Here is a 67,784-nt window from a genome sequence, read left to right as displayed (position 1 = left end):
CTGGGAGGGGTCCTGGCAGATCACTCAGGTGGCTGCTGAGGACACGCTGTGCGCGGGGAGCTGGGGGTGTGCAGCCGACAGCCCTCGGTCTAGAGTGAGAGCAGCCCAGGGGAGGGCGCACCTGGGGAGTAGAGGGCTGGGCTCTGACCTTTGGGCAGCTTCAGACTCCCGGGTCCCTGCAGGAGTCATGGCTGTGGACACCGGTGATGTGCTGGGACAATTACCCAGATCAGGTGAGTGGTGGGCGGGGCTCCCAGGCCAGTGGGAGGGCGGGGGGTGGTCAGAGCCCCTGTAGCCACAGGCGGGAGAGCCAAACCTGGACATCACGCGACACCCCTGAGGGCCACAGTATTTCCGCCTCCCCTGTGGAGTGGGTAGGGGCCAGAAGCCAGGAACCCTGGAGCAGGAGCCGCCACAGACCCTCTGCCCTTGACTGCCCCCACCTTCCCCAGTCATTTGGATCCAGAGGTCCTGGTTTTGAGTGAACAGGGAGGCCCCTGCCCCATGGAAGCCTCGACTCCCCACGGCTAACCTTGCCCCGCCCCGCCCCGCCCCGCCGCAGCCCCTGAAACCGGGCCTGTACTATTGGTACCTCCTGGAGCTGAGTTTCTACATCTCACTGCTGATCACGCTGCACTTGGATGTCAAGCGCAAGGTGAGGCCCAGAATCTGACTGGGCAGTGATGCCCTGGGGGAGTTGTGACCCAGTCTCCAACCGGAGGGATGGCCTCACCCCACACCCGGAAACCCCCTGGTGGCCTCAGGCCGGAGGCCCAGAGTCCACGAGGTACAGATGCTCCCAGCCCTGTGGAGGGGGGGCCCTGCCACCAACCTCCTCCCTGCTGTGACCCACCATCTCCCGCAGGATTTCAAGGAGCAGGTGGCACACCACTTCGTGACCATCACCCTGATCGTCTTCTCCTACAGCGCAAACCTGCTGCGCATCGGCTCTCTGGTGCTGCTGCTGCACGATGCCTCGGACTACCTCCTGGAGGTGGGCCTGGCCCCGCCCCGCCCTCTTCCCGCCTTCCTGGGAGATGAGGCCACGCCCCATGAGGCCACGCCCCCTCCTGGGTTCCTGGGACCTGAAGTTCCTCCCGCTCCCAGAAACACACACTTTACCTTTCTTTTTACATTTTTTTTATTTAAAAAAAATTTTTTTTTAATGTTTATTTTTGAGACAGAATACGACTGGGTTAGGGGCAGAGAGGGGGGGAGACACAGAATCCAAAGCAGGCTCCAGGCTCTGAGCTGTCAGCACAAAGTCTCGAGCTGTGAGATCGTGACCCGAGCCAAAGTCGGATGCTTAACCGACTGAGCCACCCAGGCGCCCCAATTTTTTTTTTTTTTATTTTTACATTTACATCCAAGTTAGTTAGCATATGGTGCAACAGTAATTTCAGGAGTAGATTCCTTAGTGCCCATTTAGCCCATCCCCCTCCCACAACCCCTCCAGTAACCCTCTGTTTGTTCTCCATATTTAAGAGTCTCTTACCTTTTGTCCCCCTCCCTGTTTTTATATTATTTTTGCTTGTCTTCCCTTGTGTTCATCTGCTCTGTGTCTTAAAGTCCTCATATGAGTGAGGTCCTATATTTGTCTTTCTCTAATTTCGCTTAGCCTAATACCCTCTAGTTCCATCCATGTAGTTGCAAATGGCAAGATCTCATTCCTTTTGATTGCCGAGTAATACTCCATTGTGTATATATACCGCATCTTCTCTATCCATTCATCTGTCAATGGACATATGGGCTCTTTCCATACTTTGGCGATTGTTGATAGCGCTGTTGTAAACATTGGGTTGCATGTGTCCCTTCAAAACAGCACACCTGTGTCCCTTGGACAAATGCCTAGTAGTGCAATTGCTGGGTCGTAGGGTAGTTCTACTTTTAATTTTTTGAGGAACCTCCAGACTGTTTTCCAGAGTGGCTGCACCAGCCTGCATTCCCACCAGCAGTGCAAAAGAGATCCTTTCTCTTTGCATCCTCACCAACATCTGTTGTTGCCTGAGTTATTCACGTTAGCCATTCTGACGGGTGTGAGGTGGTATCTCATTGTGGTTTTGATTTGTATTTCCCTGATGACGAGTGATGTTGAGCATTTTTTCATGTGTCGGTTGGCCATCTGGATGTCTTCTTTGGAGAAGTGTCTCTTCAGGTCTTTTGCCCATTTCTTCACTGGATTACTTGTTTTTTGGGTGTTGAGTTTCATAAGTTCTTTATAGATTTTGGATCCTAACCCTTTATCTGATATGTTGTTTGCAGATATCTTCTCCCATTCTGTCGGTTGCCTTTTAGTTTTGCTGATTGTTTCCTTCACTGTGCAGAAGCTTTTTATTTTGACGAGGTCCCAGTAGTTCATTTTTGCTTTTGTTTCCCTTGCCTCCAGAGACGTGTTGACTAAGAAGTTGCTGTGGCTGAGGTCAAAGATGTTTTTGCCTGCTTTCTCCTCGAGAATTTTGATGGCTTCCTGTCTTAGATTTAGGTCTTTCATCCATCTTGAGTTTATTTTTGGATATGGTGTAAGAAAGTGGTCCAGGCTCATTTTTCTGCATGCTGTTGTCCAGTTTTCCCATCACCACTTGCTGAAGAGACTGTCTTTATTCCATTGGATATTCCTTCCTGCTTTGTTAAAGATTAGTTGCCCATACGTTTGTGGGTCCATTTCTGGGTTCTCTATTCTGTCCCATTGATCTGAGTGTCTGTTTTTGTGCCAGTGCCGTACTGTCTTCATGATTACAGCTTGAAGTCCGGGATTGTGATGCCTCCAGCTTTGGTTTTCTTTTTCTGGATTGCTTTGGCTATTCGGGGTCTTTTCTGGTTCCATACACATTTTAGGATTGTCCTAGCTCTGTGAAGAATGCTGGTGTTATTTTGATAGGTATTGCATTGAGTATGTAGATTGCTTTGGGTAGTATTGACATTTTAACAATATTTGTTCTTCCTATCCAAGAGCATGGAATATTTTTCCATTTTTTTGTGTTGTCTTCAATTTCTTTCATAAACTTTCTATAGTTTTCATTGTATAGCTTTTTCACCTCTTTGGTTAGATTTATTCCTGGGTATTTTACGTTTTTTGTGCAATGGTAAATGGGACCAATTCCTTGATTTCTCTTTCTGTTGCTTCATTATTGGTGTATAGGAATGCAACCGATTTCTGTGCATTGATTTTATATCCTGCGACTTTGCTGAACTCATGGATCAGTTCTAGCAGTTTTTTGGTGGAATCTTTTGGGTTTTCCATATAGAGTACCACGTCATCTGCAAAGAGTGAAAGTTTGACCTCCTCCTGGCCAATTTGGATGCCTTTTATTTCTTTGTGTTGTCTGATTGCTGAGGCTAAGACTTCCAATACTATGTTGAATTAACAGTGGTGAGATTGGACATCCCTGCCTTGTTCCTGACTTTAGCGGGGAAGCTCTCGGTTTTTCCCCATTGAGGAGGATATTAGCGTTGGGTCTTTCATATATGGCTTTTATGATCTCGAGGTATGATCCTTCTATCCCCACCTTCTTGAGGGTTTTTATGAAGAAAGATGCTGTATTTTGTCAAATTCTTTCTCTGCATCTATTGAGAGGATCATGTGGTTCTTGCACTTTCTTTTATTGATGTGATGAATCACACTGATTGTTTTGTGGATATTGAACCAGCCCTGCATCCCAGGTATAATTACTGCTTGGTCGTGGTGAATAATTCTTTGAATGTATTGTTGGATCCGGTTGGCCAGTATCTTGAGGATTTTTGCATCCGTGTCATCAGGGAAACTGGTCTATAGTTCTCCTTTTTAGTGGGGTCTTTGTCTGGTTTTGGAATCAAGGTAATGCTGGCTTCATAGAAAGAGTTTGGAAGTTCTCCTTCCATTTTTATTTTTTGGAACAGCTTCAAGAGAATAGGTGTTAACTCTTCCTTAAATGTTTGGTAGAATTCCTCTGGAAAGCCATCTGGCCCTGGACTCTGTTTTTGGGGGAGATTTTTGATTACTAATTCGATTTCCATACTGGCTATGGGTCTGTTCAAATTTTCTATTTCTTCCTGTTTCAGTTTTGGTAGTGTATATGTTTCTAGGAATTTCTCCATTTCTTCCAGATTGCCCATTTTATTGGCGTATAATTGCTCATAATATTCTCTTATTGTTTTTATTTCTGCTGTGTTGGTTGTGCTCTCTCCTCTTTCATTCTTGATTTTATTTATTTGGGTCCTTTCCTTTTTGATCAAACTGGCTAGGGGTTTATCAGTTTTGTTAATTCTTTCCAAGAACCAGCTCCTAGTTTCATTGATCTGTTCTGTTTGTTTGGGTTTTTTTTGTTTTGATAGCATTGATTTCTGCTCTAACCTTTATTATTTCCTGTCTTCTGCCGGTTTGGGGGTTTATTTGCTGTTCTTTTTCCAGCTCTTTAAGGTGTTAAGGTTAGCTTGTGTATCTGAGACCTTCCTTCCTTCTTTAGGAAGGCCTGGATTTCTATATACTTCCCTCTTATGACCGCCTTTGCTGCGTCCCAGAGGTTTTGGGCTGGTTCTGGGCATTTTCATTGGCTTCCGTGTTTTTAAGTTCCTCTTTAACTTTTTGGTTAGCCCATTCATTCTTTAGTAGGATGGTCTTTAATCTCCAAGTATTTGTTATCTTTCCACATTTTCTCTTGTGGTTGATTTTGAGTTTCATACCATTGTGGTCTGAAAATATGCACGGCATGATCTCGGTCTTTTTGTACTTGTTGAGGGCTGATTTGTGTCCCAGTATGTGATCTATTCTGGAGAACGTTCCATGTGCACTGGAGAGGAATGTATATTCTGCTGCTTTAGGATGAAACGTTCTGAGTATATCTGTTAAGTCCATCTGGTCCAGTGTGTCATTCAAAGCCTTTGTTTCCTTGTTGGTTTTTTGATTAAATGATCTGTCCGTTGCTGTCAGTGGGGTGTTGAAGCCCCCCACTATTATGGTATTATTATCAATGAGTTTTATGTTTGTGATTAATTGATTTATATATCTGGGTGTTCCACATTTGGCACATAAATGTTTACAATTGTTATGTATTCTTGGCGGATACACCCCTTAATTATGATATAATGCCCTTCTTCATCTTTTGTTACAGTCTTTAAAGTCTAGATTGTCTAAGTATGGCTACTCCGGCTTTCTTTTGGCGACCGTTAGCATGATAGATGGTTCTCCGTCCCCTTACTTTCAATCTGAAGGTGTCTTTAGGTCTAAAGTGGGTCTCTTGTAAACAGCATATAGATGGATCTTGTTTTCTTATCCATTCTGTTACCCTCTGTCTTGTGATTGGATCATTGAGTCCATTGTCGTTTAGAGTGAGTACTGAAAGATGTGAATCTGTTGCCATCGTGTTGCCTCCAGAGTTAGTCTTTGTTGCTTTCGGTCCTTTTTTTTTCTCTCGTCTTTTCTCCCCTCAGAGGCCCCCTTAAAATTTCTTGCAGGGCTCGTTTAGTGGTTGCAAACTCCTTTAGTTTTTGTTTGTCTGGGAAGCTCTCTGTCTCCTCCTATTTTTGAATGACAGCCTTGCTGGATAAAGGATTCTTGGCTGCACCCACTTTAGCTTTCTAGACAGTTCCCGGAGAGGAGGCCCCGCCCTTTCCCCTCCCCACCTACTTCCCCTGTGCCCACCATTGTGGTGGCACCATTGTGCCCACCCTGTGCCTGAGTCCGATTCTCTCCGTTGCCCCCCTCCCAGGCCTGTAAGATATTCAATTACACGCGTTGGCGGAAAGCCTGCGATACCCTCTTCATCATCTTCTCCTTGGTCTTCTTCTACACTCGCCTCGTGCTCTTCCCTACGCAGTGAGTCTGCCCTCGTGCCGGTTGAGGAGAGGGGAGTGCCTGAGATCCAGGCCTGCCTCACCCTCGGTTCCCTCACCCAGGGAGCTGGGGGTGTTGGCCTGGAGGCTTTCAGGAGAGGGCCAGGAACGGTGTCCCTGGGACTGGACACAGCATATGCAAAGGCCCAGTGGCAGGAGAGACAGAAAACTGGGCGCGGTCATTCTCCCATGTGCCCAGAACATGGAGTAGGGGGCAGGGTTGGGCACCTGCTCACTAAAGTCTTTCCCCAGTCTATTTGCTGAGCCTCTCCTGGCAGAGGGAACAACATGAAGATCTCTGCTCACGTGGAGCTGACACTGGGGGTGGGCAGGGGAATAGAAGAAATAAAGCAAACAGGTAAAATATAAAGCCTGAGGGAGTGATGTGCTAAAGAGAAAATGAGGTCAGGAAGGCACAGGAAGTGTATAGGTAGCTGGAATTAGGGTGGTCACTGACGAGATTCGGAGAGACTGGAGGGAGAGAAGCACACTGATCGTAGGGGAAGAGTGGTCCAGGCACGGCATGTGCAAAGGCCCTAGGGCAGGACCAGGCCTGGTGTGTTGGAGGTACAGCGAGGAGACCCGTGTGGCTGGAGCTGAGTGAACAAGGCAGGAGGGGACAGGGCAGGTGGCACAGGATCTTGGAGGTCACGGGGAGGACTTGGGCTTTTACCCCAATGAGCAGAGAGCCCTGGAGGGCTGTGGGTGGGAGAGGGACAGACCTGACTCAGGCTCACAGGCGCCCCCTGGCAGCTGCTGGGGACCGGCCGGTGGGAGACCTGAGCAGGAGCTGGGGGGGGGGGGGGGTGCCTGGAGGGTCCGGTGCAGGTGACAGAGGTGGGTGGGCCCACGGTCCCCCGAGGGTCATAAAATGGGAATGAGCTCAGAGCTGTTGCTTGAGGAGCAGGAGCTGAGCTTTGGGTGGGCCGGTTCGAGGGACCTGTGGGGTCCCCGGAAGTGTCCTGGAGGAGGCAGTGGGTGCACCAGCCTGGGGCTCCAGAGAGAGAGCTCCCCGTCCGGAGTTTGCAGCTCGTGGGCCTGAATGGCCGGCGGGAGAGCTGTGCGTTCTCACAGCTTAACACAACCGGGCGAGAAGGGGCACTTAAATGCCCGGAGGGCCTAGGTATCACTCGGGGGGGCAGTGGGGAGCCACGGAAGGTTCTGGAGCCAAGAAGGTCGCCCAAGACCGAGCGGTCCCCAGGGCCGGGGGGAGGGGGGTGGTGCCCGGTGCCTGGTGAAGCCCCACCTCTCCCCCCTCCTCACCTGCCGCAGGATCCTCTACACCACATACTACGAGTCCATTGCCAGCTCGGGCCCCTTCTTCGGCTACTACTTCTTCAACGGCCTTCTCATGATGCTGCAGCTGCTGCACGTGTTCTGGTCCTGCCTCATCCTCCGCATGATCTACAGCTTTACGAAGAAAGGCCAGGTAGGGCCGGGCAGGGGGGGCCGCTCGCGGGCGCCTCCCCGGAGCCCCGTCCTCACGCCCCGCCCCTCTTCCCCCCAGATGGAGAAGGACGTCCGCAGCGACGTGGAGGAGGCCGACTCGAGCGATGGGGACGTGGTCCAGGAGTCCCTGCCCCTGAAGAACGGGGCGGCCCCCACCGACGGTCCTCGGAGCCGGGCGCCCGGGCGGCTGGCCAACGGGCACGCGCCAGCCACATAGCCAGCCGAAGACCGGCCTCGCGGGCCTGCTCCCGGGGCCCTGTGGCTTGGATTTGTGGGGCGGCAGGACCGGAGGCCCCGGGCGGCTCTGGAGACAGGGAGGGACCTCCCGCAGGGGCAGGGGCAGGGGCAGGGGCAGGGCTGATGATCTGTCTCCAGCCCCCTCTCTCTGCCCACCCTTCCCTTCCCTTGGGCAACTGGACAGAGCTGGGGAGGGCGGGCGGAAGCCCGCTGGAGCCACCTCCAGGCTGAAAGGGGTCCAATAAAACTTGAACGGAGCCAAGTTCTCTGAGCGCGCTTGTGTCCGTGTTCTAGCTCCTCATCCATCCCTGGAGGCCCCAAGGGGACTCTAATTACAGACCGTACCGATGAGACCCTCTCGGCCACCCCAAGACACGCGCCCACCCCCAGGGGACTCCGCAAGCGGCACAGGGAGACCCCCCACCCCAGGCGACTCAATCCCTGGTACCCAGCCCTGTAGGTAAGCCATCACCTTCCAGCACCGCGCGGCCTTCGGCCAACTCCACCCCCAGCTTACAGGTGGGAAGGTACGAGGCCCACACAAGTCAGAGGCGGGGCAGAGGGCAGGCTCCTTCAGGTCTCCACAGCCCCTGCTCAACGTTGGCAGACTCCCTGGAGAAGGTGAGATAGGGCCCAGGGGGAGAGCTCCCGTGGGACAAGCCAAGGGAGTATCCATCCACAGCTCCAGAAATCCGGCCACAAGGCCCCAGGCAGGCCCAGAGGAGCTGCCTCCAGGGGCGTGGGGGGGGGGGGGGGGCGGGGATGGGAAGACGTTCCAGAACGAGTCGGGGGATGGGAAGATGGGAAGATCTGGAGAGGAGAGGGAGCCAAGAACAAGAGGGGAAGCAGGGGCTACGGGATGGGACTGTGAAAGAAGAAATGGTAAAGACAAGCAGTGTCAATTTCACCTCCTGCTTTTCAAACATCCGGGAAGAGAGCTGATCCGGAGGAGGAGGAGGGAGGAAGAGGACCAGCAGGTGGCCCACAGGAAGGGTGCAAATGGCCTTGATGCAAGGGAAGACACGTTCAAGTTCAGGCTCAATCTCACTCAGCCTACACCAGGGGCAAAGGAAAAAACTACAATGAATTCCTTTCTCACCAGCTCTCCCGGCACAATGTCAGCATCCTCTGTTGGGATTTGCAGGGAAAATGGACCGGTCCCAGTGCGCCCCCTGTGGAGGGGAATCTGGCAGGAATTAGAAGTACAAATGCCTTTCCTCTTTATCCCTAGAGACACCCCCAGAGGTTCCTAGTACACTTACAAATCGGTAAGAAAGGACAACCAATCTGAAAACAAAAAATAGGACCAGAAGACATGGACGTTTATAGCAAAGAAAACACTCAAGGCCAAGACTCAGTCTCAATAATAATAATCAAGGACTTAACAAAGCAAGACTAGACTAGCAGATACCATCTAAGACCCATTCCATTGGCTAAAAAAAATAAACTGGACAAAGAAAGCATGAGAGAAGATGGGGATCAATAATCTGATCTATTACAGTGGGAGCATAAATTAGCACAATTGTTCTGGAACACGATTCACCATCTTGTAAAATCGTTAATTGTTCTACAAAGTTCAAAAGCAACACAAACACAACAGTGTACTGTTTAGGCATGAACATCAATCTGGTATAACTGTTTCTTTAGTAAACAGCATACAAACAAAGTCAGAATAGTGATGTTACCTTTGATCTTGGGAGGCTGGAAGATGGGATTCAGGTACATAGACATACCATCAACCGTTCTAGCCTTCAGAGTTATGAGGTGTGGTGCAGATACTCATATTAATAAATGTAACTTAAGGGGCGCCTGGGTGGCTCAGTCGGTTAAGCATCCGACTTCGGCTTAGGTCACGATCTCGCGGTTTGTGGGTTCGAGCCCCGCGTCGGGCTCTGTGCTGACCGCTCAGAGCCTGGAGCCTGCTTCGGATTCTGTATCTCCCTCTCTCTCTGCCCTTCCCACTCCCCTGCTCATGCTCTGTCTCTCTCTCTCTCAAAAATAAACATTTAGAAAATTAATTTAAAAAAAAAGGTAGGCAATGGACTCTGACATTTTTCCAAAGAAGATACCAAAGAAAAGAAGGAAAAAAAAAAAGATATACAAACAGCAACAAGCATGTGAAAATGTTTCAGCCTTGTCCTAGGGAAACGTAAATCAAACCCACAAGATATTACTTCACAGCCATAAGGATGGATAGAGCAAAAAACAAAACAAAAAAACAATGTTGGTAAAGATGTTGCAACACTTGAACGACCCCTGTATTTGCTGGTAGGGATGCAAAATGGTTAATCAATGTGGGACCCAGTTCGGCAATTCCTCAAAAATTTAAGCAGAATTACCATACGACCCGGCAATTTCACTCCTGGATATATACCCTCAAAGATCTGGAAACAGATAAACAAATACTCGTGCAGGAAAGTTCACAGGAGCACCATTCACAACAGCCAAAAGACGGAAACAACCTAAATGTCCATCAGTGGGTAGATGGGTAAATAAATTGTTGTATATCCATACCAAGAAATATTATTCCACCTGGAAAAGGAAATACCGATTCAGGCTATGACGTGGATGGACCTCAAAAACATTACACTACGCAAAGGAAGCCAGACAGAAAAGGTCACACATTTCAGGATTCCTTTTAAGTGAAATAGCCACAATAGCTAAACCTATAAAAATAGAATGCAGAGTTATGGTTGCCAGGGGCTGGGGAGGAAGAGGGGGAAATGGGGAATAACTGTTTAGTGGGTAGAGGGTTTTTTTTGTTTTTTTTTTTAACAGTGAACCTTACTAAAGAACTCCCAGGTATCAGTGAGAAGAGCCACCCAAAAGAAAAGAGGCCAATGGAATATGAACAAGCAAGTCATGGAAGTGAAATTTTTTAAACATGGGAAAATCATCTTAAACAGGAACGAAATTCTGATACATGCTATGACACCAATAGACTTTGAGGACATTATGCTAAATGAAATAAGCCAGACACAGAAAGACAAATATTGTAGGCGTCCACTTATGAGGTATCTAAAGTGGTCAATAAATAATTTTTTTTTAATTTTAAAAAGGGGCACCTTGGGTGGCTCAGTCGGTTAAGCATCTGACTTCAGGTGGCTCAGGTCTCGTGGCTCTCGAGTTTGAGCCCCATGTTGGGCTCTGTGCTGACAGCTCAGAGCCTGGAGCCTGCTTCAGATTCCATGTTTTTTCTTTCTCTGCCCCTCCCCTGTTTGTGTTCTATCTCTCTCTCTCAAAAATAAATAAAAATATTTTTAAAAAATTTTTAAGTGGTCAGGGGCGCCTGAGTGGCCCAGTCGGTTGAGCTTCCAACTTTGGCTCAGGTCATGATCTCACGGTCTGGGAGTTCGAGCCCCACGTCGGGCTCTGGGCCGACAGCTCAGAGACTGGAGCCTGCTTCGGATTCTGTGTCTCTCTCTCTCTGACCCTCCCCCCGTTAATGCTCTGTCTCTGTCTCAAACATAAATAAACATTAAAAAAATTTTTTTAAAAATGTTTTCAGTAGTCAAATTTACAAAGACAGCAAGCAGACACAGTAGTTGCCAGGGGCAGGAGGAAGTCAAAATGAAGAGCTATTTAATGGGTATAGAGTTTTGTGAGATGAAAAGAATTCTGGAGATTGGTTACAGTGTGAATATACTTAACCCTACTGAACTGTACCCTTAAAAATAGTCACAATAATGATTTTTACATTATGTGTATTGTTTTAGTTTGTTTTTTGTTTGGCCATTTAGAAAGTGCAAGCAGGGGAGGGGCAGAGAGAGAGACAGAGTCCCAGGCAGGCTCCGTGCTGGCAGCACAGAGCCCGATGCAGGGCTTGAACCCACGAACCATGAGATCGTGACCTGAGTCAAAACCAAGAGTTGGATGCTTAACCCACTGAGCCACTCAGGTGACCCTATGTTACATGTATTTTACCACAATTTTTAAAAATGGAGGGATGCCTGGGTGGCTCAGTCGGTTAAGCGTCTGACTTCGGCTCAGGTCATGATCTCACGGTTCATGAGTTCGAGCCCTGCCTTGGGTTCTGTACTGACAGCTCGGAGCCTGGAGCCTGCTTCCGATTCTGTGTCTCCCTCTCTCTCTCTCTCTGTGTGAGCCCCTCCCCCACTCACACTCTGTCTCTCTCTCTCTCTCAAAAATAAACACTAAAAAAAATTTTTAATGGAAAATTCCGTAAATTAGGACTACAGGGAACCTCCTCAATTTGTAGAATTTTGTAGAATATCTACAAAAACCCCACAGCTAGCATCATACGTTGTGGTGAGAAGCTTGAAGGTTTCTAAGAACAGGAACACAGCAAGGATATACCATTGCCTCTCAATGTCATACTGGAAGTTCTAGCTAATGCAGTAAGACAAGAAAAGGAAATAAAAGGGATACAGGTTCAGAAGGAAGAAATAAAACTGTCCGGGGTACTTGGGTTGCTGAGTCGGTTGAACATCTGACTCTTGATTTCAGCTCAGGTCATGATCTCATGGTTCATGGTTCAGGCTGGCTGCATGGAGCCTGCTTGAGATTCTCTCTCTCCCTCTCTCTCTCTCAAAACTAATAAACTTTAAAAAACTATATCGAGGTGCCTGGGTGGCTCAGTTGGTTAAGCATCTGACTCTTGATTTAGGCTCAGTCATGATCTTGTGATTCATGGTCTTAAGCCCTACGTTTTGGGATTCTCTCTCTCCCTCTCTCTCTGTCCCTTCCCCACTCTCTCTCAAAATAAAGCTTAAAAAAACCTGTCTTTATTCATAGAGATGACCATCTATGTAGAAAATCCAAAATAATCAACAAAAAAATCCTCCTGGAACTAATAAGCCATTATAGTAATGTAGCAAGATACAAGATTAATATACAAAAGCCAATCCGTGTCCTATGTACCAGCAATTAAAAAGTGAGATTTGTGGGGCGCCTGGGTGGCTCAGTCGGTTGAGCATCCGACTTCGGCTCAGGTCATGATCTCACGGTCCGTGAGTTCCAGCCCCACGTCGGGCTCTGTGCTGACGGCTCAGAGCCTGGAGCCTGTTTCAGATTCTGTGTCTCCCTCTCTCTCTGCCCCTCCCCCGTTCATGCTCTGTCTCTCTCTGTCTCAAAAATAAATAAACATTAAAAAAAAAATTAAAAAAAAAAAAGTGAAATTTGAAAATGAAAGCACAATACCATTTATTATCACCCACAAAATTAAATACTCTGGTATAAATCTAACAAAACACGTACAATCCTATATGAGGAAAACTACAAAACACTGACGAAAGGAATAAAAGAAGTAATAAACAAATGGAGAGACGTCCATGTTTCCATATTGTCAACACGTTAGTCCTTCCCAACTTGATCTACAGATGCAATTCCAGCCAAAATGCCAGCAAGTTTCCTCAATACTGACAAACTGATTCTAAGGTTTCTGGGGACAGGTAAATCCCCCGGAATACACAGCACAATATCGATGGAGAAGAACAAAGTTGACAGGGCTGACACTACCCAACGTCAAGACTTACTACAAAGCCACGGTGATAAAGACAGTGTGGTATGGGTGAAAGAACAGACAGATCCACGGAACAGAACAGAGCCCGGAAATACACGCACCAAGTGGAATCAACTGGTCAGTGACAAAGGAGCAAAGACGATGTAGCAGAGAAAAGACAGTGTTTTCCACAATGATGGTGCTGGAACGACTGGGCATCCACAGGGAAAAATATGAATCTAGGGGCACCTGGGGGGCTCAGTCGGTTAAGCATCTGACTTTGGCTCAGCTCATGATCTCATGTTTCGGGAGTTTGAGCCCCACATCAAGCTCTCTGCTGTTCACTTTGCATCCTCTGTCCACCCCCCCACCCCCCGTTCACACACGCACACACACACACACACTTGCTCTAACATAAACATTAAAAGGACCGCCTAGATGGCTCAGTAGGTTAAGCATCCGATTTCAGCTCAGGTCATGATCTCATGGTTCGTGTGTTCGAGCCCCATGTGGGTGGGGCTCTGTGTGGACAGCTCAGAGCCTAGAGCCTGCTTTGGATTCTGTGTTTCCCTCTCTCTCTGCCCCTTCCCCACTCATGCTCTATCTCAAAAATAAACATTAAAAAAAAATTTTTTTAAAGACTCATATAAAAAAAAAAATCAAAAGAAAAAAATGAATCTAGGCACAGACTTGACACCCTTGAGAAATTAACTCAAAATGAATCACAGGCCTAAATGTAAAAACACCAAACCATAAAACTCCTAGAACATAACAGAGGAGAAAACCTAGATGAACTTGGGTTTCGTGGTAACTTCTTAGATACGCCACCAACAGCATGGTCCATGAGAAAAGGAATTGGTAAGTTAGACACCATTAAAATGAAAACAATTCCTGCTCTGAGAGAGAAAGTATCAAGGGAGTGAGAAGACAGGCACGGACTGGGAGAAAAGGAATGCAAAAAAAAAAAAAAGAAAAAGAAAAAGAAAAAAAACCCACCTATCTGATAAAGAACTGTTACTGAAAATATACAAAGAATTCTTAAAACTCAACAATAAGAAATGAACAACCCAATTAGAAAATTAGATCTGAACAGACAGCTCACCGAAGAGATTCAGATGGCAAACAAGTACATGAAAACACATCTGTCATCACATATCATCTGTCACCAGGGAATAAATGCAAAATAAAGCCACAATGGGCCACCACAACACTCCTATTAGAATGCCCACACGCAGGGGCGCCTGAGTGGCTCAGGTGGTTAAGTGCCCGACTTCAGCTCAGGTCGTGATCTCACTGTTCCCGGGTTTGAGCCCCACGTCGACCTCGGTGCTGACAGCTCGGAGCCCGGAGCCTGCTTCGGATTCTGTGTCTCCCTCTCTCTCTGCCCCTCCCCCACTCATGCTCTGTCTCTCTCTCTCTCAAAAAAATAAACATTAAAAAAAATAAAAACAAAAATAACATTAAAACAAAATAAACAAAAACAACACACAACAGTATGTTTTTGGAGCCTACTCAGGCCGATAATACGACTGTAATTCGCAGTGATGTGCAGTACAGAATCACGTGCATTTTGCTAGCACATTTCCCTGTCATTGGCCTTTTGGGTGGTTTTCCTTTTTCCTGCTAGTCGCTGCGCCCCAATGCGGGGCTTGAACTCATGAACAGCGTGATCATGACCTGAGCGGAAGTCGGACGCTTAACTGAGGGAGCCGCCAAGGCGTCCCTAAGATTTTATTTTTAAGTAATCTCTCCACCCAACGTGGGGCTCAAACTTATAACCCAGAAATCAAGAGTTGCATGCTCTCCCGAGGGAGCCAGCCAGGCGCCCCGATTACGTGCAGATTGTTAAAGAAGATACGTAGAACGTAGTGGAAAAAAGCGTATCAGAACATTAACAGTAATTAAGTTGGGGCAGAAGAGAGATCAATGACTTATTATTTTCTTTTTTCTATTAATATTTCTGTTTTTCATATTTGCCCAAATTCCAATGGCAAAAAAAAGAACAGGAGGAACAAATGAGAGAATGAGCGTTTTAACTGAAAAGTGGGTGTAACCAGGTGTTCGCTTTATAAGTATCCATAATGTCTGTTTTATGGACCTTTTTATAGATGCCGTTTCACCATAAAACAATAAAAAGGTATCAAGAACTCACAGGGGCAGCGGGGAAGCGAGGGCCTGGCTGGTTCAGCCCGTGGAGCATGGGACTCTGGATCTCTGGGCTGTGAGTTCAAGCCCCACGTAGGGCACAGAGATTCCTTAAAAACAAAAACAAACAAGAAAAAAAACTGTGCATAGCACGTATGCAGATTGCAGTGGGCAGGCTGGAGTGTTGCTAGATTCTCCTTTCATATTCCACATCTATGGAAATGATGGGAAAGTTTTTCTTAATATACATGCCTTACGGACGGAACATTCACATAGAATTCATCGTTGTGAAGTGACCGATTCGGTGGCACTGAGTGCATTTACAAGGTTGTGCAGCCGCCCCCTCTCTCCAGTTCCGAGACATTTCCATCCCCCCAGAGGAAACCCGACCCCCCCCCACGCCTCCGTCCTCAAGCCCCTGGGAACCACCCAGCTGCGTGCAGAGTCCGTGGGTTTCCCTGTTCCAGACAGGACCACACAACATGCGACCTCGGGCCTCCGGCCTCGTTTCACGCAGCCTCTTATTCTTGAGGTTGGTCATGCCGTCCGTTATCCTTCATTGCTGTTTATGGGTGAGTAATATTCCATCGGACGGCTAGGTCACATTTGGTTGATCCGTTCACCGGTTCTGTCCATTCTTTAGAGGGGCCTGTATGGAGGGCCCACAAACCCTCTCCAAGATGCTAAAGGCTCAGCACTCAAGGCCTGCTTTCACCCACTTCTCAGCCCACACAAGGCTCCTCCTCCAGGAAGCCCTCTGTGATTGCCCCCATCTCTTCAACTGGCTTCACCCCCCCCCCCCCCCCCCCGATGGATGTACCACGCTTTGCCTATACCTTCAAAACTCAGCCCTGGAAAGCCTGGCCTCACCCATGCAGACCCTAGACTCGCAACCCAGGACTGAGAGTCCATTAGCCTGGCCAGACCTCTGAACCGGACAAGAGGCGCCCAACCAGGCACTCCCATGACGGGAGGCTGAGCTCAGCCAGTGAGGTGAGCTGGCAGCGGACCAGCAAGCATGCAATAGAGAAAACCCCACCCAGGAAAACAAGGAAACAACACAGATTAAAGCCGGAATCAACGAAACAGAGGAACAAAAGGAACAAAGGAACAAATGCAAGAATGAAACCAAACCCTGGCTCTTTGGAAAGACTAAAGAGGTAAACAGTTGGAGTGAATGAGCAGGGGGCAAGTGGGGAGAGTTTAAAATATATATATGTGAGGAGGCTGAGAGCAAATATGGGTCAAAACGATGAGAAATAACCTCTCACGGGCTGTGGAGAAAAGGGAACCCTGTGCACCTGCCGCTGGGAATACAGATGGCCGCAGCCAGGAGTGTGTCAGATAACAGGTCCTCACAGAATGAAAAATAGAAATTCTCCACTTCTGGGTATATACATCCAAAGGAAATAAAATTGGTCTTGAAAAGATATCTGCACCCCGCCCCCACGTTCACTGTGGCATTACTCACAATAGACACAGAAAGAACCTAAGTGCCCCTCAATGGATGAGAAAATACATAAGGAAAACGTGTACAGGAGCGCCTGGGTGGCTCAGTCGGTTAAGCGTCCGACTTCATCTCAGGTCACGATCTCGCGGTCCCGTGAGTTCGAGCCCCGCGTCAGGCTCTGGGCTGATGGCTCAGAGCCTGGAGCCTGCTTCCGATTCTGTGTCTCCCTCTCTCTCTGCCCCTCCCCCGTTCATGCTGTGTCTCTCTCTGTCTCAAAAATAAATAAAACATGGGGCGCCTGGGTGGCGCAGTCGGTTAAGCGTCCGACTTCAGCCAGGTCACGATCTCGCGGTCCGTGAGTTCGAGCCCCGCGTCAGGCTCTGGGCTGATGGCTCGGAGCCTGGAGCCTGTTTCCGATTCTGTGTCTCCCTCTCTCTCTGCCCCTCCTCCGTTCATGCTCTGTCTCTCTCTGTCCCAAAAATAAATAAAAAACGTTGAAAAAAAAAAATTAAAAAAAAAAAAAAAGAAAGAAAAAAAAAAAAAATAAATAAAACATTTAAAAAAAATTTTTAAAAATTTAAAGAAAGAAAATGTGTACATACAATGTAACACTATTTGCCTCAAAAAAGAAGGAAATTCTGCCATTTGCAACCACGTGGATGGACCTTGAGGACATTATGCTAAGTGAAGTCAGAGAAAGACAAATACTGCATGACCTCATTCATACATGGAATCTAAAAAGAAAAAACCCAAATTAGGATACGAAGAACAGATTGGTGGTTGTGGGGGTAGGGGGTGAGTGGTTTAAAAAAAAAAAAGCAAAACTAAAGAACTATATGCCAATACATTTGAAAATCAAGATGAAATGAATACATTTAGGGAGAAACCAAAAAAAAAAAAAAATGCAAAAATCATACCAAGAAGAATCAGATAACTTGAGTAGATCCAGAAATGTTACTGAGATGGAAATGATGGGGGGCGGGGTGCCTCTCTTGGAAGGGCAGGACCTAGAAGGTTCTACAGGGCAGTTTTATCAGCATTTCAGGTAGCAGATAATCCCCATCTCAGGCAAATTGATACCAGGAACAGGCAAAGGGCACAGGAGGAAGGGAACAGCTGGTTTCCTTTCCTTTTGGAGGATGGTGTAACCTACAAACCAGAGAGAGCACAACACGGATGTACCGCGGCAACATTACACTCAGTAAAACAAGCCAGACACAGATGGCGACACGTTGCATGACTGTTTGTAGGAAGTCTCCACGCTGAGCAAATCCATGGAGACACAAGGCAGATGGATGGTTACCCAGGGAAAAGGAAGGGGAGGGGAGAGACATAACTGCTCAGTGAGTGTGGGGTTTCGTTTTGCAGCGATGGAAATGTTCTGGAAACAGACAGAGGTGATGGCTGTACCATATCGTACGTGTACCAGATGTCATGGAACTGTTTGCTTTCAAGGGGCTGGCTTTGTTGTGTAAATTTCACCTCCATAAAAATAAAAACAGGTGAGACTGTGGACCAAGATAGGAAAATTGACACCAACCTTCAATACCATCCCTAGAAGCAGAAATCCTAAATAAAATACTGCTAGCCAAATCTCACAGTGTGGGGGGGAAATTATATCACGACCAAGGACAGTTTGGCCAGGAAAGCACAGATGAGTTAAACTCAGAAAATCAGGCAACTGACAACTTATCTGTCAGCTGACGGGCTGGTTGCTGACACAGACACTTGTTTTTGCCAGGACACCATGTGTGTGTTCTCGGAATTCAGACCTGGGAACAATAGGGCTGGTGTGGACCCAGGGCTGGGGCAGCCCACACAACATCCTTGCAAATCTGTTAGAGCATCAAAGAAAGCAGAAACCAGCTTAAGAAAAACAGTAGCATAGGGGCACCTGGGTGGCTCAGTCGGTCAAGCGGCTGACTTGGGCTCAGGTCATGATCTCACGGTGTGTGGGTTTGAGCCCCACATCCGGCTCTGTGCTGATGGCTCAGAGCCTGGAGCCTGCTTCAGATTCCGTCTCTCTCTGCTCCTCCCCTGCTCATGCTCTGTCTCACAAAAGTGGATAATTATTTTAAATTTTTTAAGATAAACACTAGCATAATTTAAAAGACTTGTTATATTTCTAATACATGGAAGAAAATAAATTCACCTTTGAAAAAAAAAAAGACAGAAATTCTGACACCTGCTACAACATGGACACATCTTGAACACACAATGTGAGTAAAACGAGCCAGGCACAAAAAAAAAAAACCACATTCTATATGATTCCACTTCCGTGAAGTCCCTAGAGAAGTCAAATTCAGAGAGACAGAAAGTAGATAGATAGGGGGAGCCAGGGGCTGGTGGGGGCAGGGGAAGTCAGTGTTTCATGGGGACACTTTCAGTTTTGCAAGAGGGAGAGAGCTCTGGAGGTGGACGGTGGGGAGGGCGGCACACAACGACTGTGCATATTGCCACTGAACTGTGCACCTAAAAATGATTAAAACGGCAAACTTCACGTTATGTGTATTTCACAAGGACAAAAACACAAGGGTGAAGGTCCCTTGATGGGACAGAGAGCGAGGAAGGGTAGTGGCGAAGGACATGCACAAACACCCGGGAAGAGCTGCAGGATGAAACAAGAGGAGCACGTGGTGAGAAGGAAACTCGTGGCTGGATGGTAAAGGCAGAGAGCGCCACCTACCGGCAGCTGGCGGCGCTCTTCCGGACGCTGGGAAAACACGCGAGGAAGCCACGCCCATTTCCTCCCTGTGTGGCCATCCTTCCCCCACCCTTGCGGCAGAGCAGAACCCATCACCGAGAAAACAGAAACCAGCCCGTAGTCATCACCCCCAGCAACCTGCCAACCTGCACCTGGCCCCACACGCCAGGCCAGCCTTCCCTCTGCTGCCGTGAGTAAACAGTGTGCCCTGAATCCCTGGCAAAGCCAGGGGGCCACCAGCTCACACCCCCACTCCCCTGTGCAGGGAGCCACAGCAATCCTCCCTCTGTACCAAATTATTCCCACCAGCACACAAATATGCCGATTCATCTTTCACCTTTTTTTTTTTTTTGGTCTGGTTTGATCATTGAGATGAAATCCACATAACATAAACTTAAACTTCACCGGCATATGCTACACTTAAAAGTAAACTTCAGTGGCATTTAGTACATTCACAAGGCTGTGCAACCACCGTCTAATTCTGAAACATACCCACGTGGCAAATAAGCGTATGAAAAGATGTTCCACATCATCCATCATCAGGAATTGCAAACTGAAACAAGATGGGGGGGGGGGGCACACCCGGGTGGCTCAGTCAGTTGAGCCTCCGACTTCGGCTCAGGTCATGATCTCACACTTTGTGAGTTCGAGCCCCGCGTCAGGCTCTGTGCTGACAGCTCAGAGCCTGGAGCCTGCTTTGGATTCTGTGTCTCCCTCTCTCTGTCCCTCCCCCGCTCATTCTCTGTCTCTCTCTGTCAAAAATAAATAAACATTTAAAAAAAATTTTTTTGGGGGGCGCCTGGGTGGCTCAGTCGGTTAAGCGGCCGACTTTAGCTCAGGTCATGATCTCGCGGTCCGTGGGTTCAAGCCCCACGTCGGGCTCTGGGCTGATGGCTCAGAGCCTGGAGCCTGCTTCCGATTCTGTGTCTCCCTCTCTCTCTGCCCCTCCCCCGTTCATGCTCTGTCTCTCTCTGTCTCAAAAATAAAAAAGAAAAAACGTTAAAAAAAAAAATTGAAAAAAAAATTTTTTTTTTTAAAAAACAAGATACCGGGGCACCTGGGTGGCTCAGTGGGTTAAGCGTCCAACTCCTGGTTTCAGCTCACAGTTTGAGATCCCATACTGCTTGGGATTCTCTCTCTCCTCTCTCTGCCCCTCCCTGGCTCACTCTCTCTGTCTGTCTCTCTCAAAAATGAATAAACTGAAAAACAACAACAACAAGAAAATACCACCACACAGCTATTAGAATGACCAAAACCCACACACTGACAACACAGAAGGCTGGCGAGGACCGGAGCTACAGGAACTCTCATCTACTGCTGGTGGGGATGCAAATGGTCCAGCCACTCTGGAAGACAGTTTAGCGATTTTTGAAAAAACTAAACATATCCTACAAAACTATCTTACCGTACAACCCAGCAATCGTGCTTCTTGGGATTCACCCACAGGTGTTGAAAACTTATGTCCACACAAAACCCTGTGCTCAGATGTTTCTAGCAGCCTATCCATATTTCCAAAGACTTGGAAGCAAACAAAGTGTCCTTCAGTAGGTGAAATGGATAAGTAAACTGCAGAACATCCAGACAAGCGCTAAAAAGAAATGAGCCATCGGGCCATGAAAACGACCCGGAGGAACCTTAAATGCATATCACCAAGTGAAAGAAGCCAGTCTGCAAAGTGTACAGATCGCATGATCCTTTCGGACATTCTGGAAGAGCAAAACTATGGAGGCAGTAGAATGATCAGTGGTTGCCAGACATAGGGGGGAGGGACGAGTAGGCAGAGCACCGAGGATTTTTCCGGCGGTGAAAATACCATATACGATATTACAACGGTAGATATAGAGCATTACATCCTTTTTGGGACCCACAGAATGGACACCACCAAGGGCAACCTTAAAGTAACTTACGGACTTGAAGTGATGGTGGTTTCAGCAGTTGTAACAAATGTAGCCCTCTGATGGGGGATATTGCTGATGTGGGCTGTGCCCGTGCAGGGGTGGGGTGGAGGGGGTAGGAGGTATATGGGAAATCTCTGTATTTTCCTCTTAATTGTGCTTTGAACCTAAAATTGATCTAACAAATCATCTTTAAAAACACTTTTTCTTGGGGTACCTGGGTGGCTCAGTTGTTAAGTGTCTGACTCTTGGTTTCAGCTCAGGTCATGATCTCACGGCTTGTGAGTTCAAGCCCCACGGGCTCTGTGCTGTCAGTGGAGCCTGCTTGGGATTCTCTCTCTGTCCCTCCCCCACTCTTTCTTTTTCTTTCAAAGTAAATAAATAAACTTAAAAACAAAGAAAAAAGCATCATGTTAGGGAAGATGTAGAGAAATTGGAAACTTGTGCATGGCTGGTGGGCAGCTGTTGTGAGAACCGATTTGGGGCTTGCTCAAAAGTGAAACATAGAATCTTCATATGGGGCACCTGGGTGGTTCAGTCGGTTAAGTGACTGACTCTTGATTTTGACTCAGGTCATGATCTCATAGTTCGTGAGATCGAGCCCCACTTCGGGCTCTGGGCTGACTGCGCAGAGCCTGCTTGGGATTCATTCATTCATATTCTCTCTCTCTCTCTCTCTCTCTCTCTCTCTCTCTCTCTCTCTCTCTCTCCCATCTCTGTCCCTGCCCTCAAACTAAATAAATTTAAAAAAAATTTTTTTTAAGTTAAACCTAGAATCACCATATGACCCGGGAGTCTCACTGCCAGGAATATGCCCTAAAGAAATGAAACAGGTATTTGAACAAATACTTCTTTGTGAATGTTCATGGCAGCATTATTCACAATAGTTAGAAGATGGAAACCACCCAAGTGTCCATCCTATGGACCAAGGTGTAGACAAATGGTGGTCCATCCATATAATGGAATATTACCCAGTCATAAAAAAGAATGAAGTCCTAGGGGTGCCTGGGTAGCTCAGTTGGTTAAGTGACTAACTCTTGGTTTCAGCTCAGGTCCTGATCTCACGGTTTGTGGGTTCGAGCCCCGCAGCGGGCTCTGTGCTGACAGCTCAGAGCCTGGAGCCTGCTTCGGATTCTGTGTCTCCCTCTCTCTGTGCCCCTCCCCCACATGCACTCTGTGTGTGTGTCTCTCTCTCCCCCTCAAAATAAATAAACGTTAAAAAAAAAAAAAAAAAAAAAAAAAAGACCTGAAGTCCTAACCCGTGCTACAACACGGACGAACCCTGAAAATAGTGTGGTCAGCGAAAGAAGCAAGACCCGAGGAGTCATGTATTATACGATCCCATTGATGTGAAATATCCAGACAAGGTAAACCCACAGAGACAGAAGGCAGGTTAACAGTTTCCAGGGATGGGGAGGGGGAGTGGGGGAGAGCAGGGCCTGGGCATCAGCTACTCCATGAGTACAGGGTTTTATTTTGGGGGTGAGGAAAAAGTGTTTTTTGGTTGTTTTTTTTTTTTTTTAAGTTTATTCATTTATTTTGAGAGAGAGCTAGTGGGGGAGGGGCAGAAAAGCTGAGCTGAAACCAAGAGTCAGACGCTTAACTGACTAAGCCACCCAGGCACCCCTGGTTTTGCTTTTAAAGTATAGCCTATCTTTTGGGAATGCAAACTGGTGCAGCCACTCTAGAAGACAGTCTGGAGGTTCCTCAAAAAACTAAAAATAGAACTACCCTACGACCCAGCAATTGCACTACTAAGTATTTATCCATGGGATACAGGTGTGCTGTTTCGAAGGGACACACGCACCCCCATGTTTATAGCAGCACCATCAACAACAGCCAAAGTATGGAAAGAGCCCAGATGTCCATCGATGGATGAATGGATAAAGAAGATGTGGTTTACATATATACAACGGAATATTACTCGGCAATCAAAAAGAATGAAAGCTTGCCATTTGCAGCTACGTGGATGGAACTGGAGGGGATTATGTAAAATTAGTCAGAGAAAGACAAAAATCCTATGACTTCACTCATATGAGGACTTTACAAGACAAAACAGATGAACATAAGGGAAGGGAAACAAAAATAATATAAAACCAGGGAGGGGGACAAAACAGAAGAGACTCATAAATATGGAGAACAAACTGAGGGTTACGGGAGGGGTTGTGGGAGGGGGGATGGGCTAAACGGGTCAGGGGCACTAAGGAATCTACTCCTGAAATCATCATGGCCCTATATGCTACCTAATTTTGATATAAATTTTAAAAAATAAAATAAATAAAAATTAAAAAAAATAAACTATACGTGACTACTAACTTTAAAAAAAAGTAAATTAAATTAAAAAAATAAAAAATAAACTATAGCCACCTTCGTGGCATCTTCCACCTACAAGGCAAACCATCTCAGAGTGCCCCCCTCCCTGCAGCCACTGCCCTATTTCCGTCCCCGCCCCCAAAGCAGAGTCACCCACACCCCACTTCTCCCTGCCGTTTGCTTTTCAGTCGCTGGAGCTGTTTTTGGCCATCGTCACCAATGACTTCCACGTTATTAAATGCCAGCGTCCCCTCTAGATCCGGCTTTACAGACCACATCACAGCCCGTGACCCGGGGATGGCGTCCCCGCATTTGATTCACTCTGTTCTCCTGAGCGCTGCCAGTTTCCCTCCCAGCTCTGGCTGCCCCTTCTCAGTGCCCGGTCCTCGCGCCCAGTCCTCCAGACCCCGACTGCAAAGTCTCCCCACCTCCGTGGCATGTCAGTTCCACCGGCTTTTCCTTCTACAGGGATCCAGGAGGCAGCCACTTCTCACCCACGCTGCCTGCCCAGCCCAGCCCAGCCCTCCACACCCTCCACGGACCAGCCTGGGGGGCCTCTAGCCCCCACCCTGCGCCCTGTCCTCCCCTCTACAGCCAGAAACACACTGCTCACTTTTTTTGTAAGTATCTATTGTCCACTGCTGTAGCCTGAGCACCTAGACAGTGCCTAATGCATAGCCCCGTTCAACAAACGTCTCTTTACAACAGCTTTGGAGATATAATGCGCATTTTGGCCTGCTAGGGAGACCGTAACAAACTCCCCCACACCTCTGGGGCTTAAACACATTTTTTTCCTCACGGTTCCGGAGGCTGGAAGTCCAAGGTCAAGGAACCGGCAGGGCTGGTCCCCTCTGAGGCCTCTCTCCTCGGCTGGCAGACGGCCACCTTCTCCCTGTGTCCTCACGTGGTCGTCCATCTGCGCCCGCATCCACGGTGCCACCCTGTGTGTCCAAATTTCCTTTGCTTACGAGGATACCAGACAGGGGCGCCTGGGTGGCTCAGTCGGTTGAGCATCGGACTTCAGCTCAGGTCATGGTCTCAAGGTTTGTGAGTTCAAGCCCCACGTCGGGCTCTGTGCTGACAGCTCGGAGCCTGGAGCCTACTTTGGATTCTGTGTCTCCCTTTCTCTGCCCTTCCCACGCTCACACTTGTCTCTCTTTCCCTCAAAAAATAAAAACATAGGGGCGCCTGGGTGGCTCAGTCGGTTAAGCGTCCGACTTCAACTCAGGTCACGATCTCGCGGTCCGTGAGTTCGAGCCCCGCATCGGGCTCTGGGCTGATGGCTCAGAGCCTGGAGCCTGCTTCTGATTCTGTGTCTCCCTCTCTCTCTGACCCTCCCCCGTTCATGCTCTGTCTCCGTCTCAAAAATAAATAAACGCTGGGGCGCCTGGGTGGCTCAGTCGGTTGAGCGTCTGACTTCGGCTCAGGTCACGATCTCGCAGTTCGTGAGTTCGAGCCCCGCGTCGGGCTCTGGGCTGATGGCTCAGAGCCTGGAGCCTGCTTCCGATTCTGTGTCTCCCTCTCTCTCTGCCCCTCCCCCGTTCATGCTCTGTCTCTCTCTGTCCCAAAAATAAATAAAACGTTAAAAAAAAAAAATTAAAAAAAAAATAAAAAAAAATAAATAAACGTTAAGAAATTTTTAAAAAATAAATAAAAAAATAAAATAAATAAAAACATAAAATACAAATTAAGGGTAAATAATAAAGGCTAGAGTGTTAGGGCTTCATCATGGGGCTCTGGAGGGGACACAACTCAGCTCCTATCACACCACACACCACCGAATTCACCCACTGAAAATGTACACATCCGTCATTTTTAGTGCATTCGCCGACATATGCGGCCACCGCTGCAGGGTACCGCAGGGCATTCCAGCCCTCAAAGAGAAAACCCACGTCCTTCAGCTGCTCACCCCCTGTCCCGCTATCTCCTCCGGCCCCCGACAACCACTATTTTCCTGGCCCTACAGCTTTACCTACTCTGGACATCGTCTACGAATGGAATCCCACAATATCTGACTTTGTGCTTTCGCTAAGCGTGACATTTTCTTTCTTTTTTTTTTTTTTTTAACTTTTTAAAATGTTTATTTATTTTTGAGAGACAGAGAGAGACAGCATGAGCGGGAGAGGGGCAGAGAGAGAGAGGGAGACCCAGAATCCAAAGCAGGTTCCAGGCTCTGAGACGTCAGCACAGAGCCCGACACGGGGCTCGAACTCGCGAACCGCGACATCATGACCTGAGCCGAAGCCGGACGCTCAACCGACTGAGCCACCCAGGCACCCCTTAGCGTGGCATTTTCAAGGCTCACCCGCGTGGCGGCACGTCAGGACTTCCCCTTCAGGGCTGAATAACACCCCATTGTGCGGACACACCACATCGGGTTTACCCATTCACCCGCTGAGGGACCTTGAGGCTGGTTGCGATTGTCTGGCCGGGAACATTCATCTACAACAAATGTGTTTTGAACAAACGAAGAACTCTGATCACGTAACCCAAAGAACTCCATCGAACTGGAAATTTCACACGGTGACGAGAACAGAAGAAAGGATCGGCAAGAACCCTTTTATTCCAGGCCGTGCTTTTCCTGAGGAAGAAGCAACCGGTTCTGTGATACAAATGAACACAAGTGTTGCTTCGGAACAAAGTGTACCTACACCCCTGCTGTGACCAGACCAATCTGGTAAAGACAAAACAAACCAGGAAAACAGAGTCCTAAGCCAGAAGCTTTCAGTTAGATAAATCATGTCCTTACAGAGGGATTTTCTCAATGCAAGAAGACACTTTAAAACCTGTCAGAGAATGGCCCGCTCTGTTCAAATCTCCCAAAGGTCCCACCTCGCTACACACACCCAGTGCCTCCCCCCACCCCCCGCCCACAGACATCTTCTGAGGGCAACTCACCACTGCCACTACCGCCTCCGCGCTGGCTCCAGACTTCCTGTGTCTGGAACAACTTCTGCCTCAGGGCCTTTGCACTCGCTGTTTACTCTTCTCAGAATGTTCTTCACCTACATACCTGCACAGTTCATCTTCCTTCAGCTCTCTACTCAAATGCCTCCCCGTTCCAGCCTCTTGTTTATCAAACGTAAAGGTAGTGACCCTTCTCTCCCCCCGTCCAGCACGCCCATCACTCCTACTTCGGCGCTTAGTCCCCAGAACCTAGCCCCACCTTGACATCGAGATACTGGTTTAGTAGAGTTTAGTGGTTGGTCGCCTAGCCCCTCACCCCACCTCCACTCACTTGCCTCCATGGGGGAGGGGGCCTTGTTCTGTTCAAGGTTGGTCTCCAGCACCTACAATGCCTGCCACCCAGTCGGTGCTCAGTGAATGTCTGTTCTCCACACACTAACCTACAAAGGCAATGCAATCCCAGTTAAAGTCCCAGGTAGGTGTCTTCTGAAATGCTATAAGCCCGTGAAAAGATTCACATGGTGCTGGTTACAGGTATTAGGATGCCATGGGACGGTTCACTTTAAAATGATTAACTCTTGGGACGCCTGGGTGGCTCAGTCGGTTAATCGTCCGACTCCGGCTCAGGTCATAATCTCGCAGTTTGTGGGTTCGAGCCCCACGTCGGACTCTGTGCTGACAGCTCAGAGCCTGGAGCCTGTTTCGGATTCTGTGTCTCCCTCGTTCTCTGCCCCTCCCCCACTCATGCTCGCTCGCTCTCTCTCTCTCTCTCTCCTTCCCTCAAAAATAAAGATTTAATTAATAAATAATAAATATAAAGCTGGAAATGACCTCAATGTCCATCAACAGGTAGAGTGTGGGCCAGCCATACAGCGGAATAGGGCTTACCAATAAAACAAGTTAACCTTTTTTTTTTTTTAATTTTTTTTTAACATTTATTTATATTTTGAGAGACAGAGAAAGACAGAGCAGGAGCAGGGGAGGGGCAGAGAGAGAGGGAGACCCAGAATCTGAAGCAGGCTCCAGGCTCTGAGCTGTCAGCACAGAGCCCGATGTGGGGCTGGAACCCACCGACTGCCAGATCATGACCTGAGCCCAAGTCAGACGCTCAACCGACTGAGCCACCCAGGCGCCCCCTAAAACAAGTTAACTTTTAGCACACGCAACAACAGTATGCACAGATCTTAAAATAAACATGTCAGGTAAAAACCGCCAGACAAAACAGGGTACCTACTATGTGATTCTAGAAGGGCAATGAATCCATAGTGTCAGAAGGCAATCAATGGTTGTCTAGGTCATGGGGAAGGGGCATAAAAAAAAGACACAAGGAAACTTTGGGGAGAAACATGACGTTCAGTGAAAGAAGCCAGACATCAAAGGTCACCTATGGTATGATTCCATCCCCAGGAAATGTCCAGAACAGGCAAATCCACAGAAACACAAACTGTGTTCGTAGGTGCCAGAGGCTGAGGGAGGGAGATGGGGAATGAGTCCTAATGGAGACAGGGTTTCCTTTTCGGTGGGGAGGGGGGGGCGAAAATGTTTTGGAACTAGGGGCACTTGGGTGGCTCAGTCAGTTAAGCGTCTGACTCTTGATTTCGGCTCAGGTCACGATCTCACGTTTCATGAGTTCGAGCCCCGCATCAGGCTTTGTGCTGACAGTGCAGATCCTGCTTGGGATTCTCTCTCTCCCTTGATTTGGCCCCTCCCCTGCTCACTCACTCACACACACACACTCTCTCTCTCAAAATAAATAAACTTTTAAAAAAAGAAAGAAAGAAAGAAAGAGGGGTGTCTGGATGGCTCAGTCGGTTGAGCACCCAACTCTTGGTTTCGGCTCAGGTCATGATCTCACTGTTCGTGAGTTCAAGCCCCACGTGGGGCTCTGTGCGGATGGCACAGAGCCTGCTTGGGACTCTCTCTCTCCCTCTCTCTTTGTCCCTCCCCCGCTCATGCTCTCCTGCACTCTCTCTCAAATTAATAAATCAACTTAAAAAAAATGTCTTTAAGTAAACTGTATGCTTTAAAATGGCTAGTGGTTAATTTTATGTGAATTTTCCCTCAATAAAAAAAAAAAAGAGTAACAGAAAGAATTGTACAGAGATATACACAGACACCCTTCCATCCTTGCCTGCAGCTCCCACCCCGCCTCCTCCCCCTCCTCCTCGGCTCCCCAACCCCCTCCCCCACCCCCCCCACTTTAAAACCTGGACCCTTCCTGCAGGTTCCCGGAAGTGACTCACAGAGCTTGCCGCACAGGACAGCAGTGTGAGCCCTGCTCCAGGGAACAAAGGCAGCTGAGACCCCAGCGTGCCCACAGCGACAGACATCTGGACCTGTGACTGCCCCCGGGGGCAGATGACAAAGCTGTACCTGACAGCAGAGCCACGGGCCCACAGAGAATCAGCTGGCTCAGGTGGACAGGGAGTCCCCCACCCCCGCCTGCCCCGTCCCCAGCTCGTGCCCTCTGCACAAGCTGGCCTGCAAGGATGACACCATCATCCGGGCCCCCCCCCACCCCCCGTGTTCACACCCGTGTGTGGTCCCCACGTACGTCTGGGCTGACCTGAGACTCCGCGGAAGCAAGAGAATGCTGGCCTGGTTCCCGGCCTGAGCCGGGAGGTCTGGTGCCTTCAGCTCTGCACTTTGACGAGCCCTGAGTTGCCACGAAAGACAGAAGGCCGTTCTGTTCAGGTGGCCACATGGAAAAGCCACACGGAGAGGGAGTGGCCCAGCTGGCCAGGCCATCCCAGGGCACCAGACGGGACAGAGAAACTCTAGGTGGTGATGTCCAACCAGCCCAGCCCGCAGAGGACAACAGCCACCGTTCCTGATGGCCCAAAAGAGCTGCCAGCCATGAGCGAGAACACACTGGGGTGGCAGAGTCCCCAAGCACAGGATGGTTTGCTCCACTGATAACTAAGTGACACCAGTGGCGTGTGACAAGCGGCCTCATAACCCCCTTACACGCCCCCTGACCCACTGAGGCTGACCCTGCCTGAGCAGAAGGGAGAAAAACCGAGAAACAAGAAAATCCCACCCTCCCGTGGAACTCCTTCCTGCCACCTGGGAGAAGCGCTTGGTTCTGCATCAGCTCACCTTGGCTCCGGCAGGTGCAGAAGCAAGGCCCTGGGCCCCAGGAGACGGGGCGCCCTGCACCCCCACCGCTGGCTGGGGCCACTGTTGTACCTGCAGCCCACCTCCCAAGCCTGCACTCCTGCTGCCCCCCGGCACTGACCGAGAACTCGGGCCCCCTGTCCCCTGCCCAACGCCCAGACCCCAACACCTACCTCAACCACCTTCCCCCGCTAGGAGATGGGTGGAGTCCCAAAGCCCAGCTTCACCACCCCCAGGAAGCCCTCCTGGTGCACCGGCCTTCTACCCCGACACTCAGCATCTCACGGCCAGGGGCCATCTCTCTGCCTGCCAGATATGGGAGCCCCAAGACCCTGTGTGGGATCCCAGGTGCTCTCCCAGCAGCGGGTGGCATGGGCCCAGCTGGTGGCAGACACCCAGTCCACCACCAGGGATATCAGGAAGGTCACCTCCATGCAAGGAGGCCACAGGGGCTCTGGCCACACCACTTGGAAACAAGGAAAATGAGGATCGGAGAACCTTGTCGCCAACACCCAGTGATCGGGGTATGTCTGGTTTATATTTTCTGTACTCCTGGTTCTTTGGCATCTGGAGACTTGCTGACCAGGAGGGACTGTCCCTCATGGGGTTAGCCAGTTCCCAGAGACAGCAGACAGATCACCAGTGGAGGGCACACATCTCACACGCAAAGCAATCGGTCCAGAGCCCGTCCCCCGAGCCAGTATCCCCCCCGCCCTGATCACGCCAGGGCCAGGCAGCTAAGGACAGCGCACTGTCAGCTCCTGGTATTAAGCCGGGAGTGCTGACGTCCCTCTGGAATAAACGAATTGCCAGCTGTAAGACGTGGCGACGAACAGCACAGCCAGATAAGGAATTCGGCTGCCCCCACTCAACGAAGCTCCCTCTTCCAGAAGGCCCTGGGCGACCTAGGTAACCGGCTCTTCCAGCGACCCCACTTCTCCCCTCCTGCCCTCACTCTTGTTCCTACACATTCAATTCACCAGTAACAGTGACCCCACAAAACCTGGGCACCCCCACCTGGGACCCTAAGAAAGGCAGAGCCCCCACTCCACACTCTCTCTTTACCCGTGATCTCGCTGTGTGGGCCCGCGTTCCCTCCAGGACTTGAGTCATCACCCCCCTTTCCTCCAAGTTCCTGGACAGTCTTTGCTGAAGTGTGCCCTGCAATCGTAAGGCGAGCCACGAGGGGCGGCCCAGCGACAGCACTGGCTGCGGATGGCGAATGCCTGTGGGGGCTCACGGGGCACAGCACGGGCCCCCCAGGCGGCTGCCCCAGACGTTCCTAGCCCATGGCATCACTGCCAATAGCCTGGGACCTGTGTGACAGACAGCACCTACCCCAGAGCCCGCTGACATTACTCAAACTAGCCAATCCCGGGCCCGCTTACCCCGCCTCACCCACCCCTGCCCACGGGAGCCACAATAAAGATTCTTGCCCACATTCTCCTCCAGCTCCCTCGGGACGCTGAGGCCTCCTTCCCCGTGTGGCCCTGGTGTTCTGCCTCCTTTTGGGAACTGCTCATCTTTTGAAGGGCAGTCTCCCGTTCCGTCGGCCGCACCATACCTGCACGATAATAAAACCTACGCTTTTGGGGTGCCTGGGTGGCTCAGATGGTTAAGCGCCCCACTCTTGGTTTCAGCGCAGGTCATGATCTCACGGTTTGTGGGTTCAACACCCACATCGGACTCTGTGCCGACAGTGCAGAGCCTGCTTGGGATTCTCTCTCTCTCCCCCTCTCTCTCTGCCCCTCCCCTACTCACACACATTCCTACATTTTAAAACTGAGTGGAGCCCAGACCAACCCTGAGGTGCCCAGCTTACACCTCCAGGAGGAAGAAGCCATGATGGATGGCGGTCGCCCAGGACTCCCGGAGGCCCTGCCTAAGCCCCGCTCCTCTGTGCGGGAGCCTGCGGGTGATGCAGACCACCCGGCTGCCCCAGCCCCACTGCCACCTGCTCTGGATCCCAGAAAGCCAGAGGCAGAGTGGCCGAGGGAGCACCCGGGGCTGGGTCCCCGAGTCCCACCCTCTCAGGACACTCCACTATGGAGTAGGGGCTGTAACAGAGCTGCCCGGGCAGAGGGAGACAGAAGCCTAGAGGCAGGCGGAGGATGTGAAGTAACTTTAATCACCACCCTCAGACAGAGGCAGCAGGAGTGTCTAGTTGGGGCCATCCCCCGGAGCAGCTTGGGGCCAGCCCCTAGGTTCCGGCTGTGATGTGCTCCCGGGCCAGGCTTCCTGCATCTGGGGCGAGGGTCCAGGTGCCCGCGACCTCCAGGGCCACATCTGCAGGAGCTCAGGTCCACGGTGCTGCATGGCCACAAGAAGCCACGTCCGAGGGCTGATGTGCCCGCAGTGGCCGTGCCCAGGGCCCGGGAGACGTGGTGGCAGCAGCTCGTCCTCAGAGCAGCGAGCTCTTCCTCTCCGACAGCAGCAGGGACTCCTTCACGACCATCAGCAGCCCCAGCTGGTTCAGGCGCCCCCGGGCCCAGAGCCGGGACAACACGAACAGGGAGATGGCAGCCAGACCTGCGCTCAGCACCACTGTGGGGGGCAGACGGACAGGAGTCAGTGACAGCCCCCCACACCGGGAAGGGGGGTCTGCGGCCCAGCCCGTCCCTTCCCCAAGCCTTCCCTTGCCCCCAGGAGCAGGAGGGCCCGGTCTTCCTACCGGCTGCGGCAATAACCCCACAAGCACTTCGGTTTCCAGACTGGACTGAGTCCTGGTCCCCAGACGAGGTGGCGGTGGCATTCCCAAGATCGGTGACAGTGCCCGGGGCCACAGGGGTCCCCATGGCTGTGGCATTCCCTTCCTGGGGCGTCTCAGTTCCTGCAAGAAGTCCAGGCATTCAGTAGCTGGGGAGTCGGCGCTGAGGGCATGAGGGGCAGGGAGGGACTACACGTGTCCCAAATGCCTGGAGGGACCTTGGGGCGCATCATCTCCCAACCCAGGATGAGTGAGGTCAGTGAGCACCGCTGCCCCCATGGGGGTGCAGGCGCACGGAAGACCCGAGTTTCCACACCCCAAGCCTGGTCACCCGCCAGAAGGTGTCCTTATCTAACACTCGGCCCTCCCCACCCCCGCAGACACGCTGGGGACGCAGGGCACCCACCACAGCCAAGCTCGTCGCTGGAGGCAGGACAGTCGGGATGGCCATCACAGAGCCAGGTGCGGGGGATGCAGGCACTGCCCCACAGGCAGCGAAGCTCCCCGGCCGGGCAGGGCTGGCGACTGCAGTTGTGAACAGTGTGGTCGAAGCCATCTGGGCAGTCATCGATGCTGTCACAAGGGCAGGGGCTGCCAGTGGGTGGCAGGCACTGTCCGTCCCGGGCGCAAGGCTTGATGCCTGAGATGCAGGGTCAGTCAGGTCCCAAACACCCACCCAAGAGAGCTGGGGTACTCTCCTCCACCCGGCCTCCGGTGAGCCCTGCCTTCCAGGAACAGGCGACCCTGTAAAACCCACCCACCCTGAAGATGTCTCCCTGTTCGCTTCGCCTTCCAAGGACCGGCCTCCCTGAAAGCCCCTCCTCCCAAGGCCCCACTAAGCCTACCTCCCAGGAAACCCACCTCTTCTCAATCCGGCGACCCTGTAAGCCCTGTCCACCCTCGGGCCCCGCCCCATCGTGCCAGCCTGAAAGCCCGCCCCTTCCACAAGCACCTCCCCTCCCTGTGGCTCCGCCTCCTCAAGCCCCGCCCCCAGGGGCTGCGACTCACCACACTCCTCTTCATCGCTGCCATCCGGACAGTCCTTGTCGCCGTCGCAACGCAGAGGGAGGGGCACGCAGAAGCCACTGGTGCGGCACTGGAAATTGGTGGGCGGGCACGAGCCTGCAAGACGCACACAAGTGAGGTCTGGGAGGCCCGAATCTTGGCCTCCGCCAGGGACACAACGTTACAGACTGACCACCAGGAGACCGGCCAGGTCCCAGGGCGCTGGAATGCCCCTGGTGGCCACCGTTTGCTGAGGACCCACTACGTGTGAGGCTTGCAGCGGAGCAGTTCACAGGAAAGGTCCTACTGCCCCCCCACCCCATGGTGCAGAAGACACCCAGGAGAGATAAGGTCCCAGGCTGCCGAGCTGGTGGCAGCTTCGAGGTTTGAGCCCAGGTCTCCCTGATCCAACAGTCTACCAGGCGTGTCTCCAAGATCCATGGTTAAACAGGCTCGGGTAGGGGCCATCTGTGACCCGCCCATGGTCAGGGTCAGCAGGGCAGGATGTATCCCACCTACTTAGCACAGGGGAAACTGAGGCCCTGGGCAGAGGACCTGCTTCATCACCAGGGCCTGTCCACTCACCTCCTAAATTCCGCCCAGATCCAACCACTTTCCCCGTCTGAAATGTGCCACCTCCTAGCCAGGCCCCACCCCCTTGGGACACTGGAGACCTCACAGAAGCCCATCATTCCATCACCCACCCTTGCCTCCCCTCTGCTCAAAATCGTGCCCTGGTCCCCTGACCCTCTCGAACCAAATCACTATTTTTCCCGTGTGGCCCCAGTGCCTGGCTCAGCACAAAATGCTTCCTGGACCTCACCCTCATTCTTCTTCCTCATCCAGCACCCTCTGTCCTGGCCTTCCCGAGGTTCTCCAAGAGGCCTGGCTTGTTTCCCCCTCCGGGCCTTTGCCTGTGCTGTTCCTTGGTCCAGTGCACCCTTTCCTGCCCCCACTTTGCAACTGGTGATTCCTCCCCAACCTTTAGATCTCAGCTGCTTTCCTGGGAGGGGTTTCATGAGACTCTCGGATGCCTGAAGCTCTACCTGCCTCTCAGAACAACTGTGCTCAAACTGGTATCCACACAGATGGTAAGGAGGCTCAGTGGAGATCAGGGCCAGGACCTTGTAACAAGTCCAGGGCAGCAGCTGACAATAAGTGGATACAGGTCACACAAGGGTCCAGGCTGAGTCCGGACGAGATCTGGGCTTTCCGGGACCCTAGGCAGTGAGGCTCAGGCTGCATGCTGACCTGCTGGAGCAGCACAGAAGGGCCTGGAGCCAGGGCCAGCAGGAGGGAGTCTGAGTGACAGAGGAAGGGAATGGCCTTGAAGGCTCCCCTCCCAGGTGCAGTAGGGCAGGTGACAAATACCTGGCCTGGACCCAGCCTGGTCCCACCCCATCCGATCCTGCCCTTCTTGCCAACCCTACCTTTACTCACGGGCCTCCAAACCCAGTGCTCCACAGGCCTCCAGGCCCAAAGGTACCTGTGGCCCACACAGTCCCCAAGCGTGGTGGAGCCCGGAAGAGCTGTGGCCAACCTGGAGCCAGCTTCCTTCCCTGCCCCTGGGGGTCTGGCAGCCCCTGGGCGAGGCTTCCTTTCCAGGCCCGGCGCTCTCGGCCCTGCCAACCCCCCACCTCCCTCCCTGGAGTGTTTGGCCTTCCTGGAAAATGGGAGGCAGAGCACAGCAGACCAGGCCTCGTGGGGTCAGACAGGAGGGGAAACGACCAGTGACTCAGTTTCCTCCCCTGTAAAAGGGGTTTGCTAGGAGTTCCCACTTCAGTGTCCTGAGGAGAGGAAACCACTTGTTGTGGGGTTTGGAACTTGGTTAAGGGGAGTCCTGCCTCCTTAAAGGAACCAGGAAGATTTAGCCTATAAAGGTAGGGACTCCTCGGTGAGGCGGGGGACAGATAAGGTGAGAGCTCAGGTAGGAATGGGTTAAGTGCGTGAATCTGCGCTCAAGGCTGAAAGCCGGGGTCACCTGTGCCTACAGGAAGGTCACTCCCTGCCAAACTGACTCTGGGAAGCTCAGAGAGGGCCACCAAGATCACTTAGGCCCAGGCGCATGTGTCCAGGGGCCTGGGGGTGACAGGGAGGGAGGAAAACCCTTCCTTCTCTAAGGCCAGAAAAGGAAGGTGCAGAGATGGGGAGAGCGGGGGCCTGGTGGCCCAGGAAGCTCAGCCACATGGCCTCAGGGTCTGGCGAGGATTTAGGAGGCGCAGCCGCTCCCAGAGGCGCCAGGTGACCGGCTACGCACGGCTAGAGGTCGGACAACCGGAGCCTGCAAAAAGCCTTCCTGCCCACGCTGGGCTGAAGGTCGGCTTGGACGTGACAAAGGGGTCCGACAAAGCCGAGCAGGAGTGGGGTGTGGGCAGGGTAGAAACAGAGTAGTTAAAGGCAGGCAGAGCCGAGGGTCCCCAGCTGGGGACGGCTCGCTCTCAAAGGCCAGGTTCACGGCACACTGGAGTCCCGAGCCACGTGCCGGGGGAGTGTCCGGGACAGACCAGCGAAACAGCCAATGGCGAGGAGCCGCCGGCGCGCGCGGGGTGGGGTCGGACCGCCGAGGGGCACGCGCGCGGGCTGCGCAGAGCTCTCACCTGGGCTGTGGGCCAAGAACGGGATCGGGACTGGGGTCGGGGCGGCCTCCAGGCCCAGTCCGAAGCCGAGCAGCAGCCGCAGCACCAGACCCAGGGCCGCTGTCCGCCGGGCTCCGCCCCGCGCCATGCAGCCGCTCGCCGCACCGCCCCTGCCCTGGCACTGGGCGCGCGCGGGCCGGCCTCGCTTTTATCCCAGCGCACGCGCGCAGCGGACGGGGGCGGGGCCCACGCCCCCAGGTCCTCGCGGCGCCCGCGGCTAAGATCACCGTAAATGTCCGAATATGGGGACACCCACGATTTGAGGCTCTAACACACTTTTCTCAGTGACAAGGTATGACGAAAGGTGTTGGGTCCACCCGAAGTTAAAAGCTAATGGGGATGTAAAGGAACTTGTCGGGTCTACTCAACATTAAATGTTTCGCATGCATCCTACAGCAAATGTGACTGTCCAACTATCATACTTAATATGGCAGCCTCTCTCTCCGGCCTTTCTATACTCTAGTTTAGGGTCTGGCGACTACTAAGTCAGCGGTAGGACTGGAATGCTGGGTTGCTCGCTGTATCCTCAGTGCCTAGAAGGGTCTGCCACAATAGTAGGCTCTTAAATATTTCGTGAATAAATGAATAAAACGCTTCCAGTGCCCGGCTTCTATCATGGGTCCTGTCCTCGCACCTGGATGTCCCTGTAAAGGCACGGACCCCGCGGTGAGGCGGGGGATCAGATAGGGCGAGAATTCAGGAAGGGATAAGTTAAGTGTGTGAACCTGAGCTCACAATGGAAAGCCAGGTCACCTGTGCCTACTGGGAGGTCACTCCCGCTCAGCTGACTCTGGGAACCACAGAGATGGCCACCAAGATCACTTAGGCCAGACGCGTGTGCTCACTCACGGCCACCACGCTTCATTCGGTCTTCATAGCCCAGCTCCTCCAGAGGTGGGGGGTTTTTCTTCCGGAACAAGATCCGCAAAGGCAGCCCTTGGGCTATCTCTGGTCATGCTCACCCAGAAGGCACAGAAAATACAAACCGTCTGCCGGCTTCCTATCCAATCAGCTGCTGTGTTGTCTTGAAAATAAATATTTTATCTACAGCTCTGCCTTCAGAAGAAGCAACATGTTGGACTGCCAGCAGAACCTCAGCGTTGACAGGGGTGCAAGCATTTACCCCGCCCCCCCCCCCCCCCCCGTTTCCCATGAAGCAACACTAAAGCATCCAGATTTTCCTACAAGGGGCTCTGCGGGTTGTTGGCATGATTCAGTATGAGAAAATGTTGAAGGTTTTAGCTGCTTTTGGAGCATGTAACATATGTTGGGGTTTTTTGTTGTCATTGTTTCAAAACCTCCCAGATTCCCCAGAGTTGAGGCTTGGCTTCCTGGCGAGAGGGCTCCGGGGTGCAGGGATAACAGCTGAAGAAGCCATCCGTTTGTAGCAGCTGGGCACAGACTCCTGTCAGGTTCAAGCCAGAGTTCAGTGAGCCTGAGCGAGTTCCTGGTCCTTCCGTTCCTATTTTTCTGTCCAGGGAGTATGGCAACAGCGATGACCTCACAGGATAGCTCCAGGAAGGAGCTGAGATCAGATAGCATTTACGACAGCACCTAGCAGGCAGGAAGGTGAGGGGTCAGGCTTCTTTCCCACCCCCACTCCCTTGGCAAACTTCAAGTCTGTGTCCTAAAAGCCTGCCTCTGTGGAAGCCCTCAGGGCTGCCTACCCAGTGGCCTCGGGACACACTGCCCAGCCTTCCTCTCCTTCCTGATCTTCTTCCTGAATCAGACTCCCCCTTTGCTCCAGTTAGAATCCCACCTCCTCTAGAAAGCCTTCCCTGGCTTCAGCCACAGTTTTCTTCCCTCGAGCATTTATCATTTGTGTCGTCCACGCTGGGGCTCCCTACATACCTCCTGTCTGGGACGGTTCCCCTTCCCTGCCTTGCTCTATGCTTCCAGAGAACACGGCATTCTCAACAACCCGATCTTACCCTACAGAAGGGTTGTGGGGTTCTTCCACAGGGCAGCCGGACTTGGGCTACTTCTTTTCTGGCTTCCACACAACTGCTCATTCCTCTTAGGACCAACCCCCCCTTCTTCCCCTAGGCTGACTCCACCTTCCTCCCCAGGGCCTGTGCAGAAAGGGTTTCTGGCTCGGGGAGGCCTCTCCTCGCCTGCCCCCAGTCAAGCCTTCCTGTGAGTTGCCCAGCTGTTCTCTGCCACCCCAGGAGCTGCAAGGCGGTCAAGGTCAGAAGGGGGCATGTGGTGGGAGGGTACTGGCCCGTGGCCCCAGAAGCAACTGCTGCGGGAGCTCTTGACGTACTTAACGGCGAGTTTGTGCTCGGTCTCACTGTCCCTCAGTCGGTGCCCCCCAAACACCCAGAGGCCCTGGAACCCACCCCACTGCTATGTTAGCCAGGCCTTCAGGGAAGGGATGGTGACAACTCTAGATGCCCTGCCCCTGGACCCCGTGTCATCTGACCTGTGCCCGGTGACGGCGTGTTACCCCGAAGCTCAAGAACCACCATCCCGCCCCCGCTCCTGGAGTGCTGACAGAGTTCAGAGATTCAGCACCAGCTTCACCGGGAAATCCACGGAAGCCGTGTGTAGCTTCGAAAGTAAAAACAGAAGTGACACCGGAGAGCAGGGTGTATTTGTCATAAATTAGGTCCCGGTCTCCCCGGAGGGAATACAAGGAGGGGAAGCCCTCAGGTGGCCCTGAGGGCCGGGCCAGGTGCCCCAGGGTGCAGTCACAGGTAAGGCTGGTCCTTGGACAGCTCCCACCTCTTTATGGGAGGAGCTGGCGACACGGCCTTCTTCTCAGTGACAGCGGCAGCTGAGCTGGAGAGGAAAACGGATTTGGGTTAGGGTCGGGTCTCCACAGAGCAGCGCGCATGGATTTGGGGTAGCTCACACCTGCGCCCAGCAGGAACATGCCTGCCGAGACTGTGGGTCTGAGGCCAGAGCGAGGGTGCTCCAGAGGCCCAAACTCCTTCACTGGGGTCCCCCAAAAGGTCAGCCAACCCTTGCTGGGAACTGGCCAGCCCCCTTCCTGCCCAAGCCCCGTGTGAACCCCCCGTCGGCCTGCCCTGGCTCCTGAGCTCAAAGCCAGCCCTGAATAGCTGGGCTCCTTCCCCAGCACCCCTTCCCACATGCGGCCCCAGGGTGGACGAGCACCCCATTCCGGTTGCCCCCAAACAGGACACTGGTAAAGGGTCAGGCGATCAGGTGCCGCGTGCCCACTGCTCTTTCCTCCCTCAGGCACTGCACGCTTGCTCCACGGTAGGCACTGCACATGCCCCAGCACAGCGCTAAGACCAGGCCCTGGCCGCAGTCCAATGGGGCTGAGGGTCAAGTGCGATTAAAAAATACCCCATCCAGGGGCACCTGGGTGGCTCAGTCAGTTGAGCATCCGAATGCAGCTCAGGTCATGATCTCACGGTCCGTGAGTTCGAGACCCGCTTGGGCTCTGTGCTGACGGCTTGGAGCCTGGAGCCTCCTTCGGAGTCTGTGTTTCCCTCTCTCTCTCTCTGCCCCCCCCCCCCCCCCCCCCACACACACACTGTGTCTCTCTCTCCTTCAAAAATAAATAAACATTAAAAAAAAAAAAATTGGGGCGCCTGGGTGGCGCAGTCGGTTAAGCGTCCGACTTCAGCCAGGTCACGATCTCGCGGTCCATGAGTTCGAGCCCCGCGTCAGGCTCTGGGCTGATGGCTCGGAGCCTGGAGCCTGTTTCCGATTCTGTGTCTCCCTCTCTCTCTGCCCCTCCCCCGTTCATGCTCTGTCTCTCTCTGTCCCAAAAATAAATAAAAAACGTTGAAAAAAAAATTAAAAAAAAAAAAATAAAATAAAATAAAAAAAAAAAAATTATTTTAAAAATACCCCGTCTGCCCCAGAGTGAGCCCTAAGGAGACACTGTGGCAACAACTCCAAGGCAAGTGCCTCCCGACCCAAGCCCCTGGTGCCTAGGACTGGGAGGCTTGCACACACAGTGAGCAAAAAGGGAGAGGAGGCAGGCAGGCAGGCAGGCTCTCGTGGATGAGCCTCCCAGGAGCAGGGATTCCAGGGCCGCCCAGCCTCCCAGGAACCTGAAGGAAGTAGAAGAGGCAGAATCAGCCTCCCTAGGAGATGCAGGCATCCCAGGGGCAGGTGAGGAGGTATGGGGGGAATAGGGTGGTTTGCCACAGTCTGGTGTGGGACTCCGGTGAGTCAGAAGATAATAAGGGCCACGACCCAGGCCATTCACTGAGTTCTAACTATACAGCAGGCCCGTCCTGGCCTCATCACCTTCCAGACCTTGTCATACTGCAAGCCCACCATCCCCATTTTACAGATGAAGAAAATGAGGCTCAAGAAGGCATGAAGGGTTGGCTTCAGACCACACGGTGAATTGGCTGTAGAGACCAGACAGCACTTAGGGTCTGGGCAAACTGCTTTGAAATCCTGCTTCTGCTACCCACTGGCTGTGTGACTCAGGCAGCTCAACTGGCCTCTCTGTGCCTCAATTTCCTCTTCTGCAACAGGGCCGTCACCGCCTAACTTGTGATTAGTAGGCAGGCAGGGCATTGACTCCATCCTAAAACCTTACAAATGTTAATTATGGAAATTAATCCTCATAATAACTCTGCTACAAATTGAATGTTTTGTTTCTCCCAAATTCATATATTGAAATCCCCGCCTTCGGTGTGATGGCCTTTGGAGGTAGAGCACTTGAGAGGTGACTAGGTCATAAGGGAGGAGCTCTCATGAATGGAGTTAGTACCCTTGTAAGAGACCCTAGACACCCATTACCCCTTCGACCATGTGAGGACATACCAAGAAAATGCCATCTATGAGCCAGGAAGATACCCTCACCAGACATGGAACCTACCAGCACCTTGATCTCGGACTTCCCAGCCTCCAGAACTATGAGAAACATAAGTTTCTGTTGTTTATAAGCCACCCCACTCTATGATATTGTCATAGCCACCCGAATGGACTAAAATAAATTCCCTACAGTAGATATTATGGCCCCATTTATTTAAGAGAAGGCGCCTGAGGCCAGGGACAAAACTGAGTTTTAAGGGGCCTGAAATTTACATAATTCTTTAAGAAGAGTATGGAGAAAATATGGTGTGTGTGCATATATACATATACATACACACACACGCATATACACAGAATGGAATACCATTCAGCCATAAAAATGAATGTCTCCATTTGCAACAATATGGATGGACCCTGAGAGTACTCTGCTAAGTGAAATATGTCAGAGAAAGACAAGTACTATAGGATGTCACTTATGTGCGGAATCTAAAAACGAAACAAAAAAAATGAAAAAAGATACAGATAAAAAGAACATATTGGTGGTCACCAGAGGCAGCAGGCAGGTGGGGGGCGGGGATGAAATGCGCAAAGCGGGGGCACCTGGGTGGCTCAGTGGGTTGAGCGTCCGACTTCAGCTCAGGTCATGATCTCACAGTTCATGGGTTTGAGCCCCACATTGGGCTCTGTGCTGACAGCTCAGAGCCTGGAGCCTGTTTCAGATTCTGTGTCTCCCTCTCTCTCTGCCCCTAACCCCCTCGCGTCCTGTCTCTGTCTCTCTCAAAAATAAATAAACATTAAAAAAAAAAATTTTTTTTAATAAAAAAAGAAATGCGTAAAGGGGGTTCAAAAGGTACAAACTTCCCATTATAAAGTAAGTCCTGGGGATGTGATGTACCGCATGGTGACTTTAGTTAATAACACTAGATTGCATATTTGAAAGCCGCTAAGAGTGGCTCTTAAAGGTTCTCATCACAAGAAAAAAAACGTGTAACTACGTGAGGTGACGGATGGTAACCAGACTTACTGTGGCGCTCATTTCAAATGTACACAAGTATCAGATCTTCGTGTTGTACCCCTGCACGCAGATTTCAATTATGCCTCAGTTGTAACAAAATACAAAATTACAAAAATAATATAATGTTATATGCCAATTACGCCTCAATTAAAAAAAAAATACACAGTTACAAAAACAGTATCTGGGCTTCTCCCAGAGCAACTGAAGGGACCCTGAAGCTTCATGTGCTCTGCAGGAATCGCACCCCTGGCTGAGGCCCTACCCCCTTCCCTGGGCTGGGGTGGGTGGGATTCGAAGAGCTCTCCCGTGAAAAGCCCCCGCAGCACAGTTCCTGACACGCTTCACGCTCCATACGTGGGCATCTTGAACAGCACAAGCAAGAGGAAGAACTGGTTTCAGGAAGGCGGTGAGGTCCTCACCTCTCTGCAGGCTTGCCCGACGCCAGTACCTTCTGCGAGGACATGACGACTGATGGTGGCACAGCTTCCCGGCGGCCATCGCGAGTGCAGTAGTAGTTGCTGGAGAGCTTGTGGCTGGGGCCCACGGGGAGCTGGGGAGGAGGCTGAGTTCTGAGGGAAAAGAACATGAGCACTGAAGCTGGCAGAAAGTCACTCTTATGGCCCGGTGAGGCTGGCATGGGCCTCAGTCACCGGGCCACAGGCCAGGGGATCCCCCTGGCACACTGTCGTGGATGTATGGCTAAGGAGGACCCAAGGCCCTAAGGCAGGTAGCAACCTCTGCTATGGATGGGAAGGTGCTAGAAGGCAAGGCCGGGTATGCCCCAAATGTGACCGATACAGAGGACATTTTCTGAAGCTTCCCAGGGAAGGGGGTGGCCCAGACTGGACACCCAGACCTCTTCCCACCCCACCATGGCCCGAAGTTTGCATCTGGCCTCTCTTCTGCCTGCCGGTGCTCAGGAAACGAAGGGGTCAGAGTCTGAGCTTCTGCCCACCTCGTGTCCAGTGGTCCTAGTGTATAAATGCTTGGGCAATAGCCCCAGACGTAGCTTCTTCTGAAGGTCTTTGTCCCAAAAGCCAGACTACAGAACTCTTGGGTTTCCAGTCATCTCAGGAACTCTCTGGAAAACCCTGCTGGGATCAAGGCTTATTACTCAAAGAGCACCTTGTCCTCTGAGGTCTCCGAATTTCCTGCCACCTCCTGGTAGCCACAGCTACAGCCAAAGCTGGAGTGGGGGGGGGGGATGGGGGGGACGGTGGGTGAGTGAATAGAGCTCTGTCCTGGGCTGGGCTAAAACCTGGGGTGAATTTACAAAGAAGCCACATGCCTGAAAAGGAAATGCTAACCTCAAAACAAAAAAGAAGCTTCCCTGGAAAATGCAGCAGAGGAGAAAGGCAGAAAAGATAGGAGAAATCATAAAATCATGGAGTTTTAAAATAACTTGTTTGGTGTTTTGCCAGGACTTAAGTTTTTCTTTTTTTTAAACCTTTTTTTTTTAGGTTTACTTATTTATCTTGAGAGAGAGAGAGAGAGAGAGAGAGAGAGGAGAAAGCGAACAAGCAGGGGAGGGGCAGAGGGAAGGAGAGAGAGAATCCCAAGCAGCCTCCATGCTATCAGTGCAGAGCCTGACTCGGGGCCTGATCTCATGAAGAGTGACATCATGACCTGAGCCAAAATCAAGAGTCACTTAATGGACTGAGCCACATGGGTGCCCCAGGACTTAAAATTTTCTTTCTTTTTTCTTTCTTTTTTTTTTTACATTTATTTATTTGTGAGAGACAGAGAGAGAGACAGAGCACAAGTGGGGGAGGGGCAGAGACACAGAATCCGAAGCAGGATCCAGGCTCTAAGCTGTCAGCACAGAGCCCAATGTGGGGCTCGAACCCACAAACCACGAGATCATGACCCGAGCTGAAGTCAGACACTCAACCAACTGAGCCACCCAGGTGCCCCAGGACTTAAGATTTTCTTAAAACAAGTGATAACCATTGTGTAAAAAAATGAGAGGGCGCCTACCTAGGTTTCTCTCCCTCTCTCTGCCCCTCCACTGCTCATGCGCACATTCTGTCTGTCTCAAAAGAGTGAAAATTGAAATTTTTTTTAATGAGAAATAAGAATAAAAAGGAAATTTACAAATTTAATATTAAAAGCTATATCCTGGGGCAGCTGGCTGTCTGCTGGTAGAGCATAGGGCATGTGACTCTTGATCTCGGGGTTGTGAGTTCGAGCCCCATTTTGGGTGTAGAGATTACTTAAAAATAAAAAAAAATAAAAAAGCAATATCCTGTGTGGCAGTTAGAATTTGCTTCACCCCTGGAGTCCAGACGGCCCCTGGTGGATGTGGCTGGCCATCACTTTCCACCACCTAGCAGAAAGGTAAGAACCAGGGCCCAATGGAAAGACCCACATACATCACTAGGAGGCGCCATTATCCTCAAGAAGTTGGAAATTTTTTAAAACCTTTTCCTCAACTGGCACCAACGACCCTAGATAGAGCAGCAACTCGAAACTTCTGATATTTGGAATCAGTTACAACATGCAGGCATCCACATGAACTTGGTTATTCTAATGCTATTTTTTTTTTTTTCCTTTTGTGCTAATCCTCACTGGCTGCCTTACCTTTGCCAGCTCCCCTGACTTCCTATATACTGCTCTCTCTTCCTTTCCTCACTGTGTTCCAGCCACCCTGGCCTCCTTCCTCCTTCTAGCTTTGTCCAGCCTCAACAGGCTTGGCGCATACTGTTCCCTCTGTCAGAATGTTCTTTCTTTTCTTTTTTTTTTTTTTTTTAATTTTTTTTTTTTAACATTTATTTATTTTTGAGACAGAGAGAGACAGAGCATGAATGGGGGAGGGGCAGAGAGAGAGAGGGAGACACAGAATCGGAAGCAGGCTCCAGGCTCTGAGCGGTCAGCACAGAGCCCGACGCGGGGCTCGAACTCACGGACCGTGAGATCGTGACCTGAGCCGAAGTGGGACGCTCAACCGACCGAGCTACCCAGGCGCCCCCAGAATGTTCTTTCAATAATTACCCTTTGGCTCCTTCTCCTTCAGGTAGCTCACACGTCAATCCCAGAAAAAAGACCTTTCCTGACCACCTGACATGAGATTGCCACCCTCCAGCTTATTCTAATTCATTTTGTCATTCATTCATTCATTCATTCAGAGCATTCCAAAATGTTTTTTACCTGTTGCGTTTGTTTCCCTACCACCTTTTTCTCTTCCTAGAACTTGAGCTCCACAAAAGGAACGAGAATAGTAACTTTTCTTGTTGGTGCTGTTATCTCTGAGAGCGCATCAGGGGCTTGTAAATATCAAGTAATTTTTGGACATAAATGAGTTTGGAATCAAGACACTTCTGGGTTCAAATCTCAGCTGTCATTTTCAAGCTTCTAAGTGACTTTAAGCAAATGACATATCCTCTCTGAGCCTTAAATCTTTTCATTTGTAGTTTGGGGGTGATAACACTAACTGGCAGGGCCACACGAAAGACTGCACAGCTACACGATCCACTCTGAATTCACGCCCAACCCGACTGTTCCACGAGCAGCCCGCTCGGAGTACAGGTAAGTTAAAATCAAACCTCTGCCTCCACGGACTGCCAGGGACCGGAGGCAGGATTCCGGCCCAGCACTCCAGGGGTCTAAAGGAATGCGGATTTTGTTCTTGACGTGAGAATAACAGGACAGAGCCGGTGTATGGGCAGCGAGCGGGGCTTGCTCACCGCTTGGAGATCTCCTGGTAGCGCAGCTGCAACTTCGCCTGCAAGTCTTGCTGTGGGAGGAGAGGAAGGTCAGCTTGCAGGGCACCTCAGGAAAGGAGAGGGCGAGGGAGCAGGGGCATCCCAGGGATGGAGAAGGGAACGTCGGAGATGAACAGTTTGGTACAGGGGTATGAGTCCTGGAGGAGATAAGGAGAGCTAAGGCCTGGGCCACAAGATACAGGGCTAAGAAGGTCTGGGATTAGGCAGACCTCAGGCCTGAATGGGTCGAGGGCTGGGGTGGAGGTGGGTGTGTCGGCCGAAGGAGTTGGGGGCTCCGCGCTGAGACACTGGTTCTAGTCTAGGAGAATCTCAGCACTAACAGCGTCAGGCCCAAGGGTGCAGGGGGAAGGGGACTAGCGGGAGCGGGTCCGAGGAGCACTGAACCCACAGCCCCCCGCCCCGCCCCACTCGGCCCTTCTCGCCCCGCGCACCCCGGACGCCCAGTTCCGCAGCCGCTGGATGAAGCGAGTAGCGGACGCCATCTTCCGTCTGCGCTGAAGGGCGCCGGTGACGTCTCTACCGTGGGGGCTGCTGGGAAAACCCTCCGGGTCTCGCGAGGGCTGGAGTGGGCGGGGCTACTATGTAGTATAAAGGCTCTTCTCGGAGCACGTGACCCCTCTCCGCCCGACCGCCGCCGCGCCGCCATCATGGACACGAGCCGTGTGCAGCCCATCAAACTGGCCAGGGTGAGGTGGGGGTCCTGATTTGGGGGCCCGGGAGAAGAAAGATGGGACAGGGGGAAGGGCTAGCCGGGTCTGATCCCAGTTTCTTTCCGCCAGGTCACCAAGGTGCTGGGCAGGACCGGCTCGCAGGGACAGTGCACGCAGGTGAGCGAGCGCGGGTGGGGGCGCCCCGGGCTGAGCCCTGATGATTGCCATGCCGGCTGGACTCTGAGACCAGAAGTCCCTTGTATCCCAAGGGCTCCCGGAGCGTCCGAGCCTTCACTAGGGCCTTGCCCACCACGTCTGAGCTCCGTCAACCTCATTCGCCGGGTTCCGACGTTCCTCTTTCTTGGGCCGTCTCAGCGAGCTCTTTGTGGCTCCGTGCCCTTCTGAGTGTGCTCCCCGCCCCGAGCAGGACCTGAGCTACAGCTGTCCCTACTGGTGGCTGTTTTTGTCTCTCGAGAACTTTGTTCTCCACATCTTGACTTTCTTCGGCTTCTGTCCTGGCTCAGCTCTGCCTGCCAGACGCAGTTCCCTAGTCCTCTAAGTGTCTCCGGGTTGGCCCCAACACGCCCTCTGTATTGAAGTCTGCTGCCTACCACGCGGTGCCTATCCCTGACTTGTCCTAACTCCGCGTCCCTCTGGTGGGCCCCGTAGGTGCGCGTGGAGTTCATGGACGACACGAGCCGCTCCATCATCCGCAACGTGAAAGGCCCTGTGCGTGAGGGCGACGTGCTCACCCTCTTGGAGTCAGAGCGAGAAGCTCGGAGGTTGCGCTGAACTTGTGGCTGGTGAGTGCAGCACTGGGATGGGAAGCAGCAAACCCGTTAGACCGTTGTTGGTAGCAGGAAGGCTTCAAATCCCCGGGTGAGGGTCTCAGGGTGGGGGGGTGTACAATGATCTACTGAGATTTGCAAGGCCGGGGAGGGGGGCAGGGATTTTATCAGTTGCTGGGTACCCCATCACTATCTAATGTTTGGGTCTGTTTACAGGGTCCAGGCTGTCTGGGTCGACCACTTGTCTCACGGGGATGGATCTGCGATTGTTAATAAAGCGTTTATGTTGTACGTAAATTTGGGTTCTCGTTTGGGCTGTCACTGGACTTCTAAAACTCTCCAGTGGGGGCCTCTCCCTGCCTTTGTTCTCTGAAGACTTGGGGTGTGGGAGCTATGTGCTTGTGTCCCCAAAACAAGACACAAGCTGAGTTAGTAATGTTTTATTCTGTGAGTGGGTGGACTCGGGGGCCTTGTCACTTTTCATTCAGCCCGTCTCATCCTGCTGGTCCAAGGTGAGCCCCTCCGGAACACTGACCCTCCAAGCCTTTCTTTTGGCCCAGGGCTAGCATCTGGATAGCAAACCCTGGCCCCTGCTGTGCCCCCACGGGCTGGGGTGAAGAAAGGAAAGATCCCCCCCTGCACCCAGTCCAGGTCCAGGGTGCCAGGCCGTTCATTGTGGCTGAGGGTCTTCTCTGTGGTCACTGCATTCTCCTTCACCAGGCACAGCCGCGGGGGCGTCAAGGGGTGACTGGTGAGAGATGGGGGAAGGGGTCCTGTCAGTCTCCTGTGGGCAGGATGCTTCCTCATACACAGGGATGCTTAACCTGATGGAGGTCTTGCCCCTCCACACTGTGATCATGCATAAGGAGGAACCCCACCCTTCACAGTGGAGCCAGGTTGTCTGGTTTTGAAGTCGCCTCTGCCCTATCTGACCAGGAAGAGGGGCTTGGTCTCCGTACCTCCTTACCCACAGCTCCAGTAGAGGGGCAGGCAGCTGATTGCATGAGTTTAATTAAGGACTAAGAAGAGCTTGCCACTTGCCTTTGAAAAAGAATAAGCTTTTCCACTTGGAGGCAAACTGAGCGTTCTACTTCCAGCTCGGCCCTCCCTCCCTGCCGCTGGGCTGCTGGCAAACTCTGGCTTGCAGGGAACCCGCACCCCCTTCCTCTCCCTGCCTAATGCTAAAGGATCCCTTATTCCTTGGGGACAGCGACAGGAGTCCGCTGACGAAGGTCTGAGCTAGTTCTGACCACTCTAGCCTGGCCCTAGGTCACTTCCCCTCTGGAGGCCTCAGGCCATCACCCGATGACCTGTAAAGTGGAGGTGTGGCTCTCAGGTATTTGGCAGGTTGAACATCAGACCGCAGCCACATGCATGAATCCAAACCCAGATTCCCCAATCCTGGCTGCTTCCCCAAGGGAGCAGGAATGGAGGCCTCCTCTCCGAGGCACACTCGGTACCATCTTGGGACCCAGCGTGTAGCTGGGAGGCTTTGTTTCTCAGGGCCAGGGGCCGCACTTACCGGGGAGTCCGGCTGCCCGGAGCTCAGGTGGGCATGCAGCAGGGCAGCTACCTCCTCCTGCTCGGCCTCCAGGGCAATGGCCAGGGCACTGGTGCCCTCCTGAGGAACGACCCGGGTAGTCAGGTCCCTGATCCAATGCACCGGTAGTCTGCCAGCCCCCCGCCAGCCCCATGGTGGCTCACGTTGTCCAGGAGGGCCGGGTCGCAGCCCGGCTGGGCCAACAGCAAGCGGACGGTGTCCAGGCGCCCGTACTCACTGGCGCACATTAGTGCTGTGGCCCCGTCTGCATCCTGTGCGTTCACGTCTGCCCCACAGGCCAGCAGGGCCGCCACCATGTCCTGGCGGCCATGGCTGATAGCCAGCATAAGGGCTGTCTGTCCTGTCTGGGGGGTGGGGAAGAAGGGGACAGGCCTGGGGAGGGTTCTGGAGAAAAGGAGGTCAGAGACAAACCCCAAGTGGAAGTGACCCTCAGACCGGGAGCCAGGAAAGGCATGTCCACGTACCTGGCTGGCCTTGGCGTTAACATTGCCCATGTGAAAGAGCCTCTGAACCACAGCCGTGTCCTCTTCTCGCCCCACAGAGGTGAGCGCGGCCAGCATGAGGGCTGAGTAGCCTGCCCGATTCTGGCGGTCAACCTCGCAGACCCCTGGGAGAGGAGAGAGTCCATCAACCAAGAAGCTGACGCCCTCAGCCCAGCTTGGTTTACTCTCCTCCCCTCAGGCCTGCCATCATGACTGGGTCCTGAATTTACTGTTCCCTTGGCCCCTGAGGCTCCCTCCCTCCCCTTCAGGGTTCTGCTCAAATCTCTGCTCGTTTCAGACTGGTTCTGGGATTTGGTTTGGTTTCCTGTTATATCCCCCCAGTACCTAAAACACCTGGCACTTAGTAGGTGCTCAATAAACTTGATGTTCCTATTTTCACGGCTACCGCCCACCAACTCACCATCATTGCCCCCTTAGAGAACTATGTCGACTGGCCCACCCTGGTGTCTGAATCCACTTGTTTGCATGCAGCAGATGAGAAATTTGGCACAGTCACCCATTTAAGAGCCTCCCGTATCTCCCCATTGCTTCTGGAATACAGGCCATCATCCACTATGGCTTCTGAGGCTATTCCGTAACTTCTGTTCCTTGTGGAATCCTTTTCTCCAAGCCTGTGTTAGACTGGCTTCTGTCCCCCCTCCCCCGCCCCCCGAAAAGATAGGAACTCCTACCTACCCTGTACCTGTGAATATGACCTTAGAAATAGGGTCTTTGAGAATGTGATCAAGTTAAGATGGGTCCTTATGGTAGACCCTAATCCAGTATGACTGGTGTCCTTAGAAGAGAGAGACAAGCAGAAGACCATGTGATGACAAAGGAAGAGAAGAGATCATCACCCACAGGCTGCTAAAGATTGCAGGCAAGCAGCAGCAGCTAGGGGAAAAGGCCTGGGACAGATTTCTTGCTTTGAGCTCCTAAGATGGAACCAGGCCTGCCAACCTTGATTTTGGACTTCTGGCCTCCTGAACTACAAAAAAATGAATTTCCGTGTTTTTAAGCCAGCCACATTGAGCTGCTCTGTTGCAGCAGCCCAGGGAAAGAACACTGCTGCCTACCCTTCAGAGCTGAACACAAACGCTGGCTCTATTTCCTCTGGGATCACCCCATTCCCTTCCGGCCTCTCCTTCCCAGCACCTCTCTGGGGCGTGGTTACTAGAGTGGCTGTTTGATGTGGTTGTCTCCCACCTTTCAGAAGGTTCTATGAGGCCAGGACAGCTCGGGAAGAGGTGCACAGTGAGGGGTAAGAGGGGGTTCCCTAGTTATGGGGCGTACTGTGTAGGTGTTCACTGCTTCCACAAGCTTCTGTGACCCCAGTGGAGTGTGTGGGTGGGGAGGGGCTCATAGAAATAACCAGAGTGGGGTCTCTGGAGGCACCAGGGCACCCTCCCAATTTCCTCTACCCTCTCTATTCCCCTCCCACCTGAGGCCTTCCTAAGCTAAAGGATCCTAGTTCCTTCCTCCCCTAGTTATGTCTTATTGTGTTTTTTATCTAATTATGTCGTTTTTACTTGATATCTTGAGTCTATCTCCACTCACCCTCTCTCCACAGCACACACACTCACACCCATACATTCACAGGAGCTTGCTCATTGATTCAACCAACACCCGAGGGTCTACGGCGTGCCATGATGGAGAGGTAGGGTGAGGTGAAGGAGGGCCACGAGAGTTTGAAAGGGGACATAAAGGAGTAAATGACAGAAGATGAACAAGGAGACTGGGCGAGGGCAGTGAAATGAGGGAGCAATGGCCAATGGTCCTATGAGGGCCAAGGTTGTTAGGGCCAGCCACTGGGGCAACCAAAATGTTGGCGGGTGAGAGCTGAGAAGAGGGGTGCTGGGAGTGAGATTATGGAGGGGGTGTAGTCTTCAGTGACATCAAGATTTCCGGGTGACCTTAGAAGTATAAGGCTGACGTAGGGCAGAGGTCAAGGTGAAGGGAGAAGCGGGGTCAAGGAACCAAGAAGCCTGGAGGCAAGAGGAATATTCCATAAGGATGCTGAAACTGGTGTGGATTAGCCTGCAAAGGAGAGCTGGCCTGGGACGAAAATGCGAGAAATGTGACCTCCTAGGAGGGAGAAGCCAGAAGGGGTGGAGAGAGTAGCAGACTGACCAATAAGAGGCTGCAAGGTAGGGTTGAGGGAGAAACAGGGAAAGTTCTAAGTGGAGAGAAGTAGCAAAGATACACAGCCCTGTCCAGGCCCTGCATTCCAGGGAGGTGAGACAGCCCCTACACGGGGAGGACACTGAGGACAGGGTCCTAGGGGAGGGAAGACCCAGGTTGACATGGGAGCAAGCAGACGGGGGCAGAGAGAATGTCAGGTGTGAAAGGTAGAAGGTATAGGGCAAGGTCTGGGGCATTGGGAGCTGGGGGCGGGGGGGGGGGGGGGCGGTGATACAAGGAATAAAGAGGGTCTATGAAGCCTTGGGCTTCTTGTGACTGAGCTGTGCTTTCCTTGCCAGCTGCTGAAGCCCCCGTCCCCAGCCCCCTTTTAGGCAGGAGATGCCAGGGAATACTCTCAAATCATGTATCGTCCCCCCTCCTGAGCTCCAGCTCCCTGTGTAGCTCAGAGCAACTGTGCCCTTCCCCAGGTCACCAAGATCTTCAGGGATGGGACAGATCTGTGTTTGGGTGGGGTGGGAGAGGGGACACTGGGACCTGCCTTAGCCTGCATTGAGAGTGAGAAGCCTCCAAAGGCAGGACCCAGCAGACACTGGGCCTGAAGGATGATGCCCAGGAGGGCTCTTGGTGGCCAGTTTGTGTACTGCCCACTGTCCCCTCCGCTCTGAGTCCCATGGGGATAGCAGCTGTATGTGGGTGGCTCGCCCCCCACCCCAGCACTGTACTGGTACCTAGTAGGCTCTCAATACAGGTCTTGTGGGCTCAGCAACAACCCAGAAGTGTATATCTCAGCTCCAGAGGGGGAAAGTTGGGGCAGGTAAGGAGCAAGCACGAGCAGGTGATAAAAATGTGTGAACCGGAGCCAGTGCGAGACGTGGGGGTGGAGGAGGGCATAGTGGCCGGGCCTGGGTGGGTGCTCAGAGCCCTGACCTGAAGGCCTCCCCAAGTCTGGGGAGGCAGGTGGCTGGACAAAGGAGAGGGCCAGGGCTGGAGATTCAGGAACAGAAGGCATGGGGACCACTGACTGGCTGCCTGTGCACCTGGCACTACGGTACCCATGTCATCACAACTACCCGGGAAGGGCCCTGTGGCCTCCCGGTTTCCCTGATGGGGAGGCCGAGGCTGGTGAGACTAAGTGATTCCTCTAGATTTAGGTCTAATTCCAGAGCCCGTATCCTGGCACCCCACAGAGTGAAAGGCCACCCGTGCACAGCTCAGAGGATGTAGAGGTCTAAAGGCCCTTGGCAATCCGCCCAGGACACGGGGATCCTGTGCCCCAGGAGGAAGGCGCTGACCGGTGTCCAGCAGCAAGTTCGAGATGGCCAGGTTCCCATGGGACACGCTGTAGTGCAGGGCTGTGTTCCCGTTGCCATCCGCCAGGTTCACCACGTGGGCCAGCAGCTCCGGTCCCAGGCGCGCCACGGCGCCCAGCACCCCAGCCACGGGCTCCGCCTGAGAGCGCCGCTGGCTCGACACCCGAAACCACTCCTGGGCCACTAGGCGCGCCGCGCCCTGCCGGGACAGGAGGAAAGGCGTCAGAGACGGTCCAGGTCTTGTGGAGGTGGGGCGGGAATCCGGCCGGGCAGGAAGGGTCGCTGCTTGTCTGAGGGTGTCGGTGGCGCCACACCCCTTTGGAAGAGGGACTACGAGCCAGTGTGGGTCCCAGGCTCAAGGGGGCAGGGATCCTCCCCTCTGGGAAAAGAGCCTGTGGGAGAACCTAGAGTGGAGGAAGGCGGTGAGCGCCTGCCTTTGGGGGGTATGGGAGTGGGGTCAGAGCTTGGGGCGGGCCCTTAGAGGAAACGGAACACTTCAGCGCTGTCCCGGGACGGACATGCCTTTGAGGAGCCTGGGATGGGGAGCAGGGGGGATCTCGGCGCGAAGGGGTGGAACCTGGGGTCCCCCAACTTCAGGAAACCCCACGCGCTCCCTAAGAGGGCGTCAGGGGAGGCCCCGATGGGGCCCACGACTCCCATCCATGAAGGGCTCTCGTGGGCACTCACGCCGTCGCGGGCGATTCCGCGCGGCCGGCTCAGCTGCCGGTGCAGCGCTGCGCACGCCTCCCTCAAACGCGGGCTCAGCTCGCACCTGTCAAGTAGAGAGAAGCGCTGGAGGGGTCTGGGTCGGGGGGTGGAGAGGCGCGGGGCACAGGAAAGGAAGCAGCCGTCCCCACTGCCCCCACTCCACGTGCCTAACGCCGCTCACCTCCCCTGCGCACCCGGCTGAGGTTCTGCCTCCGGCTCGGGCTCGGGGTCCGGGACTTCCCTGCCGCTGTCGTCCCCGGAGCCGGAGGAACTGCTCTTTGGAGGATCGGCAGCACCGTCCTCGCTGTCGCTGTCGTCGTCCTCGCTGGAAGAGCTCTCATACCTGGGGGCAGGGCGGGAGGCATCCGCTGAGCCTCCCCGGTGGGCTCATTCTGGGGTCCTGCGAGGTGGGAGTGGCTGTCCCCATTTTACATGTGAGGAAACGGAGGCCTTCCAAGACCACACTGCGAGTGAGGGGGCAGAGCCAGGATTCGAACCCCGGCCTACGTCCCTGCAGATGTGGCCATGGGGAGGGGAAAAGTGCTCACTCTCCGTTGAGGACCCCAACAAACTGCAGGCTCTTGGGTCCGGGGCTGGGTTGGGCGCCAGGTGTAGCATCTCTCCTCTTCATGATGGATTTGAGGGTGCCTGGCGGGGCCAGATGAGGGCACTGAGTCCCAGCCCAGAAGCCGTCAAGCCAGGGCTTAGCTAGGGGCTGGGACTCACCCGCGGGGGCCGCGACTCTGTCCCCATCCGCAGGTCCTGACGGGTTCTCCTGGGTCAGGGGAGGAGCCTCCGCGGGGATCTCGGTCTGTGTGGCCTTCGCGGCACAACCCCACGGGGTCTGGGTGGCTGCATCGCGCGGCTGGGGCCGGGCTGCCGCTGCCGCCTCTTCCTCCTCGGCAGCCTCGCGGGCCTCCTCCAGCTCGCGCAGCCGGGAGCGCAGGAGCTCGCTCACCCCGCGCTGGTGCTCCAGGCTGGCGCGCAGCAGCTCCAGCTCGCGCTCGGCGGCGGCGGGCAACCCCAGCAGCGCCTCGGTCACCCACGCGTCTGCCTCGAGGGTCTCGGGGGCCGCCTCCACGCCGGCCTCCCGGGTCTCCGGCACTGCCTGGGCCCTAGCGTCCTGGGTCTCCGGCACGGCCTGGGCGCCAGCCTCCCGCGTCTGCGGCGCCCCGTCGGGCGTCCCGGCCACCGCATCGGGGACCTCGAGCGTGCCCTCACTGCGCCTGGAAGCCGGCCCGTCGGGGCCATCGGCCCAGGGGCTAGCCTTGGCGCGAACACCGCGCTCGGAGGTGGCCAGGCGTTCGGTGAGCCGCCGCAGCTGAGCTAGCTTGTCGGGGCGCGCCTCTGCCTCCCCGTCCGGCTCCGGCTGCCCGCGCCCAGCCAGCAGCCGAGCCTTCTCGGCGCGCAGCGCGCGCACCTGCTCCTGCAGCTCCGGCAGCGCGCGCGCCTGTTCCTCGAGCTCGCGCAGGCGCCGCAGAGCCGCGGCCATCTGCTCGCGCACCAGCTGCAGTTGCGCGGGACCGGGAGACGCGAGGGCGGGGTTGGAGGCGGGGCTGCTGCGGCCGGACCCACGCGGGCTGCGCGGGACGGCGCGGGCGGGGCTGGGCGCGCGCTCGTGCGCCTGCGCGAGCTCCAGCCGCCGGCTCGTTTCCAGAAGCGTGTGCTCGACGCGCGGGTTCCGCACGGGCACGCGCGGCGACAGCGGCTGCAGCGGGAGCCCCGAGGGTGCGCCCGGGGAGAGCGCGCCCGATGCTCCCCCATCGTCACTAGCGAGGGACTCGCTGGACGTCCAGGCGCCTGGGCTGCGCGCGCCTGCGAGGCCAGCCCGGGGTCCTCTGGGGCGGCGCGCAGGCAGCGGGCCCGGGGCGCGGCGGGTGGCGGAGCCGCGCTCCAGCTCCTCCACGTACTTGAGGAAGTCCAGGTCGAGGTGGAAGCCATAGGGTGTCTCCACTGAGTAGGGCGAGCTCGGGCTGCGGGCGCCCGCGGTGGGGCCGGGGCCCAGGCGAGGGCCGCCCAGGTCTGCGGGCACGACGGGGTGTGGGGGGCGTCAGGCTGGGGGGAGGGGGACGACCCGGGACAGACTGGACAGATGCATCCCCCACCGCCCGCGACAGTCCACGGCTCCGCCTGCACCAGACCCTGCACACCTGCCACTGCGGACGCGCGTGCCCGAGGATCAAATGCCTATCTGCACCAAATAGTCATGCGATCCCACCCTTAGTGAGCACCTACTATGTGACAAGCATTATTCTAGGCGCTGAGGACACATCAGTGAACAAGACGGACAAACATCCCTGCTTTCTTGTAGTAAATAAACATCATTCCAATGGTGCTTGCATAGGGCAATAATAATAATAACAACAACAAGGTGAAATGGAGAATAACTGTGGGAGGCGTGACTTTGGCTCCAGTTATCAGGACAGGTTTCCTGCGGAAGGGACTTAAAAGTTGAGCCCTGAAATACGAGGAAGCAGCTGGGGACAGAAGGTTCCTAAAAGAAAACAGCCCAAGCAAAGGCCCTGGGATACAGCGAGCAGGGTGGGGTAACAGCAAGGCTGGGGTGAGGGTGTCCGGCACAGAGTTAAAAAAGGGAGAAGGAAAGGAGTAGGAGAGGTGGGTTGGGGCCCAATCGTGGGGGGCTTCCTGGGCCACCATGAGGAATTGGGATTATATGAGACATGCGATAGGGCACGCCACAGGCAGGTTTTAAGCAGGGCCATGACATTATCCAGTGGACGGTTAGCAAGGGCTCTCTGGCTACATACGGAGAGAACCACAGGGCTGTGTCTACATAGGGGCGTCAACTATCAGTCTGTCCACACACATGTATCCCACTTTGCACACTCACCAGGCAGGTTCTGATTCAGGGCAAACTTGGCCATGTTTTCTGGAGTAGCTGTCAGACACACCCTGAAAAATGTCCCCAGAAGGGGTGAGGATGGGGCCAGCCCCATCCCTCCGGCTGTACTTCTGGAGTCAGCCTCGATGCTAAGTTAGAGTAAATAGACCCAAGAGCTCCTCCCTCCCCCCGCCCCCGCCACCCTCCCCAACACATATGTCCTGTCCTCTCTGCTCCCTCAAGAAGCCTTGAAACTTTGGGATGAATGAATGCGGGGATCCCCAGGTGCAGTCCTCAGCTGGCTGGACAGGAGGAGGCAAGCAGGGCATCAAAAGGAGAAGAGAGTGATGAGAAGACAAGAGGAGCTGGGAATGGGGGCAGGGGAGGGTCAGTCATTCCGACCTGCTGAGTTTCGTCAGTCCCCCAGGCAAAATTGGAAATGATGCTCAAAAGGATGTGGTGTGAACCTTCAGAAGGGGAAGGCGAGAGTTGGAAGCCCTTCATGGGCTCATTAAAAATTCATCTGGTCAGATTCTGTGTATGGAAAAAAAAAAAAAAAAACAACAGGACTGTTTGAATTCTTTCTTCCTTAGAGGAATGCAAACAAGATATAATTGCGCATCTGAGTGTTTACCAAGTTGCTTGTGAGACTCTTGTAGGAATGATGGAGAGCTGAGGTCTAGCTGCACCAAGGATGCAAATCAATGGGTATCTATCTCCCTAGGATGTCTCTAGGAGTGTCACAGGATTCTGCCCTTGGCTTGGGGGAGCTTGTAATGGAACCACAAGCACCCAGGTTGTCAGAGCTGTGGCTAGACATGGGGCTGGGGGGACTCTTCAGATAACATGATGGAGGCTTTAAAAAACTGAGGGAGGGGAGCCTGGGTGGCTCAGCCAGTTAAGCATCCGACTTTGGCTCAGGTCATGATCTCTCATGTTCGTGAATTCGGGCCCCGCGTAGGGCTCTGTGCTGATGGCTCAGAGCCTGGAGCCTGCTTTGGATTCTGTGTCTCCCCTTTCTCTCTGCCCCTTACCTGCTTGCACTCAGACTGTCTTTCTCTCTCTCTCTCTCTCTCAAAAATAAATAAACATAAAAAAAATTTTTAAAGAACTTGAGGGAGATTGGGGCACACCTAATGTGATAATTAACAAGGACAACCAGAAAGCACAAGGTTGGAAAGGAGGGGCTTATGAAGAGCCCACATGAAAAAACTTCGAGGGAGGGAAAGCAGCTTGGACTGAGTCTCTACTGTATACCTTGCCTGATTAAATGTAACCCTCATGCAGTCCTGCAAGGTAGGTGTCATCATTCACATTTTCCAGATGGGGAAACTAAGGCACAGGGCAACTAGATCAACCGCCTATGGGAAATGACCCTAGACTGTGCTCCGCCCATCTCCTGGGGACCCCTTGCCGGTCCAGCCTCCACCACCAGATGCCTGCCTGGCATCTGTCCTCTCCCTGACACAGTGCGCAATGTGCCAACCCCCTGGGAACATTTCCTATCACCCCTTCCAGCCTCTTGCATTCCTGACGCCCATCAGCCATGGACTAGCCCCTGCTCCACTGCCAAGGGGACCCTGCCACTTCCTACCTCTGTCCAGCCTGGGTCCCTGAAACCTCCCTCACCCCACCCTAAGGCAGGTGGGGGGGGGGGCCCTTCTGGTCCCAAAGCAGCTGCTTCCTGTCCCCTCACACTGGTTGAGAGGGGCGGGCCAGCGGGGGCAGCCGGTGATCACAGAGGACAGCCAGCGCCTCTCACAACTTGTTTTCAGGAAACTGTCAGGGAAGAGTTGTGTGGTGGAAAAAAACCTAGGCCAGAGCTCAGGAGTCCGGGCCTGCCTCGCACCGCTGGCAGTGTGACTCAGTGGGGTCAGCCTCCTCCTCCAGTGACCTGCTCACACCCAACTATGAGGCCCTGAGAACTCAAAAAACAGCTGTGGGCCATCCCTAAGACGCAAATCAGCTGGAGTCGCCAGGCCCAGAAGCTGGGCTGAGAAAGCAGTGCTCCAGGAACGGTGAATAATAATAATAATAATAATAATAATAATAATAATAATAATACTTTTGCCATTCATGCTGGGCAGCTCTATTATATGCAATTCATGGGTATTAACTTAAAAAAAAAAAAAGTCCTAGCTAAACCTTCAGAGGTAGGTTTTCTTATCACTACCCTTTCCCCTGTTGTCCGTGTGGAGACGCTGAGACACAGGGATATGAAGTGACCCATCCAAGGGCACACACGAGGCAGGATTTTAACCCAGGCAATTTTGCCAGTGTTTCTGCATTGGCCACCCACTTGATGGCCTTCTAGAGACAGCCCTCCCCTCCAGGGCAGGCGCAGAGAGCCCGAGGGGGGGGGTCATCCCTCCCAGCCTGCATCCCTGCCTATACCTGCGCCTTTCCCTGATGGGGAAGCAGGCCCACACTTGGGCGGCCCCAGGAGCCGCAGCCTGAGCAGAGTGGGGGCGCGGCGGCCCTGCCCTCTTCTCCGCTCCCTGCCCGAGTTGTCAGCTAGATCGGATCCTCTGCCTGAGACCCCCTCATTAGGCCGTCAGAGCCGACGCCACACGCCCCCACTCCCGCCCCAAGGACTATTTCGGGACTCCGGGTTGTGATCAGGGAACCTGAGAGGTGGGGACTCGGCGGGCAGTGTGGATCCCGGTCCTGGAGAGAGGACGTCTTCCCCGCTTGAGGCCGCGAATGGTGGCACCCCCTAATGTTGGGGCGGGACGCTCAGAGCCCCGAGGAGGGGTTGGAGGCTGATGATGGTGGGAGGGGGAGGTACTCGGGTACATCGCGCCCCCCCCCCCCCCAACACACACACATATACACACCCCACGACGGCCTCGTAGAGACAGAGCGGTTTCCTACAGGAAACCCCGCCGGGCGGTTCCATCCGCTACCCATTGTCTGCCGACCCGGGGGCCGTCCGTTCCTCCCCCCAACACCGTTTCCGTATCACCCCCCGCCCCCCGCACACACACACACCCAGGTCCACCGTGAAGGGCTGAACCCGTGTCCCCAAGCTCTCCAGGAGCGACGCTGGGAAAGTCCCGGAGTCTGTTGGGGCGCTAGGTGGCGAACAAGCCCCCCACTGGGCTCCCGAAGGGCGGGAGGAGGGCGATCTCACGAAGCCAGAGCCCCCAGCTCTGCTCGCTGCCCACCTGGGGCTCCGGGTGTCGGGTGGGGTCCCAGCCAGAGGACACGCAGCCCGCCCCATCGCGGGGCGCTGAGCCCGCAGAGGGGCAGGAAGCGCAGTACCCCTTCCCGGTACGTCCCCTAGTGCCCCCCAGAACCCCCGCCGGTGGCCCCGAAAATTTGGTGCTTTACCTGAAGCAGCAGCCCCCGCCGCGCCCGCACCCGAACCCGCCCCCTCGGAGCTCGGGGACGGGTTATCAAGGCCTGGTCCCTAACTGATGGCCGCTCTAGCCAACCAGCGCCCGAGGCTCTCCGAGCTGTCCAATGGTGAGGCGGGGTGGGCGGTGCTGGTCCGGCCCGAGTGGGGGCGGGGCTGGGGGGCGGGGCCTAAGTGACTGTCCCTGGGCCTGGGAGGCGGGGAGGAGTAGGTAGGGGGCGGGAAGGAGGGGACAACCAAGTCCCGCCCAGGGCAGGGCTAAGGAGTTTGGATTTGATCCACAGGGCACTAGGGAGCCATGGGAAGACAACGGGAGACTAACACAATGGGATTTGTGTGTTTGGAAGATCCTTTGGGCGGAAGCTAGAAGGACTGATGCTCATGTCCCAGTGTCTTGGAGAGGTACCAAGACCCTGGATCTTTCCTCCCACAGGGTCTTTGCACAAGCTGTTCCATCTTCCTGCACTGTTCTTCCCTAAACACGTTCACATAGGCACCTTCTATGTTGGAGGCTCGACCCGTGTGTTCCCACGCCCTAAAGCCCTAATGGGGTCCCTCTCCAGTCTCTGTCTTTCCCATTGTTCTGTTTTATTAAACTTGGTAGCTACTTTCACTATCTGAAACAAGAAGAATTTATTTGTTTACTTATTTGTCATCTGTCTTCCCCACTAAAGTGGCAGCATCATAAAACAGGGGACTGATTGATTTTGGTCACTGCTTCATCCAGTATTCCTGGCATATAGTAGATGCTTAATAAATGTTTATTGAAAGATTTTTTTTTAATTTTTTTAACGTTTATTTATTTTTAAGAAAGAGCGCGCAAGCAGGGAAGGGGCAGAGAGAGAGGGAGACAGGATCTGAAGCAGGCTCCAGGCTCTGAGCTGTCAGCGCAGGGCCCCACGTGGGGCTCGAACTCACAGAGTGTGAGATCGTGACCTGAGCTGAAGCCGAAAGCTTAACCAACTGAGCCACCCAGGCCCCCCCTGTTGAATTATTTCTTTAAGTATTTTTTTAATGTTTATTTTTGAGAGACAGAGAGCGGGGGAGGGCAGGGAGAGAGGGAGACACAGAATCTGAAGCAGGCTCCAGGCTCTGAGCTGTCAGCACAGCTGACAGGGGCTCGACCCTGCAAACCTCAGAATCATGACCTGAGCCGAAATCCGACATTTCATTGACTGAGCTACCGAGTTGCCTCTAAAGTTTTGGGTTTTTGGTTTTTTTTTTTAGTTTTTTTTAAGTAGGGGCACCTGGGTGTCTCAGTTGGTTAAACATCGGACTTTGGCTCAGGTCATGATCTCATGCTTCGTGAGTTCAAGCTCCGCTTTGGGGAGCCCTGCTTTCTCTTTCTCTCTCTCTCTCCCTTTCTCTCCCTCTCTGCCCCTCATGGGATTCTTTCTGTCCCTTGCTCACTTGTACCCTCTCTCTCTCTCTCAATAAATAAAAAAAAATAAAATAAAATATTTTAAAGGAGGCTCCATGCCCAATGTGGGGCTTGAACTCACCCTGAAATCAAGAGTTGCATGCTCTACCAACTGAGCCAACTGGATGCCCCTGTTGAATGATTTTAAATTACATTTAATTCTTTAACCCATTTCCCGATTAATTTAGCATTATTGAGCACCTAATATATACCAGGCACTGTGCAGGTCCCTGAGGGGGGTCACGATTCCTGCCATCCTGGGCCACAAAGCTGACAGGCAGAGATAGACTTTCAAGGCAAGGTGTATGGTAAAGGGGTGACAGGATGGGACAGAAAGAAAAGGGAGGGACAAACCCCTGAACTCCAGGGTCCAGGGAGGCAGCCAGCAGCCATGACACTTAGCGAAATGTGCTCCAATGGGAGAAACTGTACATGCAAAGGAGTAGAAAGCTCCAGACACGGGGAACTTTGTTGAGGTCAGCTTATTGGTGGGAGGGGAGCTGGAGGCACAGGCAGAAAGGTACATCTGAAGCATGTGCCTGGAGCAGCTCAGACTTTATCTGATACAACGATACCCCTCCAGAGGCAGCTTCTTCGATTTCTAGATGCATTTGTCTTTTTTTGTCCCAGTGCCACTCTGCTTTAACTATTGTAGCTTTAGAATATGGTTCAAAATCTGGGGTGCCTGGGTGGCTCAGTCGGTTAAGCATCCAACTCTTGATTCCAGCTCAGGTCATGATCCCTGGGTCATGGGATCGAGCCTGGAGTTGGGTTCTGTGCTGAGTGTGGAGCCTAGTTGAGATTCTCTCTCTCTCTCTCTCTCTCTCTCTCTCTCTCTCTCTCTCTCTCTCCCTCTGCCCCTCTTCTTGCTCATGGGCTCTTTCTAAGGAAGAAAGAAAGAAAAAGAAAGAAAGAAAGAAAGAAAGAAAGAAAGAAAGAAAGAAAGAAAGGAAGAAAGAAAAGAAAGAAAGAAAATGGTTCAATATCTGATACTCCTCTTTTTACAAAATTCCTGGGCTGTTTCCATTGTCTTTGTCTTTTTTTTTTTTCTAGCCTTTTGTTGGTTTGTGTGTGTGTTTTGTAGATGACTGTGGAGTTTCCTCGTGAAACCCAAACTGGAAATTTACAAGTACTTTTATTGTAAAATAAAATACAAACGGGGGCACCCGGGGGGCTCCATCGGTGAAGCGGCCGACTCTTGGTTTCGGCTCAGGTCATGGTCTCACGGTTTGGGAGTTCAAGCCCCGAGTCGGGCTCCACAGCTGGCAGTGTGGAGCCTGCTTGGCCTTCTCTCTCTCTTCTCTCTCTCCGCCCCTCACCCTCTTGTGCTATCTCCGTCTCTCTCAAATAAATCAATAAACTTAAATAAAAATACTTTTGCTAAAAAAAAAAAAAAAAAAAAAAATACACACACAGAGCCAGATCCAAGAAACCACATAAACCAAGTACATAGTTTACGGAGTTACTGAAGAGGAGATTCCCAACCAGGGCTGGTTTTTCTCTTCGGGGACACCCAACAATATCTGGGAGACATTTTTTAATTGTCTTGATGGCATGGGGGAGAGCTGTTTTTGCCATCTAGTGGGCGGAGGCCAAGGATGTTGTTAAAGGCACCCCCCCCCCCACCACACACACACACACACACACACACACACACACACACACACAGCCAAGAATCATCCGGCCTGTCAAAGTGCTGAGTTTAGAAACCCAGCTCGAAGGTGACCCTCATGATAACCCCCGCCCAGGTCAACACGTAGCACGTCGCCAGCACCCCCAGAAGCCCCTCCCTGCACCAGGGCCCAGGCGCAGGGACGCCTCAGCTCCACAAAGTAACCACCGTTGTGACTTTTGCAGTAATCGCTGCTTTGTGTTTCTGAATCGTCTGTCGCCCAAGGAGGAGTCTGCAGACACCGAAGTTTAGTCTTGCCCGTTCAAAAAGGAAACCATCTGTCTTTTAAGTCTCTTCTGATTCACAGTGTCCCCCTCCATTCCTTTCCTTCCCTTACAAGGAATCAATTACCCAACTCAGGCTGTTTGTCCCAGAGCATTTCCCACAGTCGGGGGCGGGGGGTGGGGGGTGGGTTGCGGATCCCACACTTGGGTTCCTCTGTCCTCCCCATTCCCTGCGGATTGGCAGTTGGTTCTAGAACTGGGGTCAGACTCAGGCTTGTCCGGCACAGCTAGGGGGGATGCTGGGACCTTCTGTCGGAACACTTAGACTCTGATTGTGTCTCCCGCATGGGGCTGGCAGCAGGATAGAGGTGTCCTCCTGCTGTTTCTTCCTCATTTGTTAGCTAGAACTCTGCCCTTGCCAGATGCTGCTTATTACGTCCTATTTAGCTCCCAGTGGCGCATTCATCATAAGAAAGGCAAGACAGAGGCGCCTGGGTGGCTCATCTGGTTGAGCCTCTGACTCTTGATTTCCGCTCAGGTCATGATTCCAGGGTTGTGGGCTCAAGCTCTGTCATGGAGCCTGCTTGGGATTCTCTCTCTCTCTCTCTCTCTCTCTCTCTCTCTCTCTGCTCCTCCCCCACTCACTCGTGCACTGTCTCTCAAAAATAAAATAAATCTTTAAATTTAAAAAATTTTTATTTTTGAGAGAGAGAGAGATACCACTCTTCAAAATAATGTATTGATTCCCCATCGTCTTCTGAAGGTGATGAATTAGGCTTTTTAAAAAAGTCAGTATGGGGGCACCTGGGTGGCTCAGTCGGTAGAGAGCCCGACTTCGGCTCAGGTCATGATCTCACAGTTCGTGGGTTCGAGCCCCACATGGGGCTCTGTGCTGATGGCTCGGAGCCTGGAGCCTGCTCCGGATTCTGTGTCTCCCTCTCTCTGCCTCTCCCCTACTTGTGCTCTCTTTTTCTCTCTCAAAATTAAATAAACATTAAATAAATAAATACATACATACATAGTCAGTATGGGGCACCTGCCTGGCTCAGTCGGTAAACCATGCAACTCTTGATCTCAGGGTTGTAAGTTCAAGCCCCATGTTGGGTGTAGAGATTACTTAAAAAATAAAATATTGGGGCACCTGGGTGGCTCAGTCAGTTGAACATCCAACTTCAGCTCGGGTCATGATCTCGCAGTTCATGAGTTCAAGCCCCGCGTCAAGCTCTGCGCTGACGGCTCGGAGCCTGGAGCCTGCTTTGGATTCTGTGTCTCCCTCTCTCTCTGTCCCTCCCCCACTTATTCTGTTCCTCTCTCTCTCTCTCTCTCAAAAATAAACATTAAACAAGAATTCAATAAAAAATAATAAAATAAATTTTAAAAATAATAAAATCTTTAGGGGCGCCTGGGTGGCTCAGTCGAGTCAGTTAACCGTCCGACTTCAGCTCAGGTCATGCTCTCACGGTTCGTGGGTCCAAGCCCCAAGTTGGGCTCCACGCTGACAGCTCGGAGCCTGGAGTCTGCTTTGGATTCTGTGTCTCCCTCTGTCTCCGCCCCTACCCCGCTTGTGCTCTGTCTCTCTCTCTCAAAGATAAATAAACATTAAAAAAATTTTTTTAAACACAGCATGCTTCAACTGATGGGCCCACCTGGCCAGTGGGAGCCTTTGCAGGTTGTGAGCTGTTTGGATGTCTCTCCTGGTCTTTGAGTGTTCTTGCTCTCTTGTATGACCAGATGTTCCAGGTTCATCTTGGACTTCTATCCCCAACCTGCATCAGATAGAAACTCCAAGAAACTCTAATTTCTTTGGGTGGGAAGTTATATTAGTTTGGGTGCTAAGAATGTTCGTTACTGGGTTGGTCATGGTGTGCAGACTTTTTAGTGAACAGAGCTGGCTAGAATACATATTATATCATACACATTAGATGCATACAATATAACATAACACATGAGATACGCAATAATCACTATATGATACAATATCAGGAGACACAATCAACAGAGTGGAAAGACAACCCACAAAATGGGAGAAAATATTTGCAAGTCATACCCCTGCTAAAAGATCAAGATCCAGAGTATATGAAGAATTCGTACAACTCAACAACAAAAAGATGAACAACCCACAATTCAAAAACAGGCAAAGGACTTGAATATCTCTCCAAAGGAGACACAGTAGTCACCCTGCCCACATCCACAGTTTCACTTTCCGTGGCTTTGGGGAGGGGCTCTTTTGGAGCAGGAGCAGGAGGAGGAGTTTCACCTATCTATTAATTTAATTTTTGAAAAGTAATCTCTACGCCCAACGTGGGGCTCAAACGCACGACCCCAAGATCGAGAGTCGCACACTCCACTGACTGAGCCAGCCAGATGCCCCAATGCTTTACCTAGTTTTAATTTTTTTTAATGTTTATTTATTTTTGAGAGAGACAGAGAGAGTAGGCAGGGAGGGGCAGAGAGAGGGAGACACAATCCAAAGCAGGCTCCAGGGTCCAAGCTGTCAGCACAGAGCCTGATGTGGGGCTTGAACTCACCGAGTGTGGGATCATGACCTGAGCCAAAGTCGGACGCCCAACCGACTGAGCCACCCAGGTGCCCCACTTTACCTAGTTTTAATTACCTGTGGTCAATGGTGGTTAGGAAGCAGATGGTCAGAAGGCCTAGAGGAGCCTAACTCTACATCACAATGCCTACCCATCATTCACCTCACTTCATCTCGTGACTTAGGTAATTTATCAGCTCCCATCGTCACAAGAAGGAGGGTGAGTACAGCACAATGAGCTATTTTCAGAGAGAGAGAGAGAGAGAGCACATTCACATGACTTTTATGACAGTATATCATTGTAATTGTTCTATTTTATTATTAATTATTGCTGTTAATCTCTTATTGTGTCTAATTTATAAATCGAACTTTGTCATAGCTATAGATGCCCAGGAAAAAACATAGTATATATAGGGTTCCACGCTATCCGCGGTTTCTGGTGTCCATGGAGGGGGTCTTGGAATGTCTGCCCGGTGGATAAGGGGAGAATTCTGTGTACAATACAATGCTGTATGAGCACGTGAAAAAATGCTCACCATCACTCGTCTTTAGGAAAATGCAAATCGAAACAGCAATGAGATAGCACCTCCCACTCACTAGGACGGCTATTACCGAGATAAACGTTGGCAAGGATGGAGAAATTGGAAGCCTCATCCATTGCTGGTGGGAACGTAACTGTGGAAAACGATTTGGTAGTTCCTCAAAAAGTTAAACATAGGGGCGCCTGGGTGGCTCAGTCGGTTAAGCGTCCGACTTCAGCTCAGGTCATGATCTCACGGTCCGTGAGTTCGAGCCCCGCGTCGGGCTCTGGGCTGATGATGGCCCAGAGCCTGGAGCCTGGTTCCGATTCTGTGTCTCCCTCTCTCTCTGACCCTCCCCCGTTCATGCTCTGCCTCTCTCTGTCTCAAAAATAAATAAACGTTAAAAAAAAAAGTTAAACATAATCTTTAAAAGGTTATGTTTTTTTTCCCCAGGTTTCTAACATCATTCACGGTGGAAAATGTGACCCTTCTCTGTCCCATCCTGTCCAGATGAGGCTTGAGCCAGAGAAGAGAGAGGGGCTCCTGGCCATGCCAGAACTCACGGGAACTCATCGGAAGCCACTTTCAGCCCCTCTGCCAGATCAAGGGCTCCTGAAACTCCAGAGCCGCCATCGCCCCAGTCTGGAATGTTCAGCTGCTCCAGAGAGGCTGTACCTACCCACCCCCCACCCCCAAACAGTCACTCCCAACCCTGAGGGCAGACTGGCCCCAACTGGGAATCTCAAACACCAGGATCTCCTTCCACCCACTCCCCAGCCTCAACCTCCAGGCACCTCTCCGGGCTCCAAATCCAGCTGGTCCACATCCTATTTGTTTCACTGCCGGAATAGTTCTGGAATCCATGTCTGGCTTATCCAAGACCCCATCACCCCAGTCTTCCCTGCTGCCCTCCTGCCCCAGCCCCAGGTTTGAACAACTTGTATCTTTCACCAGGCAAGAGGGGTGCTGGAGTTTCTCTCATTGGGCTGGGTCTCTTCCTCAGCCTGGTTGAACGTTACACGAATGTGTGTTTCATTGTTACTCCTTACCTTCACACGTGTTAAAAGCAGCCTTTTGTCCTCATTCAGTATTTATTTAAAACAATGAAAAGCAACCAATCTGGACAATGATGCAGGCAAGAAACTAATGATGGAAAGTTTTAGGAAAAACAGGATCTTTGCATAACTCCAGTGTATCCGTCCATAACATAACATACTGATTACAAAGGAGAAAATTACAAGGCTACAGATGAGAAACAGACAGACAAGGTCCCCACCAAGTCATCTTAGTTAAAATGGCCCTTAATGGGGCAAATGAATATCGATTGCCTCCTGATATAATGCACGGAGGACACATCGTTGTCCTTTGGTGGCATTCTTCGCAAACATGCATAACCTGCATCTAATCATGAGGAAAAAAAGTAAGACAAACCCAACAAGGCCATTCTATACAAGGATTGGATTATGATCTTCAAAAACGTCACTGTCATAAAAGACAAATAAAGGGGAAAGAATGTTCCAGGTGAAGGAAATTAAAAAGGCATGGCATCCAAATGCAATACATGATCCAGGATTGAATCAGAGAGCAGAAAATAAAAATTGGTCTAAAAGATAGTATTGAGGGGCGCCTGGGTGGCTCAGTCGGTTGAGCGTCCGACTTCAGCTCAGGTCATGGTATCACGGCTTGTGAGTTCGAGCCCCACGTCAGGCTCTGTGCTGACAGCTCAGAGCCTGGAACCTGCTTCTGATTCTGTGTCTCCTTCTCTCTCTGCCTCTTCCCTGCTTGTGCTCTTTCTCTGTCTCTCAAAAATAAATAAATGTAAAAAAATTTTTTTTAATTTTTTTTTAAATTTTTTTTTATTTTTGAGACAGAGAGAGACAGAACATGAATGGGGAAGGGGCAGAGAGAGAGGGAGACACAGAATCGGAAGCAGGTTCCAGGCTCCGAGCCATCAGCCCAGAGCCCGACGCGGGGCTCGAACTCACAGACTGTGAGATCGTGACCTGAGCCGAAGTCGGACGCTTAACCGACTGAGCCACCCAGGCGCCCCTAAAGAAATTTTTTTTAATAAATAAAAATAAATAAAAGATAGTATTGAATGATTGATCAAATTTGAACAAGGTCTGTAGTATAGCTAGCAATGTATACCAATACTAAATTTTCTGATTGTGACCATTGTTCCATGGCTATATAAGCAATGGTTCTTAACTGGAGGCAGTTCTGTTACCCAGGGGACAGTATTAGTTATCAGGA

At 52.4% G+C, this 67,784-nt stretch overlaps 5 protein-coding genes and 1 long non-coding RNA gene across 9 annotated transcripts in view; 3 read left to right on the top strand and 3 right to left on the bottom strand.

The window, feature by feature from the left end:
* CERS4 (ceramide synthase 4) overlaps positions 1-7,766 on the top strand; it is a 34,809-nt gene extending 27,043 nt beyond the window's left edge. For all 3 annotated transcript variants that reach the window (XM_060630064.3, XM_060630066.3, XM_060630065.3), the window contains 6 exons: positions 183-233; positions 563-655; positions 866-994; positions 5,685-5,791; positions 7,081-7,237; positions 7,316-7,766. In XM_060630064.3, the coding sequence (XP_060486047.2) occupies positions 183-233; positions 563-655; positions 866-994; positions 5,685-5,791; positions 7,081-7,237; positions 7,316-7,474 (696 nt within the window). In that variant the 3' untranslated portion in view covers positions 7,475-7,766. The remainder of the gene's footprint in view (positions 1-182; positions 234-562; positions 656-865; positions 995-5,684; positions 5,792-7,080; positions 7,238-7,315) is intronic.
* Positions 7,767-31,593: 23,827 nt separating this feature from the next.
* CD320 (CD320 molecule) lies at positions 31,594-36,048 on the bottom strand. Its single transcript, XM_060630061.2, has 5 exons — positions 35,796-36,048; positions 33,202-33,315; positions 32,600-32,833; positions 32,158-32,316; positions 31,594-32,030 (listed from the first exon to the last, which is right to left on the bottom strand). Exons 1-5 carry the CDS (start codon positions 35,920-35,922, stop codon positions 31,888-31,890), a joined length of 777 nt encoding a protein of 258 aa, XP_060486044.1. The 5' UTR covers positions 35,923-36,048; the 3' UTR covers positions 31,594-31,887.
* Positions 36,049-36,431: 383 nt separating this feature from the next.
* LOC132678106 (uncharacterized) lies at positions 36,432-38,415 on the top strand. The gene is made up of 2 exons (XR_009609484.3): positions 36,432-37,403; positions 37,904-38,415. It is a non-coding gene; the product is annotated as an uncharacterized LOC132678106 (long non-coding RNA).
* Positions 38,406-45,876, bottom strand: NDUFA7 (NADH:ubiquinone oxidoreductase subunit A7). 2 transcript variants are annotated; one of them, XM_060630062.1, is made up of 4 exons: positions 45,749-45,876; positions 45,279-45,328; positions 42,015-42,164; positions 38,406-38,615 (listed from the first exon to the last, which is right to left on the bottom strand). In XM_060630062.1, the coding sequence occupies exons 1-4, from the start codon at positions 45,797-45,799 to the stop codon at positions 38,525-38,527; spliced, it is 342 nt and encodes a 113-aa protein (XP_060486045.1). In that variant the 5' UTR covers positions 45,800-45,876; the 3' UTR covers positions 38,406-38,524. The 2 variants fall into 2 exon arrangements, with proteins under 2 accessions (XP_060486045.1, XP_078299598.1); XM_078443472.2 differs by lacking the exon at positions 38,406-38,615 and adding an exon at positions 40,596-40,679.
* On the top strand, positions 45,877-47,052 carry RPS28 (ribosomal protein S28). The gene is made up of 4 exons (XM_060630063.3): positions 45,877-46,003; positions 46,097-46,144; positions 46,637-46,770; positions 46,972-47,052. Exons 1-3 carry the CDS (start codon positions 45,965-45,967, stop codon positions 46,757-46,759), a joined length of 210 nt encoding a protein of 69 aa, XP_060486046.1. The 5' UTR covers positions 45,877-45,964; the 3' UTR covers positions 46,760-46,770; positions 46,972-47,052.
* A 128-nt stretch (positions 47,053-47,180) lies between these two features.
* Positions 47,181-59,188, bottom strand: KANK3 (KN motif and ankyrin repeat domains 3). The gene is made up of 12 exons (XM_060630059.3): positions 59,134-59,188; positions 56,203-56,334; positions 55,810-55,871; positions 53,685-54,980; positions 53,507-53,606; positions 53,140-53,301; positions 52,938-53,022; positions 52,233-52,449; positions 48,781-48,923; positions 48,460-48,660; positions 48,278-48,376; positions 47,181-47,503 (listed from the first exon to the last, which is right to left on the bottom strand). The coding sequence occupies exons 3-12, from the start codon at positions 55,841-55,843 to the stop codon at positions 47,426-47,428; spliced, it is 2,415 nt and encodes an 804-aa protein (XP_060486042.3). The 5' UTR covers positions 55,844-55,871; positions 56,203-56,334; positions 59,134-59,188; the 3' UTR covers positions 47,181-47,425.
* Positions 59,189-67,784: the final 8,596 nt, after the last annotated feature.

Source organism: Panthera onca, chromosome A2 (genome assembly GCF_046562875.1).
Source record: "Panthera onca isolate mPanOnc1 chromosome A2, mPanOnc1 haplotype 2, whole genome shotgun sequence".
NCBI lineage: Eukaryota > Metazoa > Chordata > Mammalia > Carnivora > Felidae > Panthera > Panthera onca.
This window is presented reverse-complemented; position numbering and strand designations above follow the sequence as displayed.

Bases quoted from the DNA above. Each gene is read 5' to 3' on its own strand.
- CD320 (XM_060630061.2), bottom strand. From the start codon at position 35,922: ATGGCGCGGGGCGGAGCCCGGCGGACAGCGGCCCTGGGTCTGGTGCTG. The intron at 33,316-35,795 runs GTGAGAGCTCTG...TGCGTCTTGCAG, and splicing joins GTTCTTGGCCCACAGCCCAG to GCTCGTGCCCGCCCACCAAT. The intron at 32,317-32,599 runs GTGGGTGCCCTG...GACTTCTTGCAG, and splicing joins CAGCGACGAGCTTGGCTGTG to GAACTGAGACGCCCCAGGAA.
- NDUFA7 (XM_060630062.1), bottom strand. From the start codon at position 45,799: ATGGCGTCCGCTACTCGCTTCATCCAGCGGCTGCGGAACTGGGCGTCC. The intron at 45,329-45,748 runs GTGCGCGGGGCG...CTCCTCCCACAG, and splicing joins TGCGGAACTGGGCGTCCGGG to CAAGACTTGCAGGCGAAGTT. The intron at 42,165-45,278 runs GTGAGCAAGCCC...CTTTTCCCTCAG, and splicing joins TACCAGGAGATCTCCAAGCG to AACTCAGCCTCCTCCCCAGC.
- KANK3 (XM_060630059.3), bottom strand. From the start codon at position 55,843: ATGGCCAAGTTTGCCCTGAATCAGAACCTGCCTG. The intron at 52,450-52,937 runs GTGAGTGCCCAC...CTGTCCCGGCAG, and splicing joins GCGGAATCGCCCGCGACGGC to GGCGCGGCGCGCCTAGTGGC. The intron at 48,924-52,232 runs GTCAGCGCCTTC...CTCCTCTCCCAG, and splicing joins GAACTTGCTGCTGGACACCG to GGGTCTGCGAGGTTGACCGC.
- RPS28 (XM_060630063.3), top strand. From the start codon at position 45,965: ATGGACACGAGCCGTGTGCAGCCCATCAAACTGGCCAGG. The intron at 46,004-46,096 runs GTGAGGTGGGGG...TCTTTCCGCCAG, and splicing joins AGCCCATCAAACTGGCCAGG to GTCACCAAGGTGCTGGGCAG. The intron at 46,145-46,636 runs GTGAGCGAGCGC...TGGGCCCCGTAG, and splicing joins CGCAGGGACAGTGCACGCAG to GTGCGCGTGGAGTTCATGGA.